Genomic DNA, 71802 nt, shown 5'->3' with positions numbered 1-71802 from the left:
GAATAGTTGAAGTAAGAGACCCACTGAGTAGAGGCGTGGACGGGTTCCACGACTTGCAGAAGTTGCTCCAAGTGTAATTTCCTTCATCGCCGCGCTTTATCTTTCGTGAGATATCAATTAATTATCCACTCATTCAATCATTCTTTTGCCTAGCAGGGCTTGGAGAGCTTTGAAGAAACATCATAAGAACATTACCTTGGCAGAGAAGCTAACATTTACTCCTGTACCGTGCCCCCAGCAGCCACAAGGGACGAATCTATGTGGATACTACGTTTGCGAGTCCATTCGCATGTTAACCACTGAGAAGCAGAACAATAATAAATTCGGCGTGAGCAATAACATTTACAACTTTATTTATTATCGTCAATATTTCGTTATCAAGATTGATATAGTCATACTCATCTCATTTTCGTATATAGATCGACTACATGCGGGACATACTCCAACCAAAGGAACACCTAATAGGAATCGCCGAGGAACTGGCGGGACTTTTGGTTAGAGAAGTATTAAACAACAAAGGCTTGTTTAGTCCAAATGGATGCTCTACCTCCAAATAGACGGTCGTTAGTACCGCTTGTCTGTCGATCGTGAGCTCCATGTATATATATATGTAAGGGAAGAATATGTAAGGGGAATCGATTTGTGCTTCCATATTTGTTTGATCGATCTATATATAATGAATGAACGTGTATAACTTCTAGTAGCATACGAATATATGCAACTTTTATTTTCGAATGGAAAAAATGAAATAAAAGGGGGGTCGGTGGCGGCGGGGGGGGGGGGGGGGGGCGGCGGTGCTGCACCCCTCAAACCCTAAAGCAGCAGGGTTGCACGCGCGCCACGTAGAGGGCCTTTTGTCGCGGCTGGTATTACCGCCCGCGACAAAAGGGCCTGTCCCCTGCGCGCCCCGCGCCTGCCACGTGGTGGACCTTATGTCGCGGGTCGTAACCGACCCGCGACAAAAGGAGGACCCTTTTATCGCGCCTCCCTTGTCGCGGCTGGCCACCCGCGACAAAAGACCCTTACCACCCGCGACATTAGGCCTGTTTTCCACTAGTGTTACTTTTTCTTTTGACATATATACGAATCAGTGTCGGATATGTAAGCTGTGGACGTGCCACTGACGTAGGCTGTCAACGTAAAAGCTAGCCAGCATAGAACGTTTGCCGATCTAATCCGAGAGCAGCTCATGTGCCGGTGCACGTTGCCGATCTGTATTATGCCATGTAGGGTAATCCGTAGTATATATTTTGATTTTGATTGGTTGAGCAGATCGAGAGAAATCTTATGCCATAATAATCCTACTACGGGCAAAAGAAATCGTCGCCATTATCAGGTCCTGCCGAGTCTACGACAACAGCGATGGCTCCGACGCTCCATCCAGCACGCCTGCGATCGAGCACACCTCCTATCGTCGCCACCAGCAACGACGGTGTGCTGCCACTTGAGCTGCTGCTCGACATCCTGCTGCGCCTCCCCACGGAGTCGATATGTCGTTTCCGTGCCGTCTGCAGGTCATGGCGGTCCCTCCTTTGCCACCCGGACCTCATCGCCGCCGCCCAAAATCCTGGCCCGCTCCTCGCCGCCGCAGTGAGCGACTCTCTTTTGTTATACTGGTCCTGCGAGTCGACGATCCTGAACATAGAGAACGGGGATGAAGTTAAGCGGCTATCCGGGTGGTGCAGCTGGAGCTCCGGTGACTGCTCTCTGGATTCCATGATCCATGAGCGTGTAGTATGTGTCACCCGCAAAGACCAGCCGATCGGTCTCGTCGACCCTCTCTCCGGTGATATTTGCGTTTTGCCGGACCACAAGCCGGCACCGGATGCCTTCACTTGGTGCACAATCGGTTGTGCCGCAACGGGAGAGTACAAGGTGCTCGTCGTCACTGCGACGCCTGCGATGTCGAGCGAGGTCTGCAAGATCCTAACCCTCAATGGCGGAGACCACTCCTGGAGGGAGACTGGAAGCCCACCTTTCAGGGTGCTTAAGTGGTGGATAGGCTTAGGCTTCCCTATCATTAATGGGATCGCTTACATCTTGGGATACATCGCTTGTGCGGCGCACCAGATGATCATTGAGTCCAACCTGGACTGTGAGGCGTGTGAGGAGAAAAAGATGATCATGGAGTTCGACCTCGACTGCGAGGAGTGGCGACCCAATTTCCTCCAAGGCCCCTTAGACCTTTTTATCATCACCTTAGCTGACTTGCAAGGCCACCTTGTCGCGGTATTTGAAAACGATGACGACACTACCGTAGAGCTATGGTTCCTAGTGGACTCGAAGTTGTCTATCTGGTCCAAGCGGTACACCATCACCATGACTTACCACCACACCCCCTCATCAGCCTGGTACTTTGACAAGCCATTGGCGGTGCTGGAAGACGGAAGGATCGTCATGTCGATGATGCTCGTGCCCTACCCGGAGATGTCAACGTTGGTGTCTAACTCGACGATCGACAACGCCCGTGACAGGTTTCTGCGTATCTATGACCCAACAACCAAGTCTTTCTCAGACGGGGAAATAGTGCCCAACTGCAACCATATCACCGTGTTTACATGGAGCTTGCTGCACACAGGACCGAGAGGTGCATTAGACAGGGTAGCAAGGCTAGCATTAATAAGTAGACGACAACATTGATCTGGATCACCATTACCACTGCGTCATATACCCAGATAGCCGGCACAAAAAAGTGCCGGAAAAGGCACCAAAAGTGCTGGCAAAGGTTTTTCAAGGCACAAAAAAAAGTGCTGCGTTTATTCCAGTCGAGGTAGGTCTTTGCCGGCACTTTTCGAGAAATGCCGCCGTATGTAAGTCAAGGCACAGGTTCTTGTGCCAGTAATAGCTATTTCAGGCAGACCTATTTGTGCCTGTTTAGAGTATTGCCGGCTCATTTAATTTGTGCCGTGGATGGTTTTTGCCGGCACTTTTTGGAGATGCCGCGGAATCATTTTCTGTCACGAGATAGATATGCCGTTCATAGTTTTTGCCGGCATTTCTGCAAATGCCTCCAAATTTGTTTTCACGCGTATAGGCCTGATGCCGCTGTTTCTTTTTGTAAGCATATTTTGAATTACTGGACTGCCAGCAGACATCAAGCAATTTCTCAGTCAAATCATTTAACTTACAAGCAAGCATTCAGTGCATATTTTGAAACATCCAGTCATAACTTACAAGCAAGCAAGCATTCAGTCATAACACACATCATCTAGCATAGGCAGTGGGTGTGAAGGAGTTACAAGCAAGCATCACATAACCGATCCAGCACACTACTAGGTACATTGGACTGCAGTATCAATCCAGCATTCAGTCATAACTTACAAGCAAGCAAGCATTGCAAGCAAGCAGCACATTGTATAACTTACAAGCATAGGCCTGATCACACATCATCAGCCTCGTTTCCATCACCTATGGAGGCTTTTGACTTGAAGGTGAAGGTTCTCCTCCTCTTAGTTGTCTGACTGTCAGGATTTTCTGTTCTCCTTCTCATTTCCCGATTCGCTGCTTGTTCCTCCAATGTTAGCACCTTACCATCTGATCTGGAATGTATGCGCAAGTTCTTGTCCATGCAGCTCATAATTGATGCATGAGTCATGTCCACTTCTTCAGTGCTGACCTGCAAGCATGTTTTGTGTCACATGGTTGATTCATGACAGTAAAGTATTGATCATGACATTCTCAAGAGGCAAAAGGCAAGTGGAACTTACATTTTTTTTCTTGGCCACTGGACTGAGTGTGCCTCAGCATGACCTAGTAGTGTCATTCTCCCCTTTGCTTGTGGCAACCTTGTGGTTCTCTTCAAGACCATGTTGATCATAACCTCAATGAATTCATCTGTGTCTGCATTCTGAACAGTCCCAAGAGCAACTACTGCTTCACTGTATGGTGAAGTTAATGCAACATCCATCCCTTTTGTCACCTTGACTGTCCCTTTGTTCATTCTCTTCTTCAGCTCAATGTTTTTCATCCTATTCTCCTGTGCCTTCTCCATTTTAACAGATTTAATGATCTTGTTCACACTTGCTGTCTGCAGATAACAGATTTTATTATTTCACCCTATAAGCCTCAGTTATTGCATCAATCATTTAGTAAGTACAACTGCTGGAGTAATTTCTAACCTTTGCCTCTAGTTGCTTGTAAGTAGTCTTTGACTGATTCCCTTCTACTTCCTGGCAATACATTGTTTCCTGGCTGTATACATCTTCCTGGCTATAGAATACACCTTCCTGGGTATAAATTGCTTCCTGTCTTGGTACCTTCAATTACCAATAATATGAAAACATTATTATAACCATTTCTACTATCACCAGTTAAAAATATACCAATGTTACCAGCTCATACCTTTGGTACAGAACTATTAGGTTCCTTCACACTCTTTCTCTCCTTTATTTTTCTGGCTCTTCTATCTTCATGAGTTGTGGTGGCCTACACTTCAACAATCAGTGCACACAATTAACAGGACCATCTAGTAGCCAAGTGGACATGAAACTGTTGATACTTTACCTTGGCTTGAGATCCTCCAACTTCTGAGTTATGACTAGGTTTTTGGATCCTTCTCACTTGCGTTTCTTCGGTTGATCTAGTTTCCTGCATTTCAACAATCAGTGCACACAATTAACGGGACCATCAAGTAGCCAAGTGGACATGAAACTGTTGATACTTTACCTTGGCTTGAGATCCTCCAACTTCTGAGGTATGACTAGGTTTTTGGCTTCTTCTCACATTTGTTTCTTCAGTTGATCTAGTTTCCTGCATTTAAACAAAATTATCAAATACTTAGCTGCACCATCTGGAAAGTATGATTACAATATAGATCATGAAAGAAGAAGTTGCGTCTTACATTTGCTTTGCAACCTGTAACCTCACTGCTAGTGACTTTCTCAACATTTGGCTTGGTAACCTACATTAGGCCAATCATATCACAAATTTAGATATCCCCAGACTGTGGGAAAATACTGTTGACCATGTAATTACTCATGAATGAAGAAGTTGTAGTGTACCTGGATTGTAGGAATACCTTTCATTCCCTCTTCACTTGTCTGCTGTTGCTGTTGCTGGTTGTCTTGTATTTTCTGGCTAGCTTGGTACACTAGCATTAGTTGACTCAATTGAATTTCTATGATATCAGTCTTTCGCGCCATGTTCTCGACCACAAGTTTGAGGTCTCTGGTCTCTTTCCTACTCTCTTCAAGAGCTGCTAGTGCTTCAGCTAGATTTTCTGATCCTTTTCCACCAACTACCATGCCTAGACCATACCTTGTTGATTTCTTTGCTTTCGGAAACAATGTTGAATACATGTCATTGGGATTTGGTTCATCCCCATGCAGTTCAGGATTGGCATTAAGTTTGTCATTAATTTCATTCTACAAGGAAATCAGTGTCATGGCAGGTATTGTTGCAAGAACAATTATGTGTGCTGCCAGTAGTGACTTGAAGGTGAAACTTACAATTTTTCCAGCAGCAAAATCGTCAACTGGCAGTCCTTTGCTATTAGTGTGAGTGACCCTATAGAGCTCAGCCCTCCCAATTTTTTTACCTTCTAGGATCTCCTGCAAATCACATGGATTATGCCCTCATGAATTTGCAAAAATATTTCAAATGAATTTAAGTCCGAATTGATTAGTTTGGATTATTACTGTTTGATCTTGTACAACTGCGAAGCTCCTTGACCCAGTAGTGTGTGTACTATTTGGCTGGTTTTTTCTTGCAGTTTTGTTCTTCCTTGACAATCTCTGCAATTTGAGTTTAATAATTCAGTTCATGTTAAGTTCAGGAAGCATACATTTTCAAATTGAAAGTTTGAAAATTTAATGATGCACCTTGGACTTTTTTTGCTTCCAACGCCTCACCAACCAATCCCATTGAGCTTCAGGAAGTCTTTGGCCACACCCGTTCGCAACGTTCTCTTCTATTGATAACTTCGACTTGTAATGTTTCTTCTTTAAGTAGCACTTGAAATCTTTCCATTTTTTACCTGCAGACTTTAGTACCCAGTACCTATGTCTTTCTTCAACATTAAAGAATTCCTGCAATACATAAGTAGCAACAGTTAGACAAAAACAACCTTTCCACTGTTATTGCATTGAGAAATAAATGTAATACAGTTTAAATACCTTAACAGTTTCCCACAAATGCATTTTGTCACATTTGGGTACATTGCTCCAGCTTGTTGCTGCCATTGAAATTTCTTTTCCTTTAACTAAACTTCCAATAAAATTGGTGAACTGGCTGGTGTTTGGACCACAAGGCTGTCCATTGTCATTGAATTCCACATCTTTTTTACAGTTTGGATTAACATGTTTCCAGAACCCCTTCAGTATTGTTGGACCTCTATGGGATTTCTCTTCTTTTGTGCCTAAAATCATAATTGTTATAACAGATTAGATATACTATATTTCTTTCCATTGACAAGATAGAACATTATAGATCAAGAATTGCCTGGAGTGTTGTTAATTTTAATTGATCCATCTTCATATTCATCACCAGGATCAATAGTTGCATCACTTTTTGGCTATTCAGACAAATGAAACGCAAGAGATAAATTTGTTTTGTGCTTGGTGATAATGACTTGTTTTACATGGCAATTGCTTTTGTTGGATGAGCTACAAGGCAATAGAAACTGATTGTTGTGTCTTATCGTCAGTGCTAGTGTCTCTGTTTACCCAATTATCTGGTGATAATGTATGGTTATGGTTTTATACAGATATGCAGATACATAAGCAGTAGCATAGGACAATAAGTATAAAAGCATATGCAACTGTTTGAAGTGGTTTAATTATGTCTGGATCATTTCCTCCTATTGTCTGGTTGGTTTAGCTCCTAGCCTTAGAAAATAGTACATGCAAATGAAGCCCAACCATTTAGTTGCTCTACTGTCTTCAGTTAAAATGCATTACTATGTGTCTGTCTTCATATTGTTTGGATTTAGTTGTTGAGTTCCAGTTAAAATGCATTACTCTCTGTCTGTCTTCATATTGTTTTGATATTAATTTGAGTTGTCTATTAATATTATAACTTCAACCATCTAGATGGGATCCACAAAAGATAATCCAATTGAAATTGACAGTGATCCAAGCTTGTACTCCAGTTCTTCAAGCTCAGATGGTGACATGTCTGAATGTGACTGTCATTCCTTTGGGGTATTCAGAGGTATGAACATGCATTTGATTCCTTCTTCCTCCTGTTGGTTAACATCATCTCTAGTATAATGTGGGTTAACATCAATGTTGGTTAACATCAATGTGGTTATTTATTTATTTTTACTAATGTAGGCTTCCATTACTTAACAATGACATATCTCTTTGTTACAACTAGGGCCACTGGTAAGTGGGAGGCATGATTTTGATGAGCACTGCATGTTTGGAAATGACATGTACTTGACACAAGGTCAAGTCAATTTCCTTAATGAGCACTGCAACCACTTTCCAACGGAGGAATTTGAGTACTATGTCTACAAAATGACCAAATCAGCAGTGATAAAAAATAAATGCAAGCTGGTAAAAATACAAAACCTAACCTTCCTTAATCCTTACTATAACAATGCTATTACTGTTGCTGATTGGAACTGATTGTATACATTGTATGGTTGACAGGATATTGGAAAGAAGTTCACTGGCAAGTACCTGAAAAGGTTCATCGACCATGCTCCAGGCAATGCTGTTACTGTTGCTCTAGAGTACACAGACAGCAATGCATGCTTTAATGTGACCATGAAGATGGCAAAGGGAAAGGCCAAGAATGCAATCATAGCAACTGATTGGTCAAAGGCTATGAAGACTTATGAGATCAAAGAAGGAGCCATCTGCATCTTTGAATTCTTCGTTGACATGAAAGGTAAGCTTGGTCTGATGATTCATAGTGTACCTGATGACTCTGATTCTGAGATGTCTGAGTCATCAGAGTAAGTGCTCAACTTCCCTCAGTCATCCAGTTAGTTATCTAAGAACTTTTAGTTATCTAAGTGCTGAAGTTATGGACTATTAGTTGTCTAAGTTGCTGAAATTATGGACTGTTAGTTAACTAAGTGCTGAAATAAGTGCTGAACTACTTTTGATGCCTACCGGTGGGCATTATTATATATGGACTGTAATATGTATGTAATTAGGTATCTGTGGCTTTTGTGATGCATCTTACTGTTATGCATCTTACTGCTATGCCTGTGATGCATCTTACTGCTATGCCTGTGATGCATCTTACTGCTATGCCTGTGATGCATCTTACTGTTATTATGCATGTGATGCATGTATTTCATGGAAAGAATTGTTCATTGCCGGCACTTTTTAAGAAATGCCAGCGAAAGAAATTGCTGGCACTTACCTGTATGCCTGTAATGAGCAATGCCGGCAGTAATGGAGAAATGCCACTAAAGAAACTGGAGGCATATCGATAAAGTGCCGGTAATACTAAGCATTGCCGACACATTTGAAGATATGCCACGAAAACAACTGGAGGCATATCGATAAAGTGTCGGTAATACTGAGCATTGCAGGCACTTTTGAAGATTTGCCACGAAAACAACCGGAGGCATAACGATAAAGTGCCGGTAATACTGAGCATTGCCGGCACTTTTGAAGATTTGCCACGAAAACAACTGGAGGCACTCGATAAAGTGCTGGAAAAAATAGGTATTACTGACACATTTTGAAAAATGCCGAGAAATCGCTGAAAATTACTGGCACAGACCCAAAAAATGCCGGCAACTAATACAAATACAGGCACATTTGAGAAGTGCCGGCAATTCTAGCACCTGACGTAGTGACAGCACGGGCACCCAACAAGAAACTTCGAACAAGGTCATCTGATCCATCAATCTATTTGACAAACCTATTAGAGTCAAAATGCATCAGGGTTAAATAATATGTACGTCTGGGCAAGAGTCAAATTTATTTTTCTTGTAAAGTTGCTATCATGTGCATCTGTACTGCCAATTTTTTTTTCGAAATGATTTGCTTTTTTTCGAAATGATCTGTACTGCCGTTAGGATGTTGCATTGTTGCAGAGGCTGGGTATAATTTGTATCTTTTGATAAATTAATATATTTCCTTTATCGAAAAATATAACCGATTTAAACATATATATTTTGTTTGGTCAAACAAACTTGTGGTTGAATCAGATCTTGTCCAAGCGGAACTTTATATTGTTATATATTCTACATACATAAGAACGTAACAAATTATTACATGTTGTATTTACATCAGTAGCGGGACAATTCTTGCGACACTCCATCTTCTAGAGATATTTTCTGACAATGAATGGATATAAGTTACAATTTTTTAATATTAATTTTTGGTGATTTTGAGCATAAAACTATGACATGCTATAAACTGGGACTGTCTATTTAACAGAACAGACGTTTGTTTTTCAATTAGAGCACAAGCAGATTTTTTTGGACCAACTAAATGTTGACTTGTATCTGTGTACCCAAAAAGAACAAAATGGAGGGAAAAAGAGACTTGGCCCGCTTAGAGCATCTCTATTAGTGCACGTAACACGTGAACGGAAAGCCCCGAGTTCAGTCTCCCGAATTATTCAATTTCGATGATTTTGGTCACGGCGCAGAATAGAAACTGAAAACACGAACTGAAAAATAGAAATCAAACATCGCGGGAAATTTTGCTCCATCAACATGCAAAAAGAAACGAGGTTTTTGCTCCGATCGAGCTACATTCAAACATAATTTGCATATAGAAATCAAAATAAGTACTAATCCTAGACATGCACGCTAATTTGACCCAAAATTGGCCCCGGCATAGTCACCGCGGCTCTACGCACAACGGAGGAAGAGGGTTTTTGCGCTGGACGACGCCTATGCGATGACGACTGCGGCGACCTCGAACAGCGCCGCCTCCGTGGAACTCCCGCAGGTGAGGGGAAGCGCCGGCGCGTCTTCGTCATCATCGTCGCTGACGCCGCGCAGCGGCAGCGTCGACAGCGGCGGGCTGCACGAGCCGTCGGATGGGGCCTCGGCTTCCCCATCGCGCACCTTCGCGGCCACCTACGGGCCGCCCGCTTGCGCGCTCCCTCGAAGCGCTCCCACCTCTCGCGGTCCGCCTCCGACCGCACAGCTGGCGGACGCGGCGGCGAGCCTCCTCCACCAATTTGGCCCCCTCCCCTACCGCCTCGTCGTGCGCGCGCTATTGCAAACGTAGGGGAGATCGCGGCGGAGCGGCTAAGGCGAAGACGCGGACGAAATTGCTCGCCGAAGGAAGAGGCCTTTCGTGGCGGAGCGACGGCAGCGGCGGCAAGGAGTAGGGTTCCAACCCTACTCCCCTCCGCGGCATGTGTAAATACGGGGCGAGCCTCACGTTTCTCGGGACCCCGAGAAATTTTTACGGGCCGGGCAACCAACTTGAGCTCTGATCGGCGACACATTCGGCCTGAACCCATAAATCCGCTGGAAAAAATCAGTTCCGACGGCATTTACAGGTTCTGATAGAGTTGCTCTTAGCGGGTCTTCATTTTCAGTCTGGACCCGTGGTTCTTTTGTCACCAGTCCATCCTCACTTGAAGGCCTCCATTCGTAGATTGCTGTAGCTTTTGGCCGTATATGAGGGATGCAGTTCTAGGTACGAAAATCACAACAGTTGTACTCTGCATAATCTGCGTGACTGCATCCAAGCACAAAATTGTTCAAAAAGAAGCTTTCGAATTTGTGCTAGATGAAAGCTTAACACTAAAAAATAATAGGAAACTTTCAGAAACTCACATCACTTCATGCCGCGGTGTGGCATAATATAACAAGCAAAAATAAGACAACCTGAGCCACCACTAGACTTAATACGAGTACTAAAAACTTGCGTATGTGTTCATTTTGCTCACCCCGTCCTCGGGTGCCTAGCATAGCTTTTTTTTTAATCTTTTATCTTTGGGGATCTCTTAAGCTTCTCTCTCTAACCTGAGCCACCACCTAATCGAATATGTAACCGATCGACCCCGATGTACATGCTTCCGGGCGTCTTGCTTAGGAAGCCCATCATCTGCATAATATCAATCTGGTGTGCTCTTCCGGCAAACCACTACAATCAGTTAGGTCCATAGGCCTTGATCTTGGGAAGGGATACAAAGCTTCCTCAAAGTCTCCTAGACGACTAGTGAGGTGCATTTTAGAACCAGCATGTGCACAAACATTTTAGACACCTTCATAAATAGGTCAACGCGCTAAAGAGACCATAAACGAAACAAAACAGTGCACGAATAGATAACCTGCAAGAGAGAATAACTTTTTTCATTAAAAATCTAGTTTATCATTTCTACATAGCTACGGGAACCCATTTGTGGAGGTCCTCACTTGCAGGGACCACATCTAGAGGTGAGGTCTTGTGTAGGCTTCCCTGTTCGTCAATAGGGTTGCCTTTACTACACGATGTGATACGTCAAGGCCGGTTCTGAGTTCAGCAAGTGGATTACTCCATCCATCCCGGTTTGTAGAGGTATTATGCATTTTAAGAAACTACTTTGACTAGTAATTTGGTTAAGAAAATATAAAATATATATCATGATGTTGCGGTCAGAAACCCACCGGCGAGCAGCGACGGCAACACAGTAGAGCCGGGAGGCTATCAGGGCTACGGCTGGCCCTGGTCCCTCCGAGCGACGGCGCGCAAAGACTCGACACGCACGTCCGATGCTGGTGCAAGGGCGTGCCACCTGACCTATACCTGGCCAAGAAGGTGATGGATGTGCCTCGCTTAGTTTCCTGCATGGCATACATGTAAACATTAAATACGAGTCTCGATCGGCTCTCAGGTCATCCTGTGAATCGGCTCAGAGAGCCGATCCACCCATGATCCGTACGAGGTGTACGAATATATGGTGGTCCTGCTTGATCAAAACAAAGCTAAAATGACCTACTACGATTTAGGGTTTTCACCACATAATCGGAACATCCTACTCGTGATTGAGCCTCGCGGCCACGCACGGCGATCGTAAACCAACCCTAGATAAGGCCTAAAAACCAACACGAGGTTGATTCCCGGAACATCCTGTCTAGGGCTAGCAAACTACACCCTACGCGCCACTGGATCCTTCAACCCGTTTGTAAGGCCTAACTATGCAGATATTAAACTAATCCTTGAAGAACAAGGAGCAATCATAACGGATCGGATCTACTAAGTAAAGATCAAGCGGGGTGCCGCCCCTACACCTAAGATAGGTGTAAGGGCGGCTAGACGTCTCAGGGTTGCACTACGATAGCATATGATACGAAGAAAAATGCTAACCCTAACACGTCTAAGATAACTACGTTGCTCGCCATCAAAAAGGCTTCAGCACGAGCAACGCATGAACAACAAATAAACTTGTACTGCCTAGATCGCAAGATGCGATCTAGGCAGCATGATGCTTACCCGGAAGAAAACCCTCGAGACAAGGGAGTTGGCGATGCGCCTAGATTGGTTTGTGGTGAACGTGATTGTTGTTTATTTCGTAAACCCTAGATACATATTTATAGTCCGTTAGAATGGGAATAATCCCAACCGTGCACGAGCCAAACTCTAACTAACCGACACGTATCCTACTATGTTACAGATACACGGGCAAACTAGCCCAAACTTTACATATAAGGCCGATTCACGTATTTCTTTCATGTATATTCTTCAAGCCCATCTCGATCGCGGCCCACCTCTGACTCGGTTAAATTCTGGTGATAACACATGCCCCCTGGTTTTGGAATTGATAATTCCAAAATCATTCTGCTTTTCCTTCGTCGGGTCATGTCGTGGCAGAGCAGAACCGTCGCAGTATCCTTCATCATGATGCCTTGCCTTCTCCCTCCTTTTTTTTTCCTTTTGGGCACCATCTCCACGGAAACTGCTGTGGTACTGAATCTCCACCATATCCCCTTTATTTAACCGCTCTGAACAGTTCGCCACTTCATCCCCTCACTCTGTTCTGGCCATCGGCACCCAAAAAACCCCAATCCAGAGCAATGTCTTCCTCCTCTTCTTCCTCCACCTCATCGGACCTCTCCTCCCAGTCCTACTCCTCCTCTTCCTCCTCCAGCTCGTCAGTATTCTTCGATTCCTCCTCGTCTCGTGAGCCGACGCCGGAGTGGGACCCGGTGGCTGCTCAGATGGGGGCGCACAACAGGTGCGCCCCAGAAGAGTGGGACCAGGAGGACCACGCCTCCTCCGTTTGGTCCGAGGACGACAAGTCCTTGACCAGCGGAGACGAAGAGCTCCAATTCCTCGCCGACGGGGAACTGGAATCGGAGAGTGAGGATGACTCGTTCTCCTGGGACGAGTATACCTCCTCCGAGGAAGAGGAGGAGGAAGACGACGACACCGACTCCCTCGAGGATTACCCGCCGGCGAAGCGGTTCCGCGCCGGGTCAGATGATGATGACGACGACGACGATGTCGACGATGAAGATGACGAGGCCCCCCCTGGGGGCCGCTGGAGCAGTGACGAGGAGCCCGCCGACAGCAGCGCCGATGAGAGCTCCGACGACGACGAGGGCAGCAACGGCCCATAGACTAGGACCTAGTAGCACAGGCCTAGCAGTAGTAGCAAATCGGCCAATAGGCCTTTCTTTTGTTCTTCCTTCTTTGAGCAATCGGTTCTTTCTTTGTAAGAAATCCTTTATTAATGAAGAAGTATTCCCCAAATAATTTTGCTTTCTTTGTTGATTTTGTCGATTGTCAAACGAGGTCGACGCACAAAGAACCGATGGCCGGGCATCAGCTTATGCCATAAACATGCTTTAGGGCCATAAAAGTTGCCTACCCACACGGTCAACAAATCCAATTTGTGTCCACGCCATCTCCCGATCTCAAACGCACAGATTCAGCAAAATTCAATCAAGAAAACGTCTTGAATTTAATCACCATCTCCAATGCCATGGACCCTGGCTTGAACTTGCCCTGTTAACCTGCTCAATCGGTTTTGCATTATTCTAAAGTCGATGTTCATGCATCGGCTGTACTGATATTTATATTTCTCAAGTCGATGTCCGCGCATCGGCTGTGATCTGTATATATGCTTCTTTTTTTTTACTGGCCGATTTCATGAATCGGCCCCCATATTTCCTTTACTGTTCATCCCACATGCTTGGGAAATATTTCTTGAGATGTTGACCATTAACAGCTACTGGGAACTTAGCGCCGTCCAGCTGCTCCAGCATGTATGCATTACCCTTCAAGGCTTGAACGACTTTGTATGGACCGTGCCAATTAGGAGACCATTTGCCATATGCTTTATCCTTGGTTCCTAATGGCAAAACTGCTTCCCATACTAAATCACCAACTTGGAACTCCTTCGGTCTCACCTTCTTATTGTATGCACGAGCTACCCTGGCTTTGTTTTCTTTAATTTTTTCCAACGACCAAAGTCTAAGTTCCGTTGCATCCTCAATAGTATCACTCATCAAAGCTGCATATTCTTCAGCTGTTAGATCATTCTGAAACGTGACACGTCTTGATCCAGCCGTAATTTCCCAAGGCAATACGGCTTCCTGCCCATAGACAAGCTGGTAAGGCGAAGTTTTTATGGCTCCATGGAATGACATGCGATAGGCCCACAAAGCTTCTGACAGTGTTTCATGCCAAACCCTAGGGTTTTCGTCAGTCTTCCTCTTGATTAGTTTGATCAGGCTCTGATTAGACGCTTCAGCTTGCCCGTTGGCTTGAGCATAATATGGAGATGATCGGATCAGCTTAATCCCCATGTCATCGCAGAATTTCCTGAATACTTTAGAAATAAAGACCGAACCTCCATCAGTCGTGATTGTTTGGGGAATCCCGAACCTATGAATGACGTGTTCCTTGACAAATTTGATAACATCTTCTGATTTTACCTTCTTCATAGGGACGGCCTCCACCCATTTGGTGAAGTAGTCTGTAATGGCCAGGATCCACTCGTGGCCTTTGCTCGATGCGGGATGGATTTTGCCGATCATATCCATGCCCCAACCTCGGAATGGCCAAGGCTTGATGATGGGGTTCATTGCTGATGCGGGTACCATCTGAATTTTCCCGAACATCTGACATGTTTGGCATCCCTTGTAGTACTTGAAGCAATCCTCAAGCATAGTGGGCCAATAAAACCCTGATCGCCTAATCAGCCACTTCATCTTATGAGCCGATTGGTGAGTTCCACAGGCGCCTTCGTGCACCTCATGTAAGAGCCGATTAGACTCAGTTGGTCCCAGGCACTTGAGTAGTAACCCTTCCAACGTCCTGTAGAACATGTCATCTCCTATAAGGACATATTTCATGGCCTTGTATCTTATCCGTTTAGGTGCCCCCCGAGCCGAATCCTTCAAGTAATTGAAGATATCGGCTCTCCAATCATCCTGTTCCAGAAACTGCACCTGAACTTCTGGCCCATCCGGTATGTCCTTATATCCTGACGCCATCTGTGCGAGAGCATTGGCGTCGGTATTCTGAGATCTTGGAACCCAATTGAAATTGATGTACCGAAAATGTGTCATCAGCTCCCGACATTCCATCCAATATGGGAAAAGTGATTCACTCTCGCACTTATATTCGTCCGTAAGTTGGTTGATCACCAACTTCGAGTCTCCAAAAAGCTATACCGCTTCTGCCCCGGCTTCCAGCAGCAGCTCCATTCCCTTGCGCACTGCCTCGTACTCAGCGACATTGTTGGTGCAAGGGGTAGATAATCTGATGGAGAAGGAGTACGTTGCCCCCCGAGGCGACACGAGCAGAATGCCGATGCCACAACCGTCGTCACAGGCCGATCCATCGAAGAACATAGCCCATGCACGTATAGATAGTGCTGCTATATTGGTATTGATCCGTTCAGCTATGAGATCGGCCAATGCTTGTCCCTTGACTGCTTTTGCGGGCTGATACCGGAGATCGAACTCTGATAACGCAAACATCCACTTACCAAGTCGGCCCTTCAAAACAGGAGCCGACAACATGTGCTTGACAACGTCTGATTTGCATATGACGATGGTTTCCGCCGTCAGGAGGATGTGATGAAGCTTGGTACAGGTGAAAAACAAACAGAGGCATAACTTCTCGACCTCGGGGTACCTTGTCTCTGCATCCAACATCCTTCTGCTGAGGTAAAACACGACCTTTTCGACACCCTCGTAGAGTTGCACCACTACTGAGGCGATGGACGTGTCAGCCACCGATAGGTAGATATAGAACGGTCTGTCTTGCTGAGGCGGAACTAGCACGGGCGGCGTTGTTAGATACCGCTTAATCTCATCAAACGCCTGCTGCTGTTCTGTCCCCCAGTAAAATTCATCATCAGATTTAATCTTCACCAACGCCATGAACGTCTCAATTCGTCCTGAGAGATTAGAGATGAATCGCCGGACGAAATTGATCTTGCCGATAAGGCGTTGGAGCTCCTTCTTCGTGGTAGGTGGCTGCATGGTACGCACTGCCTCCTGACTTTTCAGGCCGATCTCAATTCCTCGTTCATGGACAAGGAAACCCAGGAACTGACCGGCCGTCACACCAAAGGCACACTTCTTTGGATTCATTCTGAGTCCGAACTTCCGGGTTCGGTCTAAGATGCACCTCAAATCATCCAAGTGCCCCTCCATGGAGACAGACTTGACTACTACGTCGTCGATGTAGATTTCCACCAACTTGCCTATCAGATCATGAAAAATATAGTTCATGGCCCGTTGGTACGTTGCACCAGCATTCTTCAAACCAAAAGTCATGACTACGTATTCAAACAACCCCACTGATCCTGGTACTCGGAACGCAGTCTTGTGTATATCTTCCGGGGCCATGAAAATCTGGTTGTAGCCGGCGTTGCCATCCATGAAACTCAACACCTTTTGGCCAGCAGCTGCGTTGATCAAAGCCTCCGCCACAGGCATTGGGTATTCATCCTTTGGAGTGGCTCTGTTGAGATCTCGAAAATCTATAGCCACACGCCATCGGCCGTCCTTCTTCTCCACAGGTACGATGCTTGAGATCCATTCGGCATATCTGCAGGGCCTGATGAACCAACATTTTTTCGATCTCTTTCTTGACTTCTTCAAGAATTTCGGCCTTCATCTGACGTGCTCGTTGTTGGAACGGCCGAAATCCTTTCTTGAGAGGGAGCCGATGTTCAATGATGCTCCTGTCTAACCCAGGCATCTCTGTGTAGTCCCATGAAAAGCAATCTGGGTACTCTTTTAATAGAGCTATCATCTGGCTCCTGAGATGTGGATCCAACTTCTTGCTAATGAACGTTGGTCGTGGCTTATCCCCAGGACCAATGTCGACTTCTTCGAGCTCATCAGCCGAGGTAAACCCATACCCTAGCTTTCCGTCACCTGTTAGATCGACGCTGAACATAGGCAAGACGCATGGCGAGGATAATATGGGCCCATTGCTTGAATCGGCCTCCATCATCATAAACCACTCAAGCTGTGCTACAGGTGTTTCGTCTGAATCTGGAGTACAAGACTCCGCTGGAAGGATGCACACCATATTTGTGCCAGCCGATGTCTTATTATCGGCTTTCCTTTGTTTGGGGCACCACTCTTTTCTCTCTGGTCGACCTTCTTCATCCAGAGTTCGCTGAATTGTCGCGGCCAGATCAGGCCGCGCCTTCCTTAGCGTATGCAGGTATAACTTTTCGGCTTCCTCCAAGCCACGCAGTCGCTGAAACCTACGCTTTTGGGAACGGCTGAGTCCATCAGGGCACCACCTTGGCCGGCGGTATTTGTCCTCTTCTTGTTCATAGTCGTCTTCTAACTCTTTGAGGTCTTCTTCCTGAGAGGACTCGGTTTGCTTGCTTCTGGATGGGAGAGGTCCTAGACGTTTGAACACCGACACGTCCGTTTTACTCTTCTTCTGTTTACATTCTGGGCAGTTGCCGATTGTAGGCAATCGGCTCATCCCTGAATCCCAGCAGTGTTTGAAAAAAGGGCAGTCCCAGTGCTTGTCCATGTCGTCTTGTTCTCTCGACTTTTCCTTGGCATGGCGCCCATATCCCTCCTCGTCGCGATCCTGCCGACGATGTCTTCTGGCGTTCCTGCTAGCTAGACGATCCCTTTCATCGTCGCTATTGTATCGCCGGTGCTGGTCATACTGACTCACGTATTTATTGAGGAGATGATCAGAGAGAGGCCGTTGATACCGTACATTGTTCACTTCTCCCTCTGTGATGTAGCGCTTGCCATCGTGTCGGAGCCGACCGCGTGGAGCGGCTTCCTCTTTGTCCTTGCTACGAGAGCGGTTGCCCTCGCTTTGGTCCTTTCCAGAGTGGTGCCCAGGCTCGACCATGTTGATACCCAACGCGAAACCTGGCTGGCACCTCTCGGGGTACGTGCACTCCGCCGTGTTGACGGCGGGGAAGGGATCAGCCTCGAGGAGAGCTTGGACATCGTCGTACTTCTTCTTGAGCTCCTCTGGCAGATCCTCGTACGTGACTGGAGTGCCTTCCTCCATCTCAGATGTAGATGGCGATGCGGTTGATGTCGAAGATTGTCCCACCGGGCGTGCCAGAATGTGTTGCGGTCAGAAACCCACCGGCGAGCAGCGACGGGCAACACAGTAGAGCCGGGAGGCTATCAGGGCTGCGGCTGGCCCTGGTCCCTCCGAGCGACGGCCCGCAAAGACTCGGCACGCACGTCCGATGCTGGTGCAAGGGCGTGCCACCTGACCTATACCTGGCCAGGAAGGTGATGGATGTGCCTCGCTTAGTTTCCTGCATGGCATACATGTAAACATTAAATACGAGCCTCGATCGGCTCTCAGGTCATCCTGTGAATCGGCTCAGAGAGCCGATCCACCCATGATCCGTACGAGGTGTACGAATATATGGTGGTCCTGCTTGATCAAAGCAAAGCTAAAATGACCTACTACGATTTAGGGTTTTCACCACATAATCGGAACATCCTACTCGTGATTGAGCCTCGCGGCCACGCACGGCGATCGTAAACCAACCCTAGATAAGGCCTAAAAACCAACACGAGGTTGATTCCCGGAACATCCTGTCTAGGGCTAGCAAACTACACCCTACGCGCCACTGGATCCTTCAACCCGTTTGTAAGGCCTAACTATGCAGATATTAAACTAATCCTTGAAGAACAAGGAGCAATCATAACGGATCGGATCTACTAAGTAAAGATCAAGCGGGGTGCCGTCCCTACACCTAAGATAGGTGTAAGGGCGGCTAGACGTCTCAGGGTTGCACTACGATAGCATATGATACGAAGAACAATGCTAACCCTAACACGTCTAAGATAACTACGTTGCTCGCCATAAAAAAAGCTTCAGCACGAGCAACGCATGAACAACGAATAAACTTGTACTGCCTAGATCGCAAGATGCGATCTAGACAGCATGATGCTTACCCGGAAGAAAACCCTCGAGACAAGGGAGTTGGCGATGCGCCTAGATTGGTTTGTGGTGAACGTGATTGTTGTTTATTTCGTAAACCCTAGATACATATTTATAGTCCGTAGACTTTCTAACGTGGGAATAATCCCAACCGTGCACGAGCCAAACTCTAACTAACCGACACGTATCCTACTATGTTACAGATACACGGGCAAACTAGCCCAAACTTTACATATAAGGCCGATTCACGTATTTCTTTCATGTATATTCTTCAAGCCCATCTCGATCGCGGCCCACCTCTGACTCGGTTAAATTCTGGTGATAACACATGAAAATGGTACCACAGAAAATTTCTTTTAAGTATGAATCCAATGGTATAATTTTTGTTCCATATAGCTCTTATTTTGATAATCAAATTCATAGTCAAACTTGTTACTCAATAATACCCATAGTTTAAAATAGCCGGCTATAGCCTTTCCCCGTATGGTGCGGCTAACTGCATTAACCCGCTAAAAGGTGTTAAAGTTCTTAAATAGCCGGCTATAGCCAAGCTATAGCCGGGCTATAGCTGTTTGGGAAGACCGCGGCTATATCCTGTAGCCAGCTATTTTAAACATTAATAATACCTAATACCCTTTAAACAGCTACGAGGTAGTAGGAATATTATTTTTTCTGCTTTGTCCCTGCCTTGTTTGAGGCCAATTAATTCAAGGAGAAGGCCGAGAGAGCTGGGAAGCTGGCCATGTGTGGGCCCTTCAGCATTGCATATTCTTTTACTATTAAACGCGGATCGGTGGTGTCCGTACGTGAATAAACCGTCGTCCGTCAGAAAAAAACCGCGTCGTTCGCCTCCCGCATCGGGAGAAAAACCGGATGAAAACCGTGTGCGTCTTACTCCCGCGACGCAGAAACAGAATCGTTGACCAGAGAAATAAACCTCTAGCTGAGACCTGCACGCACGACTTCTCCCCCTTGCGCCACCGCGCCGGGAGAAAGAGGGATCTCTCGATCTCCATGGCCGATCTGTTCATGCCACGCCCTCCACTGCGAGGCCCCCGGTGGGGTCTGGCCCTCCACGGCGAGATCTGCTGGCGAAGCCCCTAGCCCTCAGTTCCCGTCGTGGATGCATCGATGATGCGACCTCCACGGAAAGTCTCCCGGGGCAGCCCATGGCCTGCCTCTCGACGTTGTTAAGCATGAGCCAGAGGAAGCGGGAGGCCGGGAGCAGGCACTAGAGGGCACAGGAGGCCGGGGCAGATTGGCTGGTGCTGCTTATTGAGGAGGAGGAGGAGGGCGTGCCAGAGGCGACCGGAACTGCTTCTTCTGGAGGTGGTAGGGGACGGGGGAGATTGGGAATGCGGCGGACAGACCTGTGCTTCAGGGGGTGGTGCCTGTCGAGTGTTGATTCGACCGGCCTTGGGTGGTGGGGGCTCACCAGAAGAATACAGCGGCCTCGGGTAATCGTTGAGTCACTGAGTGCCACATTATTTTACTACTTTCATCTTTATCCCTTTGTTATCAGGTTCTACATACTTCGGTTCACTTGAGATATCCCCTGGTGATGCAAGCAGTACGCCGCCACAATCAGCCAGGCAGCCGATACAACCGACTGCTCACTGGGTTATTAGCCAAATCTGACATTGTCGGTATTATTTGCTTGCACCTCCTTTCAAAACAATTTAGCAACCAGAGCAGCTGAGAAAATTGGGCCAGACTAAACATGTCGACAAGTTATTTACTGCATTTTTCTTTTACATGCAAGTCTATGTAGTCCTGCTGATATACTTGGTGTCATGCTTTACAATGGCACATATGTTCCCTTTCCGTAGTTCACAAACCCATCTTAAACTGGATAATGTTTGTTTTACAAATATTATGTTGCTTATTTGACAATATTATGCCTACTACACATGAATGAAATTATTCGGGAGGGACGCAGCATCGCGCGGGCATTCTGCTAGTAGAGTATATAGACACGGACGGGACTGGAGAGGGCAGAGGCAAGTACGTCGTCTATCGCCTGGGGCAGGGCTTTCCCAAACATAGCCTTATTAGTCCTGATTTCATTACAGCGGAGAAGATAATGAGTGGCGGCTACGTAAGGTACCGTATTTATTTATGTGGGCGGTCAAAATAAAATAAAAATCGAGTCAGCAGCATCTAACGTGCCGGACGAAATCTATCTACCCCTGACGTCCAGTCGATCTCCGGCAATGGCGATGGCTCCGACGCTTCTTCATCTACCACATCAGCGATCGGGCACTCCTCCTATCGACGCCACCAGCAACGACGGCATCCTGCCCATAGACCTGACCCAGGAAATCCTGCAGCGCCTCCCCACCGAGCCGATCTGCCGTTTCCGCGCCGTCTGCAGGTCATGGCGGTCCATGCTGTCCCACCCGGACTTCATCGCCGCCGCCCGAAACCCTGGCCCGCTCCTCGCCGCCGCAGTGCTCGAGAACTTCTCCAAGGTCCTAGACACGGAGTCCGGTGACGAAGTCAAGCAGGTAGACTTTGCTGCCGCCGACGGGGGCTCCTCCTGCTGCTCTCTGGATTCCAAGAGCCATGAGCGTGCCGTGTGTGTCGTCGGCAAGGACCGGCGGCAGATCAGCCTCCTCGACCCGGCCACCGGCGCTATCTCGGTCTTGCCCGACCACACGCAGCTAGAGGGCGCCACCACTTGGTGCACCATTGGTCGGTCGGCCTCTACGGGAGAGCACAAGGTGCTCACTATTGCTGCCACAAGCACCATGTCGAGCGAGGCCGAGGCCTGCAAGATCCTCACCCTCAGTTGCACGGACCATGTGTGGAGGGAGACCGCAAGTGCTCCTATGAAGGCGGCGAGGACTCGCACGGGTTTCCCTGTTGTCAATGGGGTCGCCTACATGCTGGGATGCCTCAGGGCTGGCTCCGAGTTCAGCCACAGGATCATGGAGTTCGACCTCGACCGCGAGGCGTGGCGACCGGCTACCATCCGAACCCCAGTAATCCTTTTTGGCCTCAACTTATGTGAACTGCAAGGCCATCTAGTCGTCGCATGCGACAATCGCAGCACCGCAATAGATATATGGTTTCTAGTGGACTCGCAGAGGTCTACCTGGTCCAAGCGATACACCATCACCATGCCTCACCATCACCATAACCCTTTGTCCTACCATGTCTACTTTGAGAAGCCATTGGCGATCCTGGACGATGGGAGGATCGTCATGTGGATGCGGGTAGCTAGCATGAACATCCATGTCCACGACGACACGTTTTTGCGGATCTACGACCCAAGAACAGAAACTTTCTCCGACGGGACAATAATACCCAGCTGCAACCGTGCCACCGTGTTTACATGGAGCTTGTTGCACACAGGACACGAAGGTGCATTAGACACGGTAGCAAGGCAAGCACTAATCAGAAGGCGCCATCAATGATCTCAACTGGAGCAGCACCATTACGTTATGGGTACCCAACAAGAAACTTCCAACATGCATGGTCGTATAATCCGTGCATCCAATAATCTGGGAAACCTCTTGGAGTTTAAACGCATTAGAGTTAATTAGTATGCTTGCCCACGCAAAGAGTCATCCTTCCGTGTAATCCGTTTTATTGTGATAGAATTTATATTCGTTCGACCAAACCAAATTCTGTGGTTGAATGAGATCTTGCCTGATCTGAAATTTATATCTTTAAAATTTTGAATTTCCTGAAATAAATTTTGGGAGCATCAATATTCATATGAATTTTCAATATATGCAATTTTATATTAATCTACTCTCTTTGTTCACTAATAAGATTGTTCAGATATTTTTTTCGTAAATACATATATCTAGACGTGTTTCGGCGTGTTCATTTACTCATTCTGGTTTGTATCTAGTCCACTTTAAAACATCTAAAAGGTCTTTACATTAGTGAACTGATATAGTCGTATTTTAGATTATAGATTAGTGTGACATTGTGATAAAAGTGATTCAATGATGAATCCAATACCCAAAATTCAATAAATTTAAGCCCCGTTAACTTTTTGATGTTAAACTCGAAATAGTTTAGCTCGAGCCTCGAGGAATGATGCATGACGGTGGTTCATGCAAGGCGCGTACGAGGCAACTATGTCATGCAACGAATAACAAATCTTAACGTGACGGATACATCATATACACGCATGACATATGTTTTCTCTAAGGACATGCACGATTCTTTTCCTCGGATTCCTCCGTCTTCGGCGGCGGTGCGTACATAGGCTTCTTCCTGTTACAAACAAGTATAAACACCACGTAGCAACCGGATCGGATTAGAGATTTTGTGTATGACTTTGGTTATTAGTTACCAGGCGAGACGAGAGAGAAACGGGATTAGTTCGACGACTTCTCCGCTAGTTAGGAGAAAATTAGGTTGCCCAATCATCACGTCCGGCGTATTCAATCTATGGCCACGGGAAAACATCCTCGTCTTGGACCTCTTCCGGTCACCGGCACCAGCAACGACGGCGTCCTGCCACTGGACCTGCTCTACGACATCCTCCTCCGCCTCCCCGCCAAGCCGCTGTGCCGCTTCCGCGCCGTCTGCACCTCATGGCACTCCCTGCTCTGCCACCGGGACTTCATCGCCGCCCACCGGCGCTGCCACTCCTCACAGCGCATAGCCGTCGGCATATGCGGCCATGGACAGCTCCCCTGCTTGGTCATCCTAGACATGGAATCCGGCCGCGTCGTCAAACGCGTGAGCACCAGCAATTACCGTCGTTCACATAAGATGCGCGCTGTGATCCCTCACCGGGCGGTGGGCGTCGTCGGTATGGACATGCGGCTCAGCCTAATGGACTTCGCTACCGGGGCCATCTCCCTCTTGCCCGACCACGCGCCGCCGCGGGACTACACCACGGTCTCTTACACGGTCGGCCGCGCGGCCCCTACAGGAGAGTACAAGGTGCTGGCCATAGCCATCATCCTGAAAGAGCGGCGGCACGTTTGCAAGATCCTCACCCTCGGCGGCGGCGGCAATGGCGACGGCGGCCAGCGGCGCTGGAGGGGCACGGGAAGCCCTCCCTGCAGGGTGGTATCACCTCCCGTGCCATCGTACAACAGACAGACGACCGTCGTCGAGGGGGTTGCCTACTTCTTGGTGTTCTCGAGTTGCTTGTGGTACAACCCCGAGCTGAACACGGCGGAGCACGACTGGATCATGGCATTCAGCTTGGATACGGAAGCGTGGCGGCCAGACCCAATCCAAGGGCCCACGGGCTGCTTTGGCATCGGGCTAGGAGGTCTCGATGGTCATCTGGTCGCTTGCCACGACGACCGAAAAACCTGCGTGGAGCTATGGTACCTCGTCGACCCTGATCAAGCTCTCTGGTCCATGTTGCACCAGATCGTCATGCCCTACCATGGACTCCCAACGTCATCGTTGCGGCAACCCGAGCACTTCGAGAAACCTTTAGCGATTATGGACGATGGTAGGATCTTGGTGTGGATGCGGGTCCCCACAGCCCCGGGGTCTGGCGGCGTCCTGGTCACAGTATTGCGGGTCTATGACCCGAGGACCGGAGATTTCACGGACGGGACCCGGGTGACCAACTGCCACGACATGGGCGTGCACACATGGAGCATGCTATATTTCGGACGGGGAGCTGACACAAAGTAACCTCACTTGCAGGCGGTTTTATAATTTCACGGAGAGAGAGGGTCATAGTTGCACACCCTCGATCTGGCGGTGTCCATAGGCGCATCAAGACCTATGATATTCTTTTTTTTCCCTCTCAGACAACTTCTCTTTTTGTCTCTCTCGCACCATATAGCGTCTGAGTTTGAAACTTGGCAGTTCACTGAAACATTACAACTAGAATGTAGGAAAAAAGACTGAGATTTCTATGACATTTGTATTATATATATTTAATGAATTTATTTTTATTTTTATATATTCAAAAAATTGCTCAAAGAAAATGGTACTATTTTCATAGTACATTCTAGTTGTAAACTTTTACTGAAGCTTGAGACATGTACTTTCTATATATTGTCTATGAGATACAAAAAATGACAAATTCAAAAAAGTATGGGTGTGTAGGGAGCACCTGCTCAACTACACTATTCCCATTGGATGGATGAGTCATATCTTCCAATTCATACCACTTAGGAAGTTAATTTTCTTGGATCTAATTTGTAATTTGCACTATTTAGAGAATTTGTGCTCTTTGATATATCTTTATAGTACATGGGAATAGTTGACCATGATCTTGTGTCTCGTTTGACTTTGATTTCTTCCTTTAGATGCCATTGCAATGCACGGCCAAGAGATCATGTGATGTGCCCTGTAAATGGCCTTGAGTCCTTATAATGTTGTGAGAGACCATCCATTCCGCATTATGGCTGGACGAGGCGAAGGCCGAGGAGCGAGGAGGTGGTCGGGATCTTGGTACCGCCATGACACAATGGAGGTCAAACTTTCCGTTGCGCGTAATGGATTGGCCTAGGATTGACGCTGCGCTGGCCCTTGATTAGCTGAGAGAAGTAGAAGAAGACACATGATCATATATATATATTAAACTAGAGAGAAGTTAGACCCAGTGCTACTGGACTCTCACTGGGAATCTAAATTCCCAATTATCGGTTTCGGCACATCCTCATATTAAGAATTTATCGGATCATGCTCCTATATTGCTTTGTGGATGAACAGACGTGCTATCAATTATTTTAGTATCTAGTACTTTTAATGAATTTAAGCCTAATATTATCATAGTTTTGAAATTTTAAATTGCAAGTTTACAACATATCAAGAAATAGAGCTAGTTTAATCTATTATATCCCTATATTGGAAATTAAACCAGAGAACACAAAGTTTCAAAAAACGAATATTCATTTTTATTCAGAAATTTTTTTCCTCAAAATGAAATTCCTCGGTATATGGTTCTTGATGATATTGGCCTTTACGGAATCAAAACACCAAAAACAGAAAAGTTAATTGTAGTCAATTGTGTTTAAAAAACTCACGAACATCAGGAATTATGATGATCTTAGTTTTGAGTTCACGAATCATTTGGGATCATGAATATTATGACATATATTTGTCTTCTAGTTATTCGAACCCCTTCATCACAAAACAAAAAATTATCTTGTTTTAAATTTTGTGTTTCATGAAGTTAAATTGAGAGTGTAAATGTTCATATGATTATTGAATGTGTGCATGTATTGTACTGAGAGAATCCTAAAGCAATGGACAGTTACCGGACGTGAAACGTACGTGAAGATCAATCGTTGTGGGGAAAGGAAGAAGCTTAAGCAGCTCGTGCATGAATCGTCTTGAGCGCTACTGTCGTCAGCTGATGACTCGTTGGCTTCCCCGCAGTGAAGTCGAAATTCACCAAGCCCGCTCGGGGATTGTGGCCTCTTTACTGCAATTCACCCGCCTGTACATATCCTCCCCATCGAAATGAAGCGTCGCGACTCTAATCTCTCTATATAGGGTATACAGTACGCTTGAGGGCACTCCTTCAGTAGCTCCAAAGGAAGACCTAATGTCTACCACCGATGCAGATCGGAAGATCAAGTTCATGACCTACAACGTCTGGAGCAATGAGCACGTTGCGGTGTATCGAAGGATGCAGGCGGTTTCCGATCTCATAGCTCGCCATGACCCGGACGTCATCCTCTTGCAGGTACGCACACACTCGCAATGTGTAATTTTTCCGATGTGTATCATTTTTTTTGTCTCGTGTACAGTACGATCATATCATCATACGACATAGGACTTGCGTGTTTGCTGAATGATTTTCCTATTAATTCCGCCTGTAGGAGGTCACGCCGTATATGAAGGATATCCTTCGCAAGTCTCCATGGTGGAGGCAGTATTACGAGAAATGCCATGCTCCGGACTGTTTTGCCATACTAGTACATACACTTACCACTGAAAGATTCATTGATTCGCCTGTTTCTGAGGCATTATTGTTCGCTATTGACTCATCGTTTGTACGAATGTTTAATCTGCTGCAGCTAACCAAGTTTACAACAGGGCAGCTAGGTGATATCATTCCAGATGTAGCATGGTTGAGGCCGCTATCACTGCCCAAAGGTTTGTTGTCAGTATTTCTCTACTGGAAGTGCAGACGACTTACCGAGACCGCGGTCGATGCAGGTGTCGAGGGCCGCCTCCACCCCATGTATTGCGACCACAAGCTGATCGTATCGACATGTCTCTTCCCTGGCCCCTCCCAGTCGGGGATTCACTCCAAGGACAGGCTCGACAAAGCCGACCAGTACCTGGAGTACATCGATAGGCGCGCTGACCCCAACGCCGTGCTCGGAGGCGACATGAACTGGGACGACGACCTCGACGGCCCCTTCCCCATCGAGGGCCGCAAGGGGTGGGTGGATGCCTGGTGCGAGCTGCGGGGCGACAATGGCAGCGCCGGGGGGTTGACGTACGACTCGGTAGCGAACCCGATGCTGCGGAGCTTCAAGTCAGGGCGGACGAGGCCAGACAGGTTCATATGCAAGCTCAGAGACTTCAACTTGGACAGCATCGAGATGATCGGGACAGAGGCCATTCCGGGTGTGACCTATTACGATGACAAGGGAAACCAGCTGCCGGTTCTCCCCAGCCATCACTTCGGGCTGATGCTCACGGTCTCGCCTAAGCATGACTAATTAGTTTTGCGTATCCTGGTCCCAGGATACTGATGTGTACGTTCGTGCCCCGAGTATTACATTTGTTGTCACAATTATGTGTGTCCCCCTATTGCGAAGTACTGGAAAGTGTTCTCTGTTACAAAGTTGTGATCAAGTGTATTTGTGTTTAGTACTCACCCACTGCTACGGAACAACAAAAGTATTCAAGTCATCCCTAGCTCATAAAGAGGAAATTGCACGTAGCAGCAATGCTTGGCGAGATTGTTGCAAGGACCAGTGACTCAAAATATTCGTTGCAAGAACCAGCAACTTTCGGTGTGATTGCTTGCAAAAAACTTTAATCATCAGATAACACGATTAAACAACTAGCCACATTATCTATAATTTGTCATACCTATTGCGGTAACATGATAAGAGCATCTTCAAAGAGAAGGCGTTTTTCACTCAGAGCATATCCTCCTGATTTTTAAAATGCATTTTAAACATATTTTAAAATATTAAAAAAATTGACAAAATGTAGCACGTACATCTTGATAAGAGCATCTTCAAAGAGAAGGCGTTTTTCACTCAGAGCATACCCTCCTGATTTTTGAAATGCATTTTAAACATATTTTAAAACATTAAAAAAATTGACAAAATGTAGCACGTACATCTTGATGTTCTATGTGCTCGCAAAGTCGTTGCATGAGAAACCGGTATTTTTTAGGTCATATGTGAAAAACACAAAAATTCGGTGCTAAAAAAGACTCTTCACGAGACATTTGTTTATCTTTTTTGCACTACACACACAAAATGTTGATTGTTCGTGAAACTTGACGTGTGCACATATAGTGTCAATATATATAAAATTTTTTGTCTAGACTTTTTTAACATTTTAAAATGTTTTAGCGGTGTCATGAGCATATACACATGGGTTTAGAAGTGCATTTCCGCATCTCCAGGCGCATCTTTGAAATCGGCGTACAAAGAATTTAGGGGCGCTCCGGACAGAAGGTGTCACCTAGTGGCAGTCAAGATGTTTCGTTAACGCTGTGCCATTACCACGCGTCACTGCCGCGCCTTCCCCTGCCACTTCTCCTTCCTGTCCTTTCCCCTTCCTTCCGTCTCTGTTTTCCGCCTCTTCTCCGACTATAAAATATGGCCTCCACGTTCTCATCACCGCACTAGCCTCCGCCGTTGAAGAAGCATGGCACGAGTTCTGGCTGAGTACTAAATAAAGTTGTCCGACACATGGTTTAACACGGTGATTGAAACGTTACAATTCTTTGATTAACTAGTGTGTTTCTTGCTTTCTTTTATTGGTTTGCAGAAACTTTTTGTGGCACCGAGAAAATTAGAGAAATAATTAGCACAGGCAACTGCGCTTTGATCCGAGTTTTCCAAAATCTACTCATATTGTAATTTTGCCGTAGCTACATTGAGTATGACTTGTAGGCTGCACTCTGAAAGAGCGACATCACGTCTTTGGATGTGTGATGCTTGGTGCCGAGCGCATGGACGTCACAGGGTGAAGTATGGTGTCGCTCGCATAGACGTCACATAAAAAGATTAGCAGAGTGAAATAGTTTTGTCCGAAGATTATTTCGTATATTCTTTCGTCTAAAGTTATATTTGTTAAAATTGCCAATTGAGTCACCGGCAACTACTACTAGGACAGGAAATAGCAGGAGGAAGAGGAGGCACGCCGTTTGCCTTTTTCCCTTGCAGAAAACCTGGGATCGATGAGCATTTCAACCCGTCACAGGTCGACACGTACGTACGTGTCCCATCTGGAACACGCTGCACTGCGACCCGCAGTCAGTCACGGACAAGCCAACGACGACGATCGATCGGCTGAATCCGCGAGAACTTGGCTCGGCGCCAGCGATTTGACGTCGTCTTTTGCTTTGGTGGGCGACGCGACGTAGCATGCACATGTATAGACACGCTGTCGTTCCGTCGGATCGATCCAGCGAAAGTGAAACGAAGTCACTCAAGTGCCTTTTGCCACATGTGCACAGTGCTCCTATTTTCAAAAATCATGTTTCTAAATTTAGAAAAACGTAAGATTAATTACGCACATAAAATCTTTTCGAGTGTACGGTAGAAATTCCGGAGAAAAATATGTTGTCTTATGAACTACGTAAAAACATAATTTTTTTGACAGAAACTACACCTACACACAGCTACAACCATAAATTTCTTTCCTCCTTGTAGCTGAAAATACAACACAATTTCTAACAAAATTTCGCACAAGTATTTAGGACATCTATACACGTACGGAAATGCTTCACAAACGACAACTCCCATCCGATCTGTGTACGATACCACCTAGTGCTAGTTAATTCCCCTTTCCTCCCTAGTGTCTAAGTCGAGCCCAAACTCAAATCCGCAATACTGCCGAGCGTTTTCTTATGGTTTCTAAATCCCGATCCGAAGCAATTTAACTTGTTCTTGCTGGGCGATTGAGATATATCAGTCCGCCATGGATGAAGAGCAAAATTGCACAGAGCACCACAATGAGAATCTCATATGTGCTAAGGGCATCTTCAACAGGCGACGTAAACGAATGCATAGTGTCCGGTCTGTCTGCCCAGGCGCAAACGCGCCCCAAAAGAATGCTCCGCGAATGCGTTTGGGCGGACGGGCCCCCCCTGTCAGCGATATTGGTGCTTCGTCTTCAGCGCGGCATAATTGATGGGCGGCGCGTTGTAGCTTTTTGCGTCGCGTTAATGGCATGCCTCGCCTTTCGCGCGCGTGCGCTGGTGGGTGGCGTCGCAACGGCTTCAATGGCAGGGCATTGAAGGTGAGGTGACATCCGAGCCTTTTTAAGAGCCGTTGGCGACGCCCATTTTCTGCATGTGTTTTCTGCATGACCGGTAGTACCGGTCTTGGGAGCGGTAGTGCCGCTACCACCCTCAACAACAGGTACAAGCGAGCTAGAACCGCCTGGTTGGTACTACCGCTTCCCCGCGGAACATGTACTACCACTGGCGGTACCGCGTGCGGTACTGGCCGTGTGGCCTTCGGTTCTGGAAAAGCTCCTGTACCAGAGCGGTACCGAGGTCGGAACTACCGCTTGAGTCACTCTTACGAGGCTGGCTCCAATGGCCATGTCCAAGGCGAAAATAACGACCACGACGACGGCGGCCCGGCGTGGGATCCGGAGACCCAACCACCGTACATTAGCAAGGAGGAGGCCATTACCATTGCAGTGGCCAATAGCGAGCTCGACCAGCTCGCTATGTTGGAGGGCCTCGCCATCCAGCTTCGCAAGTCATCGCTAGCGCAGGGGAGGCCGACGACTCTTCCAGCCACGCCGACACATACCCACACGCGTTGTCTCCTGCTCCTTCGATGGCCTGGGAGCAGTCACCGCATGCTTCTCTCCCTCCTCCACTCCTCCTCCACTGTCGGCGTACCAGGTCCCATGCCAGATGTCGGAGTTCATCGACATCGTCAGTGACGACGAGCAGTAGTCCGTAGCTAGGTTTTAGGAAGCCAATGCTGGCCCTTTTAAATTTCTAAGCTTTTTGATGTATTTTTACAATTATATAAATTATGTGCTTTTCAATGGAGAAAACAATTTATGCGTCGGGCCGCTAGAGACATCTCTAGATGCAAATGGACGCACGCTCGATTTCAACCATTCGGCCTAATGCAAACGGACGAATGCTGTCAATTTTAGCTTCTGATTTAAGTAACCCGCTCGAGATGGCCTGATTGAAAATTTCAGAAGGGCGTACTTTCTTTGTCATGGTTGTGCGCCCAAAAGCCAAATCTCTAGTCCGATCGTACAGGAATCGGATGACTCTTATCCTACGCATAGGAGGACTCATACACATATTCATGAAATAATTTTTTTTAATGATACTTTGCAAATAATTTTATAAAAATAATAAAATAGCATGAGCAAGTGATGAACTTGCTTTTCTTGACTGCAAGATTATGCAAGCAAAAGCTTCGATACGGTATAAATCCAAATTCCGAAATAGCATCATCGTCCGGTAAGTATAATGTTTAAAAGATTGGCAAATATGCTACAATGTATAAGTATGTGATGCAATCGCTCTAAGTGTAATCTACCCCGATAATTTAGGTTTATTGAGTTGTAATGATTTTTAAGGTGTGTTTTACTCTTAGAGTGGTCTTACAAACAAGGTTATTATTAGGATTTGGTTAGTTTGATGTCATATACAAGTGTTGTAATACCTCATAACAATCATACTAGCACACCATGCAATAGAAGTGGATATAATCTTAGCATGTAAAGAACAGTTGTCAATTTTAAGGGGATATTCACTTTGGCTCATAGGAGCATTTGCTCCCGTTGTATGAATCTACATTTTGAAACGTCAAAAAATTCTAAAATAAAATTTTCCATGTACATCTACACATTTTATGTTCGTACACAAGTTTTGAAAAAAAACTAAATTTTTTTGTGGCTCGTATAAAAAAGACAAATTCTGATGCTATAACACGACTACGTACAGGACATATTTTTGTCTTTTTTGTACACGCCACATAAAATGTTGTTTCTGCACGAAAACTTATGCACTAACATAGAATACCACGATGTACACCAACAAATTTATGTCAGAATTTTTTGACATTTAAAAAATAGTTTTTTAATTATTTTGTATAATGGGAGCATTTGCTCCTATGAGCCAAAACGCCACCTCCAATTTTAAGTCCTATAAAACATGGTGAATGGTTACTTGTTATTTACCTCAAAAGAAAACTTTTGAAGAACATATGACTTAAGGAATAATAAGTATTTCAAATATGAACTATTACCTTATATGGTTTACTATGATTCTCAATGGAGTTTCCTAAGTAGGTATGAAAGGACACAGATGTCGCCTAGAGGGGGGGGGGGGGGGGTGAATAGGCGATTTAAAACTTTTACGAGATGGGCTTAACAAATGCGGAATAAAACTAGCGTTTACTTTGTCAAGCCCAAAGCCTATATACTATTATTCACCTATGTGCACCAACAACTTATTCTAAGCAATGGTTCACCTATGTGCACCAACAACTTATGCTAAGCAATACAAGCAAGTATGTGATAGCAAGATATATATAACTTCAAGCACGATGGCTATCACAAGGTAAAGTGCATAAGTAAAGAGCTCGGGTATAGAGATAACCGAGGCACGCGGGAGACGATGATTTATCCCGGAGTTCACACTCTTGCGAGTGCTAATCTCCGGTGGAGAGGTGCGGTTGCTTAGTGCTCCCGAACGCCACAAGAGGCTCACCTTGAGGTGTGGTTGCTCGATGCACACCAACGCCACAAAGGCCTCACCCCAAGATGCGGTACTCACACCACACACCGAACGCCACGAAGGCGCCTCACCTAAATCTCCGGTGACCCTCGCCACAAAGGCCTAGGTCACGGTTCCACTAAGGGATTTCCTTCGAGGCGGAAACCGGGCCTTACACAAAGATTGGGGCACACATCCACAACTTAATTGGAGGCTCCCAACAAATCGCCACAAAGGCGTAGAATCCGTCTAGGGTTCCAAGAACCCAAGAGTAACAACCTTCTTGCTTTCACCACCACGAATCACCGTGGAGAACTCAAACCGATGCACCAAATGCAATGGCAAGAACACCACAAAGATGCTCAAGTCCTTCTCTCTCAAATTCCAACAAAGCTACAAAAGCTATTGGGGGAATAGGAGAGGAAGAACAAAGAGGAGAACACAAAATTCTCCAAGATCTAGATCCCAAAGATTCACTCACAAAGAGATGATTTGGTTTGGTCAAAGTGTGGATCTAGATCTCCTCTCTCTTTCCCTCAAAATGGGGCAAGAATCATGGAGGGATAGAGAGAAAGGGCAAGCTTCTCAAGAACTACAATGGAGGAGAGAGAGTAGAAGAAGCAACAGCCCAAGGAGGAAGAAGGGGGGTATTTATACCCCCCAAGAAAATCGAGCCGTTGGGCAAAACCAGGGCCGGATAATCCGGCCTAAGTAAGGGCCGGATAATCCGCCCCCCCCGGATAATCCGGCCTCTGGGCCAAAACCTGGTCAAAATCCGGGCAAATGTCCGGCCCCTATACTGAGCAGCAATTCCTGAGGTCCTTAGCCGATTTCGAGGGGGCCGGATATTTCCGAAATATCCGGCCTAAGCAAACTGCAGAAACACCAAAACTAAAACGGGCATAACTTTTGCATCCGGACTCCGATTTCGATGATCTTGGGCTCGTTGAAATCACAACAACGAGCTCTACAACAATATGCATAGAAACATCATAGTCCAGCAAAGGAGGATAGAAACAAATGATGAAAGGTTTGACCTATCTCAAAAAGACATACCGGTAAAACCTCCAATCTTGAAAATGCAACAAGTTGCCCATGGAAAAACCATTCTCAATGAACTAGAGCTTGTCATGAGAATAAGCACAAGCTCTAAAATATCACATGGATAAGATCCAAATAAAACCAAGTAAGATGATGAACCAAACTCGAAAACGCAACAAGTGATCTATGCGAAATCCGTTTTCGATGAACTAGAGCTTGTCATGAGAATAAGCACAAGCTCTAAAACATCACATGGATAAGGTCCAAATAACAACCAAGAAAGATGATGTAAGGATGCAAAGGTTTGAGCTCTCTCCGAACGATACGATCGAGTTACTCACTCGAGAGCCCTCTTGATAGTACGGCAACTAAACTATAAACCGGTCTCCAACTACACTATGAGACCGGTGAGAAAGAAACCCTATCAAGAGCAAAACTTATACTTGCGCATTCCACTTGAGGTCGATGACGACGATCTTGACCTCAACAAGATGGAACGCCTTTCTTGCTTGTGCTTGCTTAACGAAGTCTTGTGGATTGCTCCCCCATAATCCACCATGGGAGAGCTTCTTCTTCGGCGCATCTTCACATATCCATGATCACCATATGGATGGCAAGACTCAAGCAAAGGATCTCTTCGAGATGGCTCATCTTGAACTTGCACTTCATTTCTCCATGGCAAGCTTCAAGCTTATGAACTCTTCGAGTTGGCTCATCTTGAACTTGCACTTCATTCTTTATTCTTCATCATATTGATGTCTTGAAGTAACTTGAGGGCTCACTTCATCTTCATCTTCAAGACATACTTGACACTTGATATCCTTCATCAATTTCTTCTTATTGCAACCTTGAAGCCAACAAATGGTTCAAGAATTGCCTATGGACAACTCCTACAAATATAACTCAATGCAAACATTAGTCCATAGGGATTGTCATTAATTACCAAAACCACACATGGGGGCTCCATGCACTTTCAATCTCCCCCATTTTGGTAATTGATGACAATCTCTTTGAGAGGGTTTATATAAGGAATTTAAGTAACAAATAAGTTGAATATATAGAGCAAACTCCCCCCATAATATATGCATGTGTGAATGATCTTGACTTTCATTGCATATATTGGCATTCAAAGCCTAGTGGAGTTTCCTCTAAATATTCAACTATGCAAAGCAACAAGATGCAATGCAATAAAGGCACATGCTTAAGCACAAAGCAAAGACATAACCAAATTCCCTTAAACCCTCCAAACTTCTCCCCCATTGGCACCAATTGCCGAAATGGGTGAAAAATTTAGAAGGCCAATATAGTGAGAGTTCCTCCATAGCGTGTGCATTTCTCATAATTTGAGTGGAATCAAATGCACATATCCAATGACGAATATTCGGAAGGAATCACACTATAGATAGGATCAAAGATTGCAAAAAGATAACAAAGTCAAGAAGCTTCAACAAATGAAGCAAGCAACCAAATGAACCACAAGGAAGATACCAAAAGAAAGATAGATATTATGATAAGATCAAGAAGATTGCTCTAAATAATATGAGGAAGCTCCCCAAGGTTTGTGCACAAAACTAGACAATTTGCATTGGAGTATAAAGTGCACAAACATGGAATCATCACTCCCATGATATCATTCAAAAACAAAAGATACCAAGTGAATCAAACTCTAATGATCACCACAAGATAGTGTTCTAAATCAAATGAGGAAGCTCCCCAAGGTACATGCATAAAATAAAATGTTGCATTTGAATACAATATGCATAACATGGAATCCTCACTCCCTCATTACCATTTAAAACACAAACATTTGCAATAGATCATAGATAGAAAATTAAGCTTACCACTTGCAACAAACAAATGGTTGAGCAACAAGTAAGATGCACCATAATAAAAGGCTCAACCAAGAGGATATGTGAAAGGCATGATAAAGCATATTATAAGACTATTACAAGGATGAGCAAAAAGCATCATCATAGTCTTCAATGAATTATATTGCTTAGCATGACCAATCAACACGCAACAAATAAATAAGATATCGAATGGATATGTATCATCTCTTATGTGTATAAGTTTCTCTAAGTGAGCAATATCACAAAGATATTTATCCACAAAGAAACATGCACACACAAAATAGATACACAAGAAATATAGCATGATATCCAAGACAAAGTCATGCAATATACCAATAAGAATTTTTGCTTAATAGCATGGCCAAAGGCTCAATTTTATCTTATTGTACATTCATGAACTTCAACCACAAACAACTAAAATACATCACAAATATCAACAAGGAATAGAAGATAGTTGGGATGCATTTGAGAAAGGCAACAAGTATCACAAACGGAGATACTAAAAGAAATAACTCAATTTGCACTTTCATCGATATTGCACATGTGAGAGGCTTGAGGAATTGATATGCAATAAAATTGCTAGATAGGCATATATGGGATGGGTGAATCATGATCATGATTTTATATACTTCCCAACATATGTGCTCATCTCAAACTACTCACATTCGCAATAAAGAGGTTTCGTTAAGATTTTAGCAAGAAGCACAACATTTGCAAATCAAGAGATTCATGCCAAGATGCAACCACATGGTTGGATGCTAGAAAAATATGCATGAGAAGATACTTGTTACCGAGATAGCATTGGTGAGGATGTAGTAGATATGTGTTCGTTGACCATCCTAGCTAGCCTCAAGTTACCATTGAGTCACCACTTCTCCCCAAGAGTGAGACAAGCATCCAATGCATATCCATTGTACCTAACACAAAGGTAAGTACAAAAAGGTCCCCAAACTAATTGGGTTCAAAGTAGTTAGACACACTACAACATATAGGACAAACTCCACAATTCTATGTGCATATAGATATGAAATTGAATTTCATGCACATCTTAGCCAAATTAGGATTTGATGGAGTTTACCCTATATATTGGATCAAAGAAAGTGACACATGCCATAAGATATACATATATTAAATATGCATGCACAATACTTTCAAGAACCAAAGGAACATACAATTTGGACAAAAACACCAAATAAACCAAGAGACAATGGTTGTCCAAATTATATCAAAGAATCAAATCAACACAAGATTGACTTCAAGGACTTATCTCATTATAAGAAGCTAATTAAACCTAAACACAAAGGAATGAGATAACCAACTCCCAAGAGAGCAAGGTTCCAACAAATAAACCAAACCCTCGACACTTTTTATGATGGCACAACGTACCAAAAAGAAAATTTTATATCTCCCAAAACCAAATTTTTGATAATGATCAAGAGATGTTAAGCATTCTAATAAATATAGAAGAGTTCCCCCAATATTGGTGCATTATCTAGGATTTTTCATATGAATACAAAATGCACAAAACTAGGATCATCACGCTACCTATATCTAGTAAAATGCTAAGAAAGTTTGAATAGACAAATTAGATCTATAAGATGCAAGGAAGACACATGGGAGTAAAAGCACAACACATTCATGGCAATAAATAAGACAATTTAAACACAAGAGCCAATGTAAATATGATCAATAAATTTCTACCTCATAATAGATTGCCAATTGTCCTAGGACACAAGGTATTAGGAAATATTTCGGTGGTAGTTTGTAAGTATATGTAAGATCATATCTACACCAAATAAAGCATATGGTAAAAGATAAGAGTTAACCATCATGCAAAGAGAGTTTCTTGATAGCTTCAATTAGTCATACCATCATGCAAAGCAATTAATAGTATTCATACCAACATGCAAAGCAATTAATAGTATTCATACCAACATGCAAAACAATTAATAGTATTCATACCAACATGCAAAGCAATTAATAGTATTCATACCAACATGCAAAGCAATTAATAGTATGACTTGAAGCATATGGTTTTCCAAAAATGTATTGAGGGACACATTGTGAAAAACCATGCTAAGGACCACTTTCACAAATAAGATCCACAAAGATATTAGCAATGAAGCCATTTAAGCAAATTGGAACTTGTTTGAGAAAACATGTCACATATGAGAGATAATTTACAATATCAATTCTATGTGACACAACCTCAAATGTTCACATTTCCTAGGCTTGTAATATGCACAAAGCTTATTACTCCCCCATAATGTGATAAGGAATTTATTTTCACAAGAGGCAAATAAGATCCAACTAGAGATATTAATGAACATTAGAATTTGAATTTCTCATGAAGATGACATACCACATAGAGACTAGATAATCTTGCAATATCAATTCTAAGTGATATTCCTCATGTACACACATTGTTAGGATTGTGAAATTCCTAAAGGCATATCACTCTCCCAAAATGTTATAGTCCATTAATCTCTCATAAGAGCCATATAAGATACAACAAGATGCAAAGAGGCTCCAACACAAGCACAAATACATGGTGTGCAACCTAACATACATAGACTTGATTTCTCAAGAAAAACAAGTAGGATGCACAACATATACAAACACATGTTAGGAACAAAACTAACACATCAAAGGGGCGAGTAACTTTCAATATAAATGAGTTGAGCACATGTTACCGCAAGAAGGAACATTGGGTATATGATAGAAGTAAGATAACCAAAAGACTTGGCTTGAGATAATATAAATGATGAAGATCCCTTAATTCTTCATGATGTAGCCAAGTCTCCAATGCCCTCCAACAAGCACCTATTGATCAAATTTTGGATTGTTGGTCGCCAACTAAGTTGGGTCCTAAGAGGTTAGTCACAATAGGCTTGGCAACCCAAATGGTTCTTTTCTTGACACCACTTTGAGCACCAACATATTTGGCAAACACATTGCCACCTTCATCCTTACGAAGAGAATAAACATCATCAATGGTGATAGAGTTGGATGAGGTAGCAATAGTGCACAAGGAGGAGATGTGGCCCTTCTCACGGCATATGTAGCAAGTTCTTTTCTTCTCCTTCTTCTCACTAGATTTCTCCACAATGGGAGCATTGGCTTGTATCTTCTTGAGAAGTGGCATTTCTTCAACTTGAGGTTGAATATGAGTTTGAGCTTGAGGCCGCTTCCCTTTTTGCTTCTTCTTCAAAGGACAAGATCTAACATGATGCCCTTCAATTTTGCACTTGAAGCAAACAATCTTCGTCGGGTCTTTGACTTGTAATTGGCCCTTCTTAATCTTGTTGCTCTTGGACTTGTTCTTGTTGTTGGAGTTGAATCCAAGTCCACTCTTGTCATTGGGGGATTGTTGCACACTCAACATCTTGTCAATTTTGCATTTCCCTTCATGACTCTTTACCAAGTCGTTCTTCAAAGAAGTGACTTGGGCCTTGAGCTCTTTGATTTCCTCTACATGGTTAGTAACAACACAAGTACTAGAGGAAGTAGAACCTTCATTGTTAGAGCAACAAGGCAAGGAAGATAATTCATCACAAGATTTAGCAATAGTATGAGTGGATGAATTACAAGGACTAGCACATGGCAATATAGCATTTTGAGTAGTAGTGCTAGTATCCACATGAGGCTCACAAGGTGTTGCCTTAGATATGATAGCCTCATGAGCTAACTTTAGCCTATCATGAGAGGCTAGAAGATCCTCATGGGAGCTAGAAAGCTTTCCATGATTTTCTTCCAATTTCCCATAATTGCAAGTTAGCAAATCAAGTTGAGGCCTTAGCTCAACATTCTCCTTCAAGATAGATGCTTCACAAGAAGTAGAGTTAGTAGCACAAGCATCATCACAAGACATATCAAGAAGAGAGGGTAACATAGCATGCTCTTTTAAATATGAAGCTTGTAGTTGCTCATATAACTTGGTGAGGATAGAGTGTTCGCTCTCCAAGGCCTTGTGGGCCTTGTCTAGATCATCTAGATCCTTAACAAGTTTATCATGACCAACACCAACTTTGAACTTTTCATTTTTAAGCAATTTTAATTTAGCTTTAGCATGGTCTCTTTCTTTAGTGAGTTTAGCAAATATTTCATTTTGAGACACCTCAAGGGTTTGAAGTTGCTCCTCAAGAGAGGCTACAGTCTCTTGTTCTTCTTCAAGATCATTCTTTAATGATGCTACATCATCGGCATACTCTCGTTCAAGAGCACCCTTTTTATCAATGGTGTTCTCATGCATCCAAATAAGTTTTTGGCTCTCAATAGCGGTAGTCAAGATTTCAAAGAAGTGAGAGCTAGCAATTTTATCTTTGTAAAGAACCTTGAATACACTCTCACCTTTATCGCGTAGAGAGACAACCCAATCCTCTTCTTCATATTCATCATCATTCTTATCGCCACGAGACATATTAGGTTCCATGGTAGGAGGTACCGTGGAACCCTTGGCCATAAGGCATATATGAGGACCGTGAGATAAAGATGAGGAGTTACTTGAGGCTCCTTTCAAGATCTTCTCTTGACCAATAGAATCTTTGGTTTCCTCTACATTGTTAGACACACAACAACTAGAGGAAATAGAATCATTTTTATCATGGCCACAAGACAATGCAAGCATATCATCATTAGATTTTTTCAAGCAACTTACACATGATATGCAAGGACTATCAACACAAGCATGTAAATCATTTCTAGTGCTAGATGTGTTTAAGTCCAAAGATGAAGCATTGCAATGAGATAGAGATGAAGAATCATCAATAGTAAGCTCAATATCAATATTGCAATTTTCATCACCACTCACCATATCATTACCTTGTGTCTTACCACACTTTGGTGAAGTGGATGAAGATGAGAACTCATCACGGCCGGAAGTGGAAGCAAAACAATCATCCTCAATGATAGTGGACACATCATATTTATCTTGAAGCTTTGTCCATAATTCATGAGCGCTCCCAAAAGGCATGATTGAAGAAGTAACTACATTGCTCACAACAATGGAAAACACATGAGAAGCAAGAGCATCGAGACAAGAGTTTTTCTCCTCCTCAAGAGATAAATTTTGAGGATCCTTAGGAGAAGAAAAACCTATGTCAAGAAATCGCTCCATGTCCGGGGACATACGCCGCAAAATATTAAGCACATAAATTTTCCATAGATCATAATTTGTGCCATCAAATATAAACAAGTTATTGTGCGCTAATCCCCTAACCGACATCTTTACTCTCAAGGCGGTGAAGCCTAAGAATGAGAGACCTTGCTCTGATACCAATTGAAAGGACACAGATGTCGCCTAGAGGGGGGGTGAATAGGCGATTTAAAACTTTTACGAGATGGGCTTAACAAATGCGGAATAAAACTAGCGTTTACTTTGTCAAGCCCAAAGCCTATATACTATTGTTCACCTATGTGCACCAACAACTTATTCTAAGCAATGGTTCACCTATGTGCACCAACAACTTATGCTAAGCAATACAAGCAAGTATGTGATAGCAAGATATATATAACTTCAAGCACGATGGCTATCACAAGGTAAAGTGCATAAGTAAAGAGCTCGGGTATAGAGATAACCGAGGCACGTGGGAGACGATGATTTATCCCGGAGTTCACACTCTTGCGAGTGCTAATCTCCGGTGGAGAGGTACGGTTGCTTAGTGCTCCCGAACGCCACAAGAGGCTCACCTTGAAGTGTGGTTGCTCGATGCACACCAACGCCACAAAGGCCTCACCCCAAGATGCGGTACTCACACCACACTCCGAACGCCACGAAGGCGCCTCACCTAAATCTCCGGTGACCCTCGCCACAAAGGCCTAGGTCACGGTTCCACTAAGGGATTTCCTTCGAGGCGGAAACCGGGCCTTACACAAAGATTGGGGCACACATCCACAACTTAATTGGAGGCTCCCAACAAATCGCCACAAAGGCGTAGAATCCGTCTAGGGTTCCAAGAACCCAAGAGTAACAACCTTCTTGCTTTCACCACCACGAATCACCGTGGAGAACTCAAACCGATGCACCAAATGCAATGGCAAGAACACCACAAAGATGCTCAAGTCCTTCTCTCTCAAATTCCAACAAAGCTACAAAAGCTATTGGGGGAATAGGAGAGGAAGAACAAAGAGGAGAACACAAAATTCTCCAAGATCTAGATCCCAAAGATTCACTCACAAAGAGATGATTTGGTTTGGTCAAAGTGTGGATCTAGATCTCCTCTCTCTTTTCCCTCAAAATGGGGCAAGAATCATGGAGGGATAGAGAGAAAGGGCAAGCTTCTCAAGAACAACAATGGAGGAGAGAGAGAGTAGAAGAAGCAACAGCCCAAGGAGGAAGAAGGGGGCTATTTATACCCCCCAAGAAAATCGAGCCGTTGGGCAAAACCAGGGCCGGATAATCCGGCCTAAGTAAGGGCCGGATAATCCGCCCCCCGGATAATCCGGCCTCTGGGACAAAACCTGGTCAAAATCCGGGCAAATGTCCGGCCCCTATACTGAGCAGCAATTCCTGAGGTCCTTAGCCGATTTCGAGGGGCCGGATATTTCCGAAATATCCGGCCCGGATAATCCGGCCCGGATATTTCCGAAATATCCGGCCTAAGCAAACTGCAGAAACACCAAAACTAAAACGGGCATAACTTTTGCATCCGGACTCCGATTTCGATGATCTTGGGCTCGTTGAAATCACAACAACGAGCTCTACAACAATATGCATAGAAACATCATAGTCCAGCAAATGAGGATAGAAACAAATGATGAAAGGTTTGACCTATCTCAAAAAGACATACCGGTAAAACCTCCAATCTTGAAAATGCAACAAGTTGCCCATGGAAAAATCATTCTCAATGAACTAGAGCTTGTCATGAGAATAAGCACAAGCTCTAAAACATCACATGGATAAGATCCAAATAAAACCAAGTAAGATGATGAACCAAACTCGAAAACGCAACAAGTGATCTATGCGAAATCCGTTTTCGATGAACTAGAGCTTGTCATGAGAATAAGCACAAGCTCTAAAACATCACATGGATAAGGTCCAAATAACAACCAAGAAAGATGATGTAAGGATGCAAAGGTTTGAGCTCTCTCCGAACGATACGATCGAGTTACTCACTCGAGAGCCCTCTTGATAGTACGGCAACTAAACTATAAACCGGTCTCCAACTACACTATGAGACCGGTGAGAAAGAAACCCTATCAAGAGTAAAACTTATACTTGCGCATTCCACTTGAGGTCGATGACGAAGATCTTGACCTCAACAAGATGGAACGCCTTTCTTGCTTGTGCTTGCTTAACGAAGTCTTGTGGATTGCTCCCCCATAATCCACCATGGGAGAGCTTCTTCTTCGGCGCATCTTCACATATCCATGATCACCATATGGATGGCAAGACTCAAGCAAAGGATCTCTTCGGGATGGCTCATCTTGAACTTGCACTTCATTTCTCCATGGCAAGCTTCAAGCTTATGAACTCTTCGAGTTGGCTCATCTTGAACTTGCACTTCATTCTTCATTCTTCATCATATTGATGTCTTGAGGTAACTTGAGGGCTCACTTCATCTTCATCTTCAAGACATACTTGACACTTGATATCCTTCATCAATTTCTTCTTATTGCAACCTTGAAGCCAACAAATGGTTCAAGAATTGCCTATGGACAACTCCTACAAATATAACTCAATGCAAACATTAGTCCATAGGGATTGTCATTAATTACCAAAACCACACATGGGGGCTCCATGCACTTTCAAGGTATTATATGGATCCTAAGTAAGATGAATTTAGATGCATCTAGTACTTGCATGGTTTAGTTAAGCATGATCATGTAAAGTGAATTATTACACAGGGTTGCTATTTTAGTTGATCAAGGTGGTGTGATACTAATTAGTGATGATTAATGGTGATGTCTAGAATGAACAAGTTAGGGTTCACCTATATTTGGTATTATTTGACCGCATGGTTTGTTTAAAATAAAGACATGAAGTAACAACTTCATTTTCACATGAATGCGAATTGATAACCATATGACAAAAGCATGTACACATCAACTAGGTAGAACACATCAAGTAGGGGTAGTAAAAATAAAAATGCATACAGAAACTGAGACATGATTTAATGGTTATAGCTGAGTGGCCTCCGTCGCTGAGTGGCCTACTGGCTAATAAGTGAGAAAAAAATTAAACACCATAAAGTTTCACCGTATGCTAACTAGTAACTACATAGGAAAAAAACACCTGAGAAGTTATGCCGGAGAATTACTGGCGAAGGGAAAAATCACTATTGACGACGAATTACGATCGGGAAATTACGTGCCTTCGAAGAATTACTGTAGGATAACTAACATCAAGAAATGATGGCTGGAAAAAATGTTAAAGAATTGTTGTTAAAGAGGGAAGAAGGTTCACGAGAACATAAATTACCGCTGACTTGGAGGTGTATGGGAGAATGCCGTTGAAGAGGGGGAAACACTATTGACAGCTAAGGATGGATTAGATTGAAAAATTACACACCGTCAAAAAAGTATGAAAGTATAAATACCGTCGGTATGGTATGGTCAAAAAGTTGGGTCCATGAATGACAATACAATTAAAAAAATATGTCGTGGGCATAGAAAAATTACTGTCAAAATGTTACGGCGCAAAACTTTTGTCAAGGAATGGAAATAAGAAGGCATACACTAGTAGAAAAACCCCCCTTTAGTACCGGTTCCAAAGGGCCTTTAGTACCGGTTTTGGAACCGGTACTAATTATCCGGTACTAAAAGCCTCCCACCTTTAGTACCGGTTCCTTACGAACCGGTACTAAAGGTGCCTCCACGTGGGCACGGAGGAACCTGTGGGGCTGGAGACCTTTGGTACCGGTTCGTAACACGAACCGGTATTAAACCCTATTTCGTTTAATTTTTTTTTCCATTTTTTCTAATTATTTTTCACACCCTTTTTTCACGGCCTCTTTTTTTTATTTTTTTCAGAATTACTAGTATTTCCGTTAGTCTCTAACTACACTTAATCTCTAGTCAAATTACTTACCCGTAGTCAAACTTCCCGGTCGGTCACCCATCCTCACACTACTCCCGCACTAGCACACTTAACTTCCAAGTTCCATCCCGTTCCACTTCCAAGTGCTTCGCACGCATGTATGTGATAGTAGTATCATATCAATCCTATTAACATTATTTTTAAATTTTTTAATATTTTTTGCAAAACCTAAAACTTGAAAACTTGAAAATCTTATAATTTGATAAAAGTAATAGTAATATGTTAGGAATCAAAAAAATCCTATAATTAATATTTTAATTTAAAAAAATAAAAATATATAAATTTCTAAATTTCTAGAAAAAAAAACTAAAATCTTCCTGCTTTCATATTTTCATTTGGAATTTTGAGAATCTAAAAATTGGCTAACCGGGTAAACCAGGGTGAAATCGGATGTAACTTTTTCCCAGGATTTTTTTGATATATTATATGTTTTTTTTCGACGTCGTATGCAAAAGTTATTGCGGTTTTACCATTTTTCAAAACTTTTTTGTAAAAAAAATGAAAATTCAAATTTGTTAATTTTCCCTAATAGTAGGTTGCATAACATACAAGAATCTGAAAACATTTTATTTTTTGAATTTTCTATCATTTTCTTTTCTATTTTACAGTGTCAAAAAAGGCGATCCACCGGGGGGGGGGGGGGGGGTGGTGTGTGTGTGTGTGGAGCTGCGTGGGGGAGCAGAAAAACCTTTAGTACCGGTTCGTGACACGAACCGGTACTAAAGGTCTACCCTTTAGTACCGGTTCGTGAGGTTTTTCAGCTGACGCGAACCCTTTAGTACCGGTTCGTGTCACGAACCGGTATTAAAAGTCCTTACGAACTGGTATTAAAGGTCTGGGCAGTGCAACCGGTACTAATGCACCATTTAGTACCGGTTCGTAAGGGAACCGGTATTTATGACTTAGATGGATGCCCATTTTTCTACTAGTGATATTTTAAAAAAATGGCTGCCTTAGGCGGAAAGTAGGTAACACAGGGTAACTATTGTCGAAAAATAACGATCAAAAAGTTGCAAAATAAGCCAGCGTCAAAAGATAGAAAAGAGAAAAAGGTAAAAAGAAATTATTGCACAGAAAAAATGGAAAAAAGAAAGGCAAAGGTGTACGTCGCACACTGTGATTGGGAGAAAATAAACTTCTAACAGTGCTTATCGGTGTGGCACGCTGCGGAAGCTCTAATTCCTCTAGCCTTAATTCACTCCTACTTCTTCGAAAGAATAGCTACAGTGTGTTGCACTGTCATCAAGAAACAATAAAGCTACAGTGCGTGAACTAAAGCACGGGATGGTTGAATATTTCCTGAAATGGCAGTTGAAGTGTGGCGCCCGTATCATGTCAAGGGGTTGGAGCAAGCTAGCTCACAAGCTAGCTGTTCACTTTCCCTTGCACCAGCCGGTTCCTTCGATCGTAAATGGAGATGAGAGTAGCGGAGGCGGCCGGTGCCATGGCGGCGGTGGTGCTCCTGGCCACCTTCGGCGGCGCCGCCGCCGCTGCTACTTCTGCGGCCGCGCCGGCGTTGATGCTGAGGCGCGCAGCACCGCTGAACGGCCTGGATCATCTCCAGAAGCTAGACAGGGCTCGCCTCGCCAAGAGAAGCGGCGTGGTGGAGTTCGGCCTGCTGGGCTTGCCCGGGTAAGTTAGCTGCTCTGCTCTCCTGTTTGGTTAATTAGCCCAGTACCATCGATCGACCTGAAATGCTTCGCACATTACCGTACTCCACTCCAGATGTGTCCTCGTTGATCAGCATTATTCTCGCCATGTTAACAGAAGATGTTTGATCAGCACATTACCGTCTGTGTTAACCATTGAGCACCTTAATTTTTGCCATTCATCCAATCCACCTTGTTGAGTGTTGGGAATGGCTAGCCTAGCGTAGGTCACTGCCATTTCACCACAACCTGCTCGATGAAAATGTTTCTGTCGATTTGCACTTTGTTTCTTGTTGCCAGTTTGCTGTTTGACATCCAATCGAGTAGCACTAGTGCGCTATACAGATTTTTCTTTATGTGCAAATATCAAAGACAGGGATGTCTTCCATCCATGCTTGAGTGGACTAGCAAAAATAATCAAAGACCTGCCTTGCACGTACATTGTTACTGGTCGTATCTAAAGCTTGAATTTCTTGCAGGATCTATTATACCAATGTGAGATTGGGGAGCCCATCCAAAGAGTATACGCTGCAATTTGACACGGGTAGTGACCTCATGTGGGTCTCTTGCAGCTCTTGCACTGGTTGCCCGGCAACAAATGACCTCGGTGTAAGGCGCACGATCTTTCTCCGATCTCTAAATCATCTGATGGAAAAATGCATCTATTCTGACGAAATCATCTTTTTACCATTCTACTTGTCCCAGATCCCGTTGGAGTTCTACAGGCCCAGCTCTTCTTCCACGACATCCAACATATCGTGCGCTGATGATAGGTGCATCGATGCCGTCAAAGAAGGGCATTCGGTCTGCCAAACCTCGGACTCTCCGACAAACCAATGTGGTTACCAGGTGGCTTATGGTAATGCAGCCACGTCAGGGTACTACGTTTCTGACACCATGCATTTCGACACTGTCATGGGAAAGGGAAATGAGCAGCTTGCAAGTTCTTCCGCATCTGTCTTATTCGGGTATAGTTTTCCTGCAGTCATGTACGTTGTAAATTCAGAATGTTGGCATTAATAATTTTCATCTAATGGAACTTTAACTAAAATATACATCATTAACCTAAGTAGTGTCATGTTGTAACAATTTTTCTAAACAGATGTAGTACCTCACGGTCAAGTAACCTACAGACAGATGGCATTATGGGATTTGGAAAGAATGCACCATCTGTCATCTTACAACTCAACTCTCAAGGGGTGTCCCCTAAGGCCTTCTCACATTGCTTGACAAGCTCACAAGATGGTGGTGGCATACTTGTTCTTGGAGCAGTTGCGGAGCCTGGAATTGAATTTTCTCCACTTGTCCCTTCACAGTGAGTGTCTTTTTCAAGGAATTACATAAATTATGGAATATTTTAAAATTCAGAATTCTGCGTCAATATTATGTTGTTCGCTGCCATAATGCTGTTCCGTGTTTGGTGGCTAGTATGTAGTTTAGAAATGGTGGATTGGGCAATCAATATCCCATTGTCTTCATTAGTAATCTTGCTAGAGTATGCTTGTTATTTCAATTCATTCGCATAAGTTTTAGTTTGGCAGCACTAAGTATTACTACCAGTGTTTAATTTCCAAATATGAAGTGTAGACTTATATTTTTTACCTCAACCTTCCTGTTTTTCGCAAAAAAATAAGCTGATCTTTGTGGTCGGAGACAACCAACATAAATAGTTTTTGTGTTAATGTGGACTCTACTTTTCCCAATGCTATTTGATGAATTTGTTATTTGAACCAATGTCTGGTCAGGGCTCGTTACAACTTGAATATGAAGAGCATTGATGTCAATGGTCAAAAGGTCTCCATCAATTCTTCCTTGTTTACAACATCGAATACACAAGGAACATTTGTGGATTCTGGGACATCATTATCATACCTTGCAGATGGGGTGTATGATCCTGTTATTAGTGCAGTGAGTTCTTCATATACACGAGATATTTCATTCACATATTGTTGAAGAACCAATAGCTGATCTTGTGACACTATAGTTCTAATCTTTAATATTTTTCTATTCACAGATAGATAATGCAGTCCCTCAATCTATACGCTCTTATTTCATCAATGGGCACCTATGTTACATTATATCTTCCAGAATGTCAGTCCTTTCCACAAGTAAATTTGCCAGTTCATATCCTTCACTTTGTTTTGTTAATTGGCTAAATGTACTGTTTATACTCCACCAGCAATGTCTCATTATTTCCAATATTGACACTACATTTTGAGGGTGGTTCTCCAATGACAGTGGATCCAGCGAACTATCTTTTGTTGAAGGGTGGTTCCGCAAGTCCAGTAACCTTCTGATCCTACTCCTATCAAATTCTTCACAATTGCATATTGATCTAGTTAAATGTCTTCCGGTAAGTTGTGTCAAATGCAAATAATACCATGTCATGGTTTGTAGGACAACGAAAGCTTAATGTGCATTGGTTTTCTAAGGAGCAAGGAGCTCGAGGCTTACCGGCATATAACTATTCTCGGAGGTTAGTCATCTACTCATTATCTAAATTAGCTAGCTAGTATAAGCCACATCTGCTATTTGGTTTCATCATGGCTTGAAATTAAGCTATTAATTAATCTCAGTAACTGTAGAAACTGTAGTGAATATAATCAGCAATCCATATGTACTCTTGGGAGAGTGATTATGAGCTTTGATACCTTGTGTTTATTTAACCCCTGATATCGGACCAATACAAAAATCAATTATTCGTACACGCAGACATTTTCTTACTAGCAAAAATCATAAGTATATTAGCCTCACATTGAATGATCTAGGAACTCATTACGGTGAATTATCCACTGGTGACATCTAAGGCCTGGAATTTTGTTTACTATCTTATTGGTTCTTTCTTGTTAGATCTTGTTCTACGAGATAAGATATTCCTCTATGACTTGGAAGAGATGCGATTGGGTTGGGTAAATTACAACTGTAAGATCAGATTTCTTTATCAAACAGATTTCTTTATCAAACAAAATAATCATACTTCTTTTCTTGACACTTCCACATCTTGAACACTCATTTTTATTTGCAGGCTCGCAACTCAATAAGACAACTGTGCCTGTCACCGTGCCTGTTGGTAGCGGGTCATCTAGGCGCCGCACACCATCATATGGGTCTGGACTGACTGCTCTTGTGGTCGTAGTCATCAGTATCAACATCATCTTTTCATGGAGGCCTGATAGCTGGTGGTTTCACCGTCAGGGATATTAACAACGGAGCCCAAGACGTGGGAAGGTCAATGCGGGCATAGAATTCAAAGGCACTCTCGAGGTAGGAAGAGGCCTCATGTTAAATCGCTTACAACTATGTTGCTGAACAAGTTAAGAGCAGTATATCCTTAGAATTAGAAGAGGTTGAGACTACTCATTGTATCATAATGTAGCTCACGATCAAGATTTCTATATTTGGCAATATGTTAATTGCAGATATTGCTTTTGCATTCAGAGCCTGAAGTTTGTATTGCATCTGGTTTAATAGTGCCTAAAGTCTTCATTTCTTCCAAAACCACCAACAGGTTTGTTCTTGAAATGGAGGTTGAACCTCCGGCATTGCGCGCGCCGCATAGAGGTTCGCAAACGACGCGCAACGCATCATGGATTGATCAATAACTAATGTAACCTGAATTCACTACGATGATAAATTATGAGAGCTATCTTTTTTAATTGATTACAACTAATTGCATGTTGCTCAACTGCAAACAAGTGTAAATATAATCTGCAAGCCAACTATATTCTGGTCAGACCACCGGCCCTTAACAGTCTATACATGATGTTCACCCTTCTTCATCAGTATGGCGTCGTCGTCCACCAAGAACCAAGACGTCATGCTTACTTCACTGGTGACGAGCTTGGCATAGGTCTAAATAGTAAATACTGCCCCAGAACTAGATTTTTTTCGAAATGGGGGTCATCCCCGGCTTCTGCATCATGATGATGCACACAGCCTTTTATTGAAAAAATTCAAAGTATAATTGTTTACAAATCACTCATCATCGAGGATTGATACAAGAATCAACCATCGAAAGAAACACATAGCAAGACTATAAATCAACATAGTCTTCTAGTATGACGCCAACCAGCCTGGCACAAGATATCCTGAGCGACCATCAGGAGCCGTGTGCATCCAGAAGCCATGACATCCCGCTGCCCCTCCGGAGAGAGTAGGGCCCAAAGTTGGACCCAATGGGAAACCATATGAATAACCTGCAAAAAATGAAAGGAAGGTTTTTTATTAAAAATTATGTCATTCCTGCTCCTCCAAATAGACCAACATAAAGCAGCAACCCCAATCCGGATAAATGCCTTAGATTGTCTATCAACTCCATTCAACCAGTTACCAAACATATTAGTAATATTGGTGGGAGGTGGAAGAGCATAAGTAAAATTCACAGTACGCCATAAGAGTTTAGCTAAAGGGCATTCAATAAAAAGGTGTTGAATGGTCTCCTGCTCCCCGCAGAAAACACACTTTGTACACCCATTCCAATGTCGTTTAGCTAGATTATCTTTTGTTAGCAACACCTTATTACTCAAGAACCACATGAATATCTTAATTTTTAACGGAATTTTAACCTTCCATAAATATTTTCTCAAGAAGGGGGTATGATCGCACATAAGATCCTCATACATCGACTTTACTGTAAACACACCATTTGATGTCAAATTCCAAATGAAGCGGTCGTCGTCTTCATTCAGATGCACCATCATTAATTTCCGACATAGTTGTAACCAGGAAGACCACTTATTACCATTTAACAATCTTCGAAATGTAATGTTCAAAGGCGATTGACCAAGAACATGTGCGACCGTGACATTCTTATGGTGAGTAATATTATAAAGTGACGGGTACTGTTGGGCCAACGAAGTCTTACCTAACCAGGTATCTTCCCAAAAACGGTTATTGCTACCATTACCCACCTTGAAAACACCCCTAGAAAAAAACTCCTGTTTGACCTCCATAAGTCCTTTCCAGAAAGGCGAGTCAATAGGTCTCGCCTCAACCTCCGATAATGTCTTATGTCTCAGATATTTATTCTGTAGCAATTCCTGCCACACCCCGTCCTCATTAAGAAGCTTGAACAACCATTTACTCAATAAACATCTGTTTTTGATCTCTAGGACTTCAATACCTAAGCCTCCCTGGTCTTTAGGTCGACACACAATGTTCCATTTTGTAAGCCGGTATTTTCTTTTGTTTTCATCGGACTGCCAAAAGAATCTAGATCTATAGTAGTCCAAACGTTTCCTTACCCCAACAGGTATTTGGAGGAAAGACAACATAAACATCGGTAAGCTAGTTAGCACTGAATTGATAAGCACTAACCTATCACCATAGGATAGTAACTTCCCTTTCCAGCACCCTAATTTACTCTCAAACCTTGTTTCTACCGGATACCATTCAGAGTTCTTGAGTTTCTTGTAATGGATTGGAATACCTAAGTATCTAAAGGGGAGTTGTCCAGCATCACATCCAAAGATCTGTTTATACTGTTCCTCCTCCTCCTTTGCCTTGCCAAAACAAAAAATCTCACTCTTATGAAAATTAATCTTGAGTCCCGATAATTCTTCAAAGAGACACAATATTAATTTCATATTAACTGCTTTGTTTAGGTCATGCTCCAAAAAAAGTATAGTATCATCAGCATATTGTAGTATAGAGAGACCACCCTCAACCAAATGTGAAATGAGTCCTCCAACCTGACCATCTTCTTTGGCTCGCTCAATTAAGATGGCAAGCATATCCACTACAATATTAAAAAGCATTGGAGACAGCGGATCCCCTTGCCTTAGGCCTTTTTTCGTTTGGAAATAATGACCAATATCATCATTCACTTTGACACCAACACTACCACCTTGAACAAAATGTTGCACTAATCTACCCCATTCTTGAGCAAAGCCTTTCATTCGCAAAGTTTGTTGTAAAAAGGGCCATTTCACCTTGTCATACCCTTTTTCGAAATCTATCTTAAATAAGACACCATCCATCTTCTTCGTATGTAATTCGTGAATTGTTTCGTGGAGTATGACTACCCCTTCCAAAATATTCCTACCTGGCATGAATGCAGATTGGGTCGGCTTAATTACTCTGGGGGCAATCCCCGCAATGCGATTAGTACCAACCTTAGTGAATATTTTGAAAGAAACATTTAGTAAACAAATAGGTCTATATTGTTGAATCTGAACCGCATTTTCTTTCTTGGGTAGTAATGTGATGACCCCAAAATTCAGTTTATATAGGGGCAAATCCCCGTTAGAAAACTGAGCAAAAAGGGCCATCAGATCATGCTTTATTACTTCCCAAAAATGTTGATAGAACTCAGCTGGAAACCCATCTGGTCCCGGGGCTTTGTTAAGTTCCATCTGAGAAATAGCTTGACGAACCTCCTCTTCAGTAAAAGGGGCCGTTAAAATTTCATTCTCAATTGCCGAGATCTGTGTAATATCATGAGTCTCCTCTTCATTTAAAGAAATATTTGTTGGACTGGGTGCTCCAAACAATTTCTTATAGAATTCCGTAATATAAACCTTTAGATTATCTTCCCCAACAATCGTCCCTTCTTGGTGTTCAAGCTGGAAGATTTTCTTCTTTTGGTGTTTACCATTTGCTATAAGGTGAAAATATCTTGTATTATTACCCCCTTCCTGAATATGTTTAACCTTCGCTCGCTGGGCCCATTTTGATTCCTCATCCCTTCTTAATTTGTTCAAACTCTCATTTGCCTTTTTTAGTTCTTCCGTTTCATTTGTATTCAATCGATTTGTTTCAGCTTTCAAATCCAAACTATCAATGATATTTAATAATCGTTCTTTTTCTTTTCTATATTTTCCACTTTGGTTCTTTGCCCATCCTCTAAGAAAACGACGGATGTGTCTTATCTTATTCAACCAGGTATCCATTGGAGTAACTCCCCCTATAACTGAATTCCACTCCTTTACTATCATATCAAAAAAACCCTCTTGACGCAACCAATGTAGCTCAAAAGAGAATTTTGCTTGATTACCCAGGTGTGCTTTTACCCCTGAATCAATTAATATTGGAGTGTGATCAGAATCAGCTCTAGATAAGGCTCTAACAGTTACCAAAGGGAATTTTTGTTCCCATGAGATTGATGCTAGAACTCTATCTAACTTCTCATAGGTAGGCTCAATTCTTCTACTCGCCCAAGTAAATTGTCTTCCAGTAAGAGCAATTTCACGCAAGTTCAAGTGTTCAATAATTGCATTAAAAACAAAGGGCCAACGCGCTTTGAAATTATCATTACTTTTCTCCTCACGTTTACGGATAATATTGAAATCACCACCTACCAACATAGGTAGTGTTTCAGATTCACAAGTTCTCACTAATTCAGCCAAGAATTCTGACTTGTGCTCATCTTGGGCAGCCCCATAGACCGGCACGAGAATCCATTCAAAACCATCATTCTTACATTTAATATGTAGTTTAACACAAAAATCTCCCGTACTTACTTTAACCACATGTAACGTATCGGAGTTTATTCCCACTAGAATACCTCCTGAGCGACCGTGTGGTGGTAAACAAAACCAAGAGAAATTAAATCCCGCTGCCAATTGGTTCAAAAATGGAATCGAGAAATTAGATCTTCCAGTTTCCAACAAAGCTATGAAGTCTAATTTATGTTCCCTAATCGCCTCTTTGACAAACAAATGTTTAGCAGTATCCCCAAAACCTCCTGGATTCCAATTAATGCCTTTTATGTTCTGCATATTCACCATTGTTTGTTGATTCTTTTCCTAGTACTTTTGCGAATATTGTTAGTATCATATATTTTGCGTTGCCTACTTTTCTTCACTTTCACCATCGGTTTGAGATGTTCGAGATGATCATTCAACTCGAGAGTGGTGTCATCTTCATCCCCCAAATCTTCACAAAGGTTGGATACTTTTGACAATACAAGAGTCTCCAACCCTTCCTTCATATTTTCATTGTCAATATTATTTTTCTCTAAAATTGTTAGAATACGTTCTTCTTCCACCATTTTAAGCCCTTTTACTGATTTATCTATCTCTCCTGCTGATTTGCCTAGAGATATACCTAAGCGCTCCGCTCTCCTAACTATCTCAGAATCTGGGATGTTAATAATAGAATGCCTGGGGATTGTGAACTTACCTGAAGTGGGAGATTCATCACGCAAACTCGCCATCTTCATTGCCTTTTCCATCTGAGGCATGTCTGCATTAGGCTGGCCACCCAGCCGTGTACTCGATCTCACCGCAGAAATAGGCTTTGGAATACCCCCAAACGCAATTACCTCCCCTATGGAAGGACAGTGCGAAATAGAGTCATTCTCCACTAAAGATAAAGCACAGGAATGTATATTATTTTTAGGTGAATACTGAAAATGTAAAGGTATCTCACCATTAGCCTTCATACATGAGGCATCCCTCATTGTATTCTGAAGGTCAACTCCGAACTTCTCCCCCTTCTTCTGAACCATCGAGCATCCTTTGTCATCTGGTTGCAAAGATAACTCAGTTGTCATAAAAGTCCCCAAGTCACAAGAAGAGGATTTAAAATTGGAGCAAACAGCAGACACACCAAAAGCCATACCATTGCCCAATGTAGCAGATCCTCCCATATTCTTGTCAACCGAAACTATCAGTGCCTCATGATTGGCCTGGGCCCCACGGACAGCAGGCGCGACAGAGTGCGGCATAGGTGGGATTTTCTGCGGCGAAACAGGCGATCCCAGCTTCCTGGAGTCATAGTGCATGGCCACATTCAATCCTGCCTTGGTCACAGCGCCACTGTGAGCACTGTCGGCTCTGCATCCACCAGACGCTCTCCCCAGCTCGCGATTGGGCGAGCAACTTCCTGCTCCTGCCCCGACGACAGCAGCCTCCTGCTGTTGGACAAGTGGCGTCGCGCCATTGGACAGCGCAGCCAGGAGTTGCCCTGGTCGGCCACATGGTTGGGCAGCAGTGCTGCCAATGCTGTCAGCTGACAGACCGGGTGCAGTCCCCAGCTCTGGATTGGCCGAACCTGTCCCCACGCCTGCCCTGACAGCAGCGCTGTCCTGCTGGTGGGCACGTGGCGACGCGCCATAGGAGTTCTGCACCGCCAGGAGTTTCCCTGGTCGGCCACTTGGCTGGACACCGGTGCTGTGGGCGCTGTCAGCCGACAGCCCGCCGGCGTGGGCCCCTGTCGTCCTGCCCCTCAGCAATCCCGAGGAGAAAAGGACAGACCCAGAATCTGCATTGCAATCAGTGCAAATTTTGTTTTTTAGTGACTGATTTGAAACATGCAATAAAGACTTAGCAGATGTATTTTTTTGTACCGTATTTGAAACAAAACAAATATTACCTATCGGAGATAATGGCACCTTAAGTGTCCCAATATCAATTTCATCCATTTGCTCAATGTGCTCTTGCATCCCCTCAACACCATTTTTTGTAACATTTCCACTTTGACCATCTTTATTAGAAGTTGCTTCATCCTCTCCACCTCTAGCATCCATGTCCATATCATTGTGTCCTTCAAAGTCACCCAAACCATTATTTGGATCACCTCCCCCATCCTTATCATTAGTTGCCTCAACCATATTCACCTCTTGAGCAACATGTCCTGGCTCCACCTCAAAACGAAGTTTGTAAAAACCCCTTCTAATGAAAACATCACTATCCGCGGGAATAAGGTTGCGGTCCAAGCATCCAATCTTGATCCTAAGCAATTTATTCTTACGGGTAAAGGGCATATCTACATCCAAAGTTTTACCAAAAAGAGAACCAATACCCCAAAGAGACAAATAATCGGATCTCATATCTGATGGCACCCCATCCACACGAACCCACACCTCAGGCAACATATATAATGGTTCCTCTACTGAAGACCAAAAGTCAAAGAAAAGAACAGTATCCTTCTGAGGGCAAACATAAGAGCCAAAATTCTTGAGCCTCTGAACTTCATGTTTACTTGGTAGCTTCACTCTATATATGTTGTCCTTGTAATGAAAAACCTCCCAATGAAATTTGTCATAAGGCACAATTCTCTTCATGTGTTCAATAATCTCTGGTATAGTCAAGACTTCCCCCTCAACAGAAACTTTGGCTAGTTTTGGGTTTTCCACCTTGGATTTAAAGGCTCCACATGGCATTTCAAAAAACATAAGGGCCTCATTAGCATATCCATGAAGAATGGCAGTGGGTTTTGGAGCGTGCAAAAGATGGCAAGCAGTAGAAACATGATGGACTGACTCGCATATGTCACAAAATGGAGTAGTACAATCATCAATATAGTGACCCGGTTTTTTGCATCGGAAACAAGCCTCTTTGTCCTCCTTCTTTTTCTTTGCCGGTCCTGCTCCTTCCAATTCCTTTGCATTCCCCTGAACCCCATGAGTCTCCACTTCATTGGTACCCACGGTCTGGTTCACCACCGGTACAGACATGTTTTGAGCATCAGCCGGCGCCTTTGAAACTGCTATGTTGCTCACATCAGGAGCCTTTTGAGCCGCCACCACCGCAGCCACGACTGCCTGAACTGTCTGATGTAACAAGTCTGCATCAATAGGACCTCTCGTCATCGCCCCATCACCATTCCCACGGAAACTTGGCTGGGTATTACCTCCTCTTCCCCCATTGTTCTGACCAGACCAACGCTGCTGATTATTCCCAAAACCAGACCTATGATTACTGTAATGGTTGTTGTTGTAATTCCTATTTCCACCCCAATTGTCATTCCTAAAATTTGAGTGATTCCCTCCTCCGGCTGTCCCACTAGATTCCCCCTGAACAAAGTTGCGACCAAAAGCAGAGGTACCTTGATATCCACGTCCGCCATTGAGACCTTGTCCTCCACGGCCAGTCCCTTGCCCCGTACGCCCGCGCATGGCATGGCCAGTCCGTCCACCACGAGGATGATGACCGCCGCGACCATGGTTGAATCCACCCCTACCAGGGTTGAAACCACCTTGACCACCGTCACCGTTCATCAGATCGTCGGAAGTCGGCTGCTGTTCGGCTTGTGCCCCTCTCTCCAACTTACGCCAGGTAAACCCTAGCAGCCATCGAAACGCGTGTCCAGCGACCACGCCTCCAACCTTAACTCGGATCGGACGATCGATCTCAACAGATCGATCAGGAACTCCAGCTACGGGCCTCCAAACCAGTCGATTTGGGCCACGTGGAACAGGGCCAGAAGAAGGCCTCAATTTCAAAGAACCCATGCCAAGCATTTTTGAACGTCCCGTACATCTCGGAACAGAAACCGGATCGGTAGTTTTCTTGTCGGACTCCGGCAACCAACGTCGCCGGCGAACGACAGTCCAACCGCCCTTACCATCATCCTCGAAAACAGACGGTGGTAACACTGGTAAGATCACCGATTTTTTTGAGACAGACTTGTCCAACGGCAGCGACGGTTTAGAACTTGACATACCTCCGATCGCCATGAATTCCAATGCCGCCTGCCGCTGCATGCGACGTCGATGTATCCGCTTGATCGATCTTCTCGCCATGCCCTGGATCGACTCGCAGAGATCTCTGTCGTCAGCCTCCTCCGGAGTATGACAAAGATACCTCCATGATCCGGCAGCAGGCAACGGCGAAGTAACGTCCATGGCGACATCGTCCTCATCCTCGTCGTCGGATGGCGACAGCACCCAGAAGCGACCCCCTAGAGAGTGCTCCGGAGTAATCCCGTCAAAGAGCCTGCGCCGGGCAGTCACCGGAGCGGGCGTGGCGAGATCGCCATCCGCGTCGCGAGAACACAGCCTAACGGTCATTTTTCTATCACCATCGATGCTAGATGGGCTCCCTCTGACATTCTTTCAGAAGTTCCGTGGAAATCTTAAGTTGGTAAACCTTAGCATCTTAAACCAGATTGCACCTGGTACTAATGACAGATGTAGGCTCAGCTTTGTGGTTTTGTCGGTTTTTATTTTGAGGAAATGCCATGAATCTACTGTGTATTTTTTGCATTTTTATATAAAAAGTACAAAGAAGAAACTAAAAAGTCTAATCTACAACTAGCATATTACACTAGTAGAAAACAGGCCTTTCGTCAGGCCTCTTTTGTCCCGGCCGTGTCCCGGGTCGGGACTAAAGGCCTGGCCACATCGCCAGAAATTCGTCCATTCGTACGACACCCATTTGTCCCGGTTCGTTAGGACCTATTTGTCCCGGTTTGAGATATCAACCGGGACTAAAGGTCTAGCTACCCTTTAGTCCTGATTGGCAATACGAACCGGTACTAAAGACTTTCCAGCTATTTTGGCTTCCCACGCACCTCCACCCCCTTGATCGCCTTTTTTAGCTTCGTAGAACATAAAAGAAAATGAGAGAAAATTTAAAAAATAAAATATTTTGAGATTCATGTATGTTACGTAACCTACTATTAGGAGATATTAACAAATTTGTATTTCAATTTTTTTTGCAAAAAAAGTTTAGAAAAAGGTAAAGCGGCATTAACTTTTGCATACAACGTCGAAAAAAACTTATAATATATCAAAATGATCGTGGGAAAAAGTTACATCTGAATTCACCTGGGTTTACCCGATTAGCCAATTTTTAGATTCTCAAAATTCCAAATGAAAATATGAAAGCAGGAAGATTTTAGTTTTTGCCATAAATTCAGGATTATTTCATATTTTCCATATTTTAAATTAATAATTGCATCCTGCAATTTTGGGATTCAACTTTGGAGATTTTCAAATTTTCGGGTTTTAAGATTTGGCGAAAAAATATTTAAAAATTAAAATAATTTAAAAATAAAGAAATTAGAAATTAAAAAACTCAAAAGTAATACAAATTTAAAAGGTTAATTTTTATTTATTTATTTAAGATTATTATTACATCATTACTTTTGTTTATTAAAATAATTAATTAGATTTTAAAATAATAAAAAAATGTGACATCGACCAACATGTTAATAGGATTGATATGATACTAGTATCATATACATGCGCGCGAAGCACTTGGAAGCGGACGGGAAGGAACTCGGAAGGTAAGCGTGCTAGTGTTAGAATAGTGGGAAGCTGGATGACTAAGCGGGAAGTTTGACCACGAGTAAGTGATTTGACTAAAGATTAAGTGTAGTTAGAGACTAAACTTGTAAAATAGCTGAAATGCTAGAAATTCTGAATAAAAATAGAAAAAAGAGGGAGCAAAAAATAATTACAAAAAAAAATTATAAAAAAAATATTTTTTTTTACAAAATAGTCTTTACTCTCGGTTGGTGTTACAAACCGGGACTAAAGGTCCTTCGCCACAGCGCGTTCCGCGGCGCCCACGTGGAGGGCCTTTTGTCCCGGCTGGTAACCAAACCGGGACTAAAGGTTTCCACCTTTAGTCCCGCATAATTGGTTCCAATTGGAAAACCGGGATTAAAGGCCCTTACGAGCCGGGACTGAATGCCCTGTCTCCATTAGTGTTATACAAAGTTGTGACCGAGGATTAAAAAAATCCGAAGCTTCTTCAGTTTTGCTCTAAAAATAAACCAGGCCAACTTCCCATTTAAACTTTCTTATGCAACTATAAAGGTCAGATCTAGTGCCCAATATGAACATATTTTGTTGTCCAAGTAGCCAAGAGCCGCTAGAAAAAACTACCTGAAAATAGGTTGATTGAAAGATGTCTTGATGGATGGAAATTCTAAGTAACTTATTAGCATGAGTAAGATCCATAATCACACATTCAACCTATTGGCCAATATCTTGGTAATAATTTTCAAAGTTGAATTTAGCAAATTTATTGGCCAGAAGTCATTCACTATATTTGCATCATCATTGTTGGAATTAAAGTGATTAGTGGCCCATTAATGATCTTCCATAAGAAAATTATGAGGGATTTCTTTTAAAGAAAAGTTTCCACTAGCACATCAACTTTCCGATGACTGAAGGAACCTTCAATACAATCAAGATTAAGATGCCTAGCTTAAAATGTGTCATGTAAAATTGCACATAAATTTCACCAGTGTTATCAAATCTTTCTTCCAAAGCATGGAGATGCATATTGAAGTTAATTTTCTAATTGATTTCCATGAGAAACTCTTGCATCATCTATCGAAATCAAAGTGAAAATACAATTCCTCTTATATGAATCAACTTGAGGGACACCTCTGTTCTTAAACTTGGTATATGGTGCTACCACCCTTAAAAGAATCTTCATTGGGTACATATAATCCTCTCTTTGACTAATTTTTGTTCTCTTATCTAACAAGCTTCATCTATTAGAACTTTTTTCAAAAGCTACTAATTTACGTCAAATGCAGCTTTTGACACCATTGGTAACTATGTGAAAGAAGGAGAAAAAAGATTTGCAAAGTACATACAGATCTGAATGTCGCATATCCATTAACAAAACCTCTTCCACAATCAAAACTTGATCAGCACCAGGGAATTTCGACGTGCTAGATTTACCAATGTAAACTAGATTATTGACTCTATTGAAAGTGAGATACTATTGTAAATATGCCCTAGAGAAAAAAATATCATTTATTATCATATTTCATTGTTCAAGATAAATGTCTATACTCCATGCTAAAATTTATTAAGCGGAAACTTTAATAGCTATGTGGTTTGTAAAAAAGCACCGTGTCCCTAGCGAGCCTCTACTAGACTAGCCCATGGTTAATGATGGTTGAGGTTTCCAAACTATAGATATGTGTTGTCAATTAACAACGGGGTCTTGTCGTTAGGAGTTGATGGATAAGAACTAACTAAGCAAAGCAATTAGATCTATGTTGTTTAAATTGCTATAGATTTTCAATGTCAAATATGCCAAGCCTTGTAGCATGAGATTATGCTACTCCCTGGCATCGGAAGAATACTCTCAGGGCATCAAATGTCACTTCATAACTGGGTGATCATAAATGTGTCTTCGTGTATCTTAAAAAGTATTTGTTGGATGGTATGTATCAATAGTGAGATTTGTCCATCCGTGTAACTGCGCCACTAGTAATCAAAGTACTAGTGGACATTGTGTGCCACTGCTAACCCTTAGGTGCACCACTGCTATCCCCTCATGGTGTGCCACTCGTACTAGAATTGGTGCGCCACTGCTAGTTTGAAAATTGGATCTGAATCTAAATCTGGATCTAGATTTACCACCGCTAATTCAAAGAGAAGTGGCCCACCAAGGTGTGGTACGGCACTGGTATGTCTGGGTGGGGGTGGAGTAGGAAAGAGAATATCAATGATGCATGGTTCTTATAGTGCACCACTTGTATTTAGGCTAGCAGTGGCGCATATGCATCACAACCATGGTGCGCCACTATTAGCGATATTGTGGCTATGCCTTTTTCTAGTAGTCAACGTATAGATATACCCAGGGCTCGCTTAGGTAACAGACATTCTATATCGCTTGTAAGCACGTGACTAATGAGTTAATTGAATGATGTGTTACGATACGAGTAAACAGTACTTGCTATAAACAAGATTGAAAGGTATGGTCATACCAAGATCGAATCACGGGCAAGTAAAATATCGTGAGACAAGTATATGATATTGATTGAATCTTTGACATCGTGGTTCAACCGATAAATGATCGTCATTGAATATGTGGGAGTCGATATGGATATCCATGATCCCGCTATTGATTATTGATTGGAGATGTGTCTCGGTCATGAACGTTGTTCTCGGACATGTAAGGTCACACACTTAATGCTCGATGTTACTAGGGTAGTAATGAAATATTAAGATGGTGATATAATTTTTTACTAGTACAAATGCCCGTGCGTTGCCACGGGTCCTCAACTTTTGTTTCTCAATGCATATAAATAATTTAAAACTCAGTATAAAAATTTAAATCAAATCAAGGAAATTATAATGTACTATAGCATGCTAATATGAAACACAATAACAAGATAGCATTGTCATACAACTGCATTGTTATGAAGTACGTTATAATAATTGACATCGTTTATAAAATTAAATAAGCACTCCGCACGTTATGGAGGACGACGCGCCCGTCGAGGAGTTGAAACTGGAAGAAATGTCGTAATCATCGTCGTCATCGCGCCAGCGCCCTAGCCCGGGCCCTGGACTTCTTCCTTGCCGCCGCCTTGTCGTCCGCCGCCTCCTTCGCCTCCAACCGGGCGAACTTGGTGTCAGAGTTCTCCTCCTCCTCCTGCCCCTCCTCCTCGTCCTCGGCGTCGCTGCCAGCGCCGCCTCCGTCCTCCTCCTGGCCTTCGCTGGCATTGCCGCCTCCGTCCTCCTCCTCCTCAGTTGGCGTGGAGGCAGGGTCGTTGGGCGTGGAGCCCGGATCGTTCGACGTCGCAGGGGATTCCCACCAATGCAGAAATCCGGGCGACTTGCCCTCGCTCTCCGAGTCCGACGGCAGCGTGTAGTCGCTCATAGCGTACCGGTGTTGGAGAAGAAGAAGAAGAGGAAGAATGAAGCGGTTCGCTTTGAATTACCGTAGACGCATGGGTTATAATCTGCGGGGATTAACGGCGGCGCGTATAATGAAGAGGCCGCCGGTTGTTCTTCCGCGGCGGTTCGGCGCTCCATTGCGGCGGTTGGCGGGTTGATCGGCGCGGTTGCCACACCGGCGGTTGACATTCACGCGCTTGCTGTGAATTCGAGGCTGATCGAACCTGGGTCGCTGCCAGGCGGGCCCGTGGGGAAGCAAGCGGACGCTTTGCGCGACCGCGTAGCGTCCGCGGAGACGCAAACCTGGCGCATATTTGCGTCGCGTTTGCGTCGCCGCGGAAGCTCCAGACACGATCTGTCGCCCGCTGGAGGTGGTGCCAGACACATTTCCGGGCCGCGCGGACGCAAACGGTCGTTCACAACGTCCGTTTGCGTCGCGCCGCTGGAGATGCCCTAATTGTAACTGAAGGTAACTGAAGAAAACATATTACTACACTGAATCAGCAAACAGAATAACAACACCTTGCTGTTGAAAAGGAAAACAGAGCATACGCTAGTCCTGTCGTGAGTTGTAATTAGCCATTAGCTGAAATGGTTTGCGTTTCGCGTGCAAATATTCACGTCGTCGCCACGGTTGTATCAGAGACAAACCTGCTACTAATTAAGAGGGAATCTGAACCTGCCTGTATTTTCTCTCCTAGAAACGGTGGTCCAGCAACAGGTGCGAACCGAACCACCCTTTCCTGTCTTCTTCTTTTTCTCGCTGCCGGCTACAGACGCGGCGGCCGGCCCCTAGCTTCCCTCGCCTTGCCGCCGCCGGCCCCCAGCTTCCCTCGCCTTGCCGCCGCTGGCCCCCAGCTTCCCTCGCGTGCCCCTGCCACCGGCTCCCTCGCGCAGCCGCCGCCTGAGTTTTGCTCGCCCTCCCCCGCTCCTCTGATCCGTCGCGCGCCCCTGCCCCCGGCTCCCTCGCGCGGCCCCGCCCCCCACTCCCTCGCGCGTCCCTGCGACCGGATCCCTCGCGTGGCCGCCGACCCCAGCTTCGCTCGCGCACCACCGCCCCCCAGCTCCCTCGCGCGGCCGCCGGCTGCCTCGCGACGGACCGGTCCTCCCCCGCGCCTGCAGGGATGAGCCATGGTTCACCGCTGGCGAGGTGCCGTTGAAGATCCCAGGGTTCCAAAAGGATTCGAGGGAGCGCGGGCGGTGTTGTGCCTCAGTTCATACCTTGTTGGCGATGATGATTCGTGATAGCGCCGTGCTGTTGGATTGATGCCGCTCGGGAAGATTGATCAGCCAGATGAATAATAGGTAATGCCTATTTATATTGGTACATGATTGGTATTTGGTAGGTGATCGCAAATATTTCCTATTTATATTGGTACATGATTGGTATTTGGTAGGCGATCACAAATATTTCCTGCACATATGCTTTTTGTTAGGAAATTTTGAGACTTTTTTGTGAACTTTTTTGTTAAGGAAATAAGGAAATTAGCATGCCAAGTTTAAGCATTCCACAATGTATCTCTGCCCCCTCTTCAAATTGAGGGAATATGCTCCATTTTGTATGAAATCTCCTTATTCGTCTAGATACTGGCTATGTCGTTTCTATGTGGCATAAGTTCAATACCAATCACATAGCTACAAGACATAAATTCTAGCATTTTTAATCATAGATGTATTCTGTACATATGGTTCAATGGAAAATTTGTTTACCAAAGATGACACAACTCACATGTATTATTGTTTTTCATACCAAAGATGCAATTGCGTCAATGAAAGTGAATTATTTTCAGCATATAAAATTAACCATAAGTTGACAAGTGTTCTGCACTAATTGTACCTGAATTGATTTGTATGCTGAATTTTATTGCTTGGTTCAGCTTCTGACGACGATCTGGTCAGCTAATACAAAAGCGAGTTTTCATCCGGTAATTCCATACGCTGCTGCCGGGCAGCTGCAACCAACACCTGACAGAGGCTTATGAATGCGCTTTTTCCCAGCTTCCTAAACCGGTATACCCTCTAGCCGCTAACAAAAACTGTGAGGCCCAAGACCATGTTCAAGTGGTTAGCCCGCAAGTAAAGAAGAGAACAGGAGCAGTTTGCCTAAACCGCTGTCTGGTATTACCTAAAATCATGTCTGAATTGCTTCTCATGGACATTTCTTGATTATTACATTTCTTGAATTAAGATGTATAAATATTGTTTGCTGATAAAAACTTACCTTGTGTTTCAGTTGCATTTTATTTCTGGAAGATGCACAGGAAACCGCATAGGTAGCCAATGCATTGACTGCGAACGCACCAAGCATGGTTTCAACTTCAAGTAATTTTGTTTCTATTCTTTCACTTATCTGTATGAGCTCCCCAAAAGACAGTGAGCTTACATTTGTTGTATATTCAGATAAAACTTTGATTTGTGTAGGTAACTGTTCCAACAGTGTCTTCTGTTTACCATGAGTACGCAATGAAAAGCCAAAATACCAGTATTTATCTTCAGGTAATTTCTTACTTATGATGGAACAACTGTCATTTTCCATTCTTCCATTCATATTGCAACTTTATACTTTGTATGGTACTTCCTTTATTTTTCCAACTCGGGTTCTGCCATTCTTGTTTTCATATCTCTGATTGTTTTCTGATTATATACATTATAGTTCAAGATCATGGCAATACACACATCAAAAAATATAAATATTTAAACTACTTGTTTATTCCAAGCAATAAATATACTTATTGATGCAATAAAAAAAGCCTGCATTGATAACAAATCTAAGTTCTTAATCCCATTGATAGTGAAGAGAATGGTCATCTCCTCTATAGTGTGCTGACATGAAGATTGTCATTCTTTGCAACCCTGGTCCATAATTCGACGGCCTCTTTGACATGGCGTGATAGTGCCCCCGCAGATGCGACGAACATTGCACGGGATGCTTCTAATGCGTAGGCAGACTGACTTTGTGGCCGGAAAACTATCTCGCTCTCATAGGTTGTTGACAAACCTCCTGTAATATTTACAATTAGATAAAGAATACAATAGGATTTAAGTAACTACACCAGCACATCACCTTCCGTCCTTTTCATTGTCAACAGTGTGGCATCTAAAGTCCACTTCTCGCGCTCCGCTAGTCTCCAACGTCCTATGTGACGCCCCACGTGTCGGTCCCATACACGGACAAAAATTATTTCTCCCCTGGCGAGTAAAACAATCTCATCTCAGCACATAAATAATAAGAAGTACAACAACAATTTGGCAAAATTGATACCTAATGTTCATAACTGCGACGTCTAGGCACGGAGTCTTCTGATAATATGATTGAATGTACATGAACTTGCTGACATACACCACCAGTCCAATAACATCTAGAAAAATAATCACATAACCAGGTCACAAACATGGCAGTTTAGTGGTACGAAAACAGTGATAAAATTCCAAGTACCTGCGAGCATTCTGTTCCCAAGGCCATAAACTATCCTAAAATCCATGAACTGCATCGGTAGGCGAGGGACACTTATGTGTGCCATAGGTAGGTGTATCTCAGTTCGCCCACGTAAAATGATAATAAAATTTGACGGTATGGCTAAGGCGGTGGGTAATGGCAGTCCCGCTAGCTCAAACCACAAATTCTTTAAAAAATATACCGTTCCAATTTGTAGCTCGTTATTGAAGCGATCTACAAACTCTTCGTAAGCGAACGCCTCCATTTTCGTCCCCTAGAAAATATAGCCAAGTCATGTCTCATATAGTTGCCAAGAGATACGAGAGATGACCGTGCAAAATTGCTTACTCTAGTGTCCGCTAGTATGGCACAGAAAAACCGTCCGCTTCTCCTCGTTTGTTTTACGTGTGTATATAAAACCTTGGCTGTTGTCTCACAGCCTCCTGGTTGGATGTGCGCGTGCTCGACATCATCGAATGTTACATGCCTGCATGGTTGAATGGTCAGGAAAATAGGCTATAAAAATGTGAGATGTACGGAAGTAGTAGTTGCATATAAATGCAAATATTTTACCTGGGGATTGCCAAAGAAGGCATGACATCGCCGGGCAGTGGTGCCATGACTCTCCTAGTTTTTCTCGGGTTATATGGGATAACCATGGTTGCCAGGGGCAGTGCTGAGCCTGCAGCTCGCTATGGACTGTAGTCTGCAAAATGAAGGATGAATAATGAAGGGAAAACATGGCCTACTGGGTACAATATATAGGGGAGCAGATTTATGGCCACAGGCGGGAAGCCGAAAATTCATTTGTTGGTTTGGCGCTAATGTGCCTTTTTCCCCTGATCAAGAGTATTAGGTATAAGATCCTTGTCTGCCTTTCAATAACGCATCAACGTGAGAAAAATTAGGTAACAGAAATATTTAATTGATTTCGTCGAATTCCTTTTTCCAATGTCCATGTAGCACGGAGCTAAGAGATCCATGCCTTTATATGGCGCGATCATCTTGAGAAAAATCAGGAACACAAAATAGCAAAGATTGGATTATCATTTTGACAGTTTCAAAAATGCTAAGATATCCATGCCTTTATATGAATCATCATATTGAGAAAATTCAGGAGACACGAATATTTAGTTGATCTGGTTGACATTCCTTTTGCCAATTTACCAAAAAATATGCTATATTTAATTTTGGTTATTATGTTGGCATTGAAAGACTTCTGATGAAAAATATTTGATCATACTTCTTTATTTACATGCGAATTAACTTGAATTTGGCGATCCCAATGCTCTGTTTCCATTTATAATATGCCTATGTATTTCATCTGTGATTACTTCTTTGTCTTTTGTGCATTGCTCTTTGCAGCAGCTACGATATCTGTGTTCTAAATTGGGGTCGTCATCAAAGAAGTAGAGCTCCAGGTGACTTCCTTGTAGACCATCTATTCTGCCAAATGACCTTATGTTGTGGTACATTTGGCCATGAGCACGAAAAGTGTAGATAGGATGCTTTGATGTGTTAGTGGTATCGCCATCAAGGTTGCAGTATAGTGAGGTGAACGAGAAATGTCCATTGAAAAACCTTATGTTATCACGGAAATGCCTAGCATCAGGGTCTTGACTCGTCCAAAGCCTCTCGAGCTCGGGTGGTGTAACCGTGTTGGCTAGCTTGATCTGCCCATTACGACAGCAAAACCCTGGTGGCTCATGCTCGAACCTTTTTGCACCACAATGTTTATGTATGCAGTCGTCAACAGACTTGAGAATGTGTGTTTCAATTGGCATTTTGTTGTACACCATGTCATATGGATCTGGGACGTTTGGAACCGAAGCAGAGCCATCATTGATCTCATCTGTTTCCACATCCTCATCGGCATCATGTTCTGAAATGATGGATAAAAACATTAGTCATAATATTATGTGCAATGTGTGCACAATATGGCATGTAACATGATCAAATTACCTTGTCCGGCAAACATGTATCCTTCCTCATCTTCGGAGTCTTCTTCCAATATGACACCCTCATCCTCACCTGAAGTATAACTATCTATCATTGACAACATATTTCAAATATATATTAATGAATATGGGAAAACATATACCATTGGCTGGTGACTGTGTTTGAAGTTGCTGAACAATCTCGTATGTTGGAGGCGTAGTATCTGTGTACATAGCATTAAAGTATAGGTGTCAGCTGTTGCACTTGTTAGGAAAACAACACATAGAAATAAGTTATAAATAGTAGCCGCTTGAGCATGTTTCAAATAGGCATGTAATGAATACATGGTGAATTCTTACCGTCATCATTGGCTGGTAATTGTGTTTGATTTTTTTGAACAATCTGCGGCATTGGAGGTGTCGGCAGCGTAGTTTCTACGAACACCAAATGAAAGTATGGGCGTTAGAATCGTTAACGACTTAACTGGAGAAAAAGAAAAATGAAGAGATGAAAATTACCATAGTTAAGAATGGTTGATTGCGTTGGCGTCTCTGTACCATCTTCCATGGTTATAGATGGATTTTGATCCGCTGATGCAACCACATGCTTCTTACAATTTGCATAGAATGCTTCATTTCGTAGACCTAGCAACGCATGCCTTTCTCCAGATGTTACATGTTTTCTCCGTGATATATTACTAACTTCCATGTTAGGGGTCATCTCCCTTGAGATTTGCTCTGTAGTAGGTTCGATATAAATTGGGGTTCCGCTGAAATCAGGGATATGCCAATCACATGTGGGTATGTAACCTTGAGGACCAGGGATATGAAAAACCAGTTCAGGGGTCCAACATGGGTTTTCCATGGCGTTGGATTCTTTGCTCAGACTGTTGCGTCGTGAGTCTCTGAGAGCCTTCTTAGAAGACTTTTGTTCAGGAGTCATATCGGCATAACGGAGCCTTTCCCTTGCACGTTTTGCTTCAATTTGATCTGAAAACATGACATTATATAAAAATTTGAGCACTTAGCTTTGAAAACATCATCACTAAGAAATCCAGTGGCTAGAAGCAACAGGGAAACATGAAAGTATTTCCTTACCAGCTAATTTTATTTTTTGTTGATAGGAAACATGTTTTTTTGCTAGTACTTCATTTTTCTCATTGGCATTCATTTGTGCATATCGTTTCCTTTTCCGCTCATGTTCCCTTTTTTGTGATTCTTCCCTTTCCGTGCTATGCATCTCTGCATTTCGTTCCCTGCTTCGTTGCCTCTTCAAATCATTTGTACATATGGGTGTTGTTTGAATGCTGATTGATGTGGGTCCATCAACAGTTTCTACACATCAAAAAATACAAGGAATGTATCTATATCAGGCATGAATTAGTAGATAACTGCATTAATTTTATTTGAAAATCGGCTGCCTTTATACCAGTGACGATGCTTTGTTGCTCTTGAGATGACACATGAGCTGTATGCATTTGATATGCTTGAGTTTCACCAGAGTCCACATTTTCCTTGTTTGTAGCTGTGTATCCTGGTTAAATCCAAAGATCATGTGGATTAGCTACAACATCCATGAATTAATAGATAGTTGCATTAATTTTCTTACAAAATTAGCTGTCTTCGTACCATTGACTATGCTTTCTTGCCCTTGAGATGAAATATGAGCTGTATGCATTTGGTATGCTTGATCTTCACCAGGGTCCACATTTTTCTTGTTCGTAGCGTTGTCTCCTAGTTACATCCAAAGATCATGTGGATTAGCTACATTAGAGAAGAATTAGTAGATTGTTGCATTCATGTGGATTAGTTGCATTATAGACATGAACTGTGCAATGGTGGGATTTAGCATTGTACTTTTGTCAAATGCAAATACTTGTATGGAGCTAAATTGCATCTTTAACAGCGGCCATGATTTGTAGTTGAGAGAGTGCAGATGGACCTCCATGTGACTCTGATGTGCATGTAACAGAAGGTGTGCATTGTAGCTTAGCTTTCTTTTGTTGATAGGATTCACGACGCTTCCTAAGCATCTCATCTTTCTTATCTTTATCCATTTCTGCATATCTTCATCGAGCATGTTGTCTATTGCGTTCTTTGGCATCCGTAGGTTCCCCTCCATTACTGTTATCGATGACACCTAATATATTGAATCACTTACAAAAAATATAACATAGTTTTTTACTTGTGTTGAGGATGTTGGACAAATCTTTGAAAGGAGTACGTTCACTTGATCATGTCGGCGAATCCATCTGCAATGTTAAAATTGGCAAGGGTCCTCAAATTTTATCTCAATGCACATAATACCGAACGTAATAACAAGACAATATTATTGTGCATATGTGTGAGCCATCAAGAATGTTACGATAGTAAATAGAAAATACTTAGGAGAATGCAACTACATAAAGAACATGGAGGTTGTTCCTGTTTATAAATCTGCAAATTTTATACATGTCTTGCAATACATCGGTTGAACAAAAAACTCATGCACGAGCTGGAAAAAAAAGAACCGCCCAAGAACCAAAATGGAACTGATCTAGAAAATGGTCTCTGCTACTACTCAAGCGAACAAATCTCAATTCTCTACCACGGCGACGACGGACTCCCCTAGATTGCAGGATGCGATGTGTGCAGGGGCTTCAGCAGGAATTCAACCCATTCAGTGGCAGTTCCCTTGGCTGAAGGTGCCAGCTACAGCCAGCTGCGCTCGGGAGCAACCCAGAGAAGTAGTGGGGAAGAAAAGTTGGACGGCAACCCTCCAGTACATACATGTACATAGAAGCGGGTTGCTGAACATCGTTACTTCTCGCTAGCTGACCATACATTCTATTTAGTAAAAGAAGGTATTGAGTTGACCACACATTCTATTTAGTAAAAGAGGGCATTGAGTTCATGAAGTTATATCATGTGCAGAGTTCATTCTACGACACTCATATAAACTCTGGAAATAAACATATAAACTGGTATTAAGGGGAGTATATACACTAAGAAATATGTACAATTTAATTCCGGTACATAAAATTTTAGTGAAGCTTTCTACCTGTGATTGCAGATTAGCAAGCTATTTGACTACCGGAGGTAGAGTAGAACAGATGGTTCAGCAATGGAGCAACCCAGAGAAGTAGTGGGGAAGAAAAGTTGGACGGCAACCCTCCAGTACATACATGTACATAGAAGCGGGTTGCTGAACATCGTTACTTCTCGCTAGCTGACCATACATTCTATTTAGTAAAAGAAGGTATTGAGTTGACCACACATTCTATTTAGTAAAAGAGGGCATTGAGTTCGTGAAGTTATATCATGTGCAGAGTTCATTCTATGACACTCATATAAACTCTGGAAATAGACATATAAAATGGTATTAAGGGGAGTATATACACTAAGAAATATGTACAATTTAATTCCGGTACATAAAAT

The 71802-nt window shown here is 43.5% G+C and overlaps 5 protein-coding genes and 2 long non-coding RNA genes across 17 annotated transcripts in view; all 7 read left to right on the top strand.

Annotated features, from left to right (window-relative positions):
- The first annotated feature begins 1362 nt into the window (after positions 1-1362).
- Positions 1363-2640, top strand: LOC139838843 (putative F-box protein At1g50870). Its single transcript, XM_071828860.1, has one exon. The coding sequence runs from the start codon at positions 1363-1365 to the stop codon at positions 2638-2640; it is 1278 nt and encodes a 425-aa protein (XP_071684961.1).
- Positions 2641-20107: 17467 nt separating this feature from the next.
- Positions 20108-21019, top strand: LOC139830809 (uncharacterized). The gene is made up of 2 exons (XR_011744289.1): positions 20108-20722; positions 20788-21019. It is a non-coding gene; the product is annotated as an uncharacterized lncRNA (long non-coding RNA).
- Positions 21020-21478: 459 nt separating this feature from the next.
- LOC139838842 (F-box/kelch-repeat protein At3g23880-like) lies at positions 21479-22684 on the top strand. The gene has a single exon (XM_071828859.1). It carries the CDS (start codon positions 21479-21481, stop codon positions 22682-22684), a length of 1206 nt encoding a protein of 401 aa, XP_071684960.1.
- Positions 22685-23675: 991 nt separating this feature from the next.
- Positions 23676-24890, top strand: LOC127346577 (F-box/kelch-repeat protein At3g23880-like). Its single transcript, XM_051372862.1, has one exon. It carries the CDS (start codon positions 23676-23678, stop codon positions 24888-24890), a length of 1215 nt encoding a protein of 404 aa, XP_051228822.1.
- A 1867-nt stretch (positions 24891-26757) lies between these two features.
- Positions 26758-27886, top strand: LOC127346576 (uncharacterized). The gene is made up of 3 exons (XM_051372861.1): positions 26758-26898; positions 27035-27130; positions 27233-27886. Exons 1-3 carry the CDS (start codon positions 26758-26760, stop codon positions 27884-27886), a joined length of 891 nt encoding a protein of 296 aa, XP_051228821.1.
- An 18524-nt stretch (positions 27887-46410) lies between these two features.
- Positions 46411-50124, top strand: LOC127348198 (aspartic proteinase 36). 2 transcript variants are annotated; one of them, XM_051374284.2, is made up of 10 exons: positions 46411-46674; positions 47171-47300; positions 47397-47659; positions 47794-48006; positions 48437-48599; positions 48706-48782; positions 48871-48976; positions 49089-49167; positions 49542-49613; positions 49717-50124. In XM_051374284.2, exons 1-10 carry the CDS (start codon positions 46454-46456, stop codon positions 49893-49895), a joined length of 1503 nt encoding a protein of 500 aa, XP_051230244.1. In that variant the 5' UTR covers positions 46411-46453; the 3' UTR covers positions 49896-50124. The 2 variants fall into 2 exon arrangements, with proteins under 2 accessions (XP_051230244.1, XP_051230245.1); XM_051374285.2 differs by lacking the exon at positions 49542-49613.
- Positions 50125-63715: 13591 nt separating this feature from the next.
- LOC127291825 (uncharacterized) overlaps positions 63716-71802 on the top strand; it is a 10552-nt gene continuing 2465 nt past the window's right edge. For 2 of the 10 annotated variants that reach the window (XR_007844762.1, XR_007844758.2), the window contains exons 1-4: positions 63723-64317; positions 64890-65130; positions 65246-65334; positions 65434-65508. This is a non-coding gene — a long non-coding RNA (uncharacterized lncRNA). Of the gene's footprint in view, positions 64318-64889; positions 65131-65245; positions 65335-65433; positions 65509-67813; positions 67870-71437; positions 71624-71802 lie in introns of all 10 variants that reach the window. The other 8 variants (XR_007844760.2, XR_007844761.2, XR_007844763.2 and 5 more) reach the window with 8 other exon arrangements.

Source organism: Lolium perenne, chromosome 4 (genome assembly GCF_019359855.2).
Source record: "Lolium perenne isolate Kyuss_39 chromosome 4, Kyuss_2.0, whole genome shotgun sequence".
Classification (NCBI taxonomy): Eukaryota; Viridiplantae; Streptophyta; class Magnoliopsida; order Poales; family Poaceae; genus Lolium; species Lolium perenne.
This window is presented reverse-complemented; position numbering and strand designations above follow the sequence as displayed.

Bases quoted from the DNA above. Each gene is read 5' to 3' on its own strand.
- LOC139838843 (XM_071828860.1), top strand. From the start codon at position 1,363: ATGGCTCCGACGCTCCATCCAGCACGCCTGCGATCGAGCACACCTCCT.
- LOC139838842 (XM_071828859.1), top strand. From the start codon at position 21,479: ATGGCGATGGCTCCGACGCTTCTTCATCTACCACATCAGCGATCGGGC.
- LOC127346577 (XM_051372862.1), top strand. From the start codon at position 23,676: ATGGCCACGGGAAAACATCCTCGTCTTGGACCTCTTCCGGTCACCGGC.
- LOC127346576 (XM_051372861.1), top strand. From the start codon at position 26,758: ATGTCTACCACCGATGCAGATCGGAAGATCAAGTTCATGACCTACAAC. The intron at 26,899-27,034 runs GTACGCACACAC...TTCCGCCTGTAG, and splicing joins CGGACGTCATCCTCTTGCAG to GAGGTCACGCCGTATATGAA. The intron at 27,131-27,232 runs GTACATACACTT...AATCTGCTGCAG, and splicing joins CGGACTGTTTTGCCATACTA to CTAACCAAGTTTACAACAGG.
- LOC127348198 (XM_051374284.2), top strand. From the start codon at position 46,454: ATGGAGATGAGAGTAGCGGAGGCGGCCGGTGCCATGGCGGCGGTGGTG. The intron at 48,007-48,436 runs GTGAGTGTCTTT...ATGTCTGGTCAG, and splicing joins TCTCCACTTGTCCCTTCACA to GGCTCGTTACAACTTGAATA. The intron at 48,977-49,088 runs GTAACCTTCTGA...CATGGTTTGTAG, and splicing joins AGGGTGGTTCCGCAAGTCCA to GACAACGAAAGCTTAATGTG.